At 38.2% G+C, this 72,089-nt stretch overlaps 1 protein-coding gene across 2 annotated transcripts; it reads right to left on the minus strand.

Moving 5' to 3' along the window:
- Positions 1-25,255: 25,255 nt before the first annotated feature.
- On the minus strand, positions 25,256-50,943 carry FAM199X (family with sequence similarity 199, X-linked). Of its 2 annotated transcripts, none has more exons than XM_044235169.1 (6): positions 50,489-50,943; positions 41,287-41,506; positions 31,100-31,249; positions 30,689-30,850; positions 27,672-27,809; positions 25,256-26,245 (listed from the first exon to the last, which is right to left on the minus strand). In XM_044235169.1, the coding sequence occupies exons 1-6, from the start codon at positions 50,683-50,685 to the stop codon at positions 26,075-26,077; spliced, it is 1,038 nt and encodes a 345-aa protein (XP_044091104.1). In that variant the 5' UTR covers positions 50,686-50,943; the 3' UTR covers positions 25,256-26,074. The 2 variants fall into 2 exon arrangements, with proteins under 2 accessions (XP_044091104.1, XP_044091103.1); XM_044235168.1 differs by having other exon boundaries at positions 27,543-27,809.
- Between the last annotated feature and the right edge of the window lie 21,146 nt (positions 50,944-72,089).

Below are 72,089 nucleotides of genomic sequence, written 5' to 3' on the forward strand. Positions count from 1 at the left end.
CTTGAAGAGATTACTGCACTCCTCTGAGCTTCAGTTCCTTCATCTATAAAATGAGGATGGTCCTAGTACTGAGATCATGAAGATGTAGTAAAGATTAAGTAAGCTGAGGCACCTGGGTGACTCAGTCATTAGGCATCTGTCTTTAGCTCAGGTCATGATCCTGGCATCCTGGGATCGAACACCACCTCCACAGGGAGCCTGCTTATCCCTCTCCAGTTCCCCCATGCTTGTGTTTCCTCTCTCGCTGTCTCTGTCATAAATAAATAAAATCTTTAAAAAAAAGATTAAGTAAGCTAACAAATGTAACCTGCCACTGCAGAGAAGAAAAGCACCAGCTTTAGAATAAGATAGATCTGGGTGCAAAGCTAGCTGTGTGACCTTGGGCAGGATAATTTACCTTTCTGAGTACTGGTTTCCATATGTGTAATGGGACTGGTAATATTTGCAACTCATTCTTCCAACAAATATGTATTTTTTTAAGATTTTTATTTATTTATTTCAGAGAAAGAAATCGAGCAAGCATATGAGCTTGGGAGGGTGCAGTGAGGAGCAGAGGGAGAGGGAGAGAGAAACTCGAGCTGACTCTGCACTAAGCACAGAGCCCCATGATCTCATGACTTATGGGCTTAACCTACTGTACTACAAAGGCTACCTTCAACAAATATGTATTAAATGCCCATGGTACTAGGTATTCCACTCAGTTTGGACATTAAAAAAATGAATAATCTTTGCCCTGAAGGGGTTTACAACTTTGTAATAGGAGATAACAAACACATAAGACTAATATATTATTACAAGTATTACATTATAGTAAGTACCCAAAGAAAGGAGTCTATAATTCTGTGTAGAAGAGTTAGGAAAGGCTTAAAAGAGGAGATGAGCAAGTTGTGAGAGCTGAACAGGATATGTTCTAGAGCGTCAAAATGAACAATGAGTGAAAGGTTAGAAATTGAAAATGTTGTATAGAGATTTAACTTTTTATTATAAAGTATAACACATACAGCAAGGTGCACAGGAAGTAAATGTACAGCTCAACATATTTTCACAGTCACTATAAATGTATAAATACTACACAGGTCAAGAAATAGCACCTCATCAGCAGCCAGATGCTGCTCCATGCCCTCTCCCTATTACACTACTCCCTCTTTCTCCAAAGACTACAATCACCTTCAGTTTTTTAAAGAAGATTTTTATTTATTTGACAGAGAGAGAGTGCACACAAGCAAGGGGAGCTGCAGGCAGAGGGAGAAGCAGGCTCCCCACTGAGCAGAGAGCCCACAGGGGCTGGATCCTCACCTTGGGAGCCTGACCTGAGCTGAAGGCAGACGCTTAACTGACTGAAACACCCAGGAGGCCCCCATCACCTTCACTTTTAACTGCAGATTACTTTGCTAGTTTCTGAATTTCATGTAAACAGAACCATACAATAGGTGCTCTTTTTGTATCTAATTATTTTGTTCTACATTGTAAATGTGAGATTGATCCATGTAGTTATATGCACACAACATGGTATAGTATACTATTATCCAAAGATATCACATTTGTAATTTTTCCCTCCTCATAAGGAATAACACGGAAGACATTGGGAGAAGGAGAGGAGAAGTGAGTTGGGGGAAATTGGAGGGGGAGATGAACCATGAGAGACTGTGGACTCTGAGAAACAAACTGAGGGTTTTGGAGGGGAAGGGGGTGGGAGGTTGGGTGAGCCTGGTGGTGGGTATTAAGGAGGGCATGTATTGCATGGAGCACTGGGTGTGATACATAAACAATGAATCTTAGAACACTGAAAAAATAAAATAAAGCTTAAAAAAAAGAAATTAAAAGAATCTAAAATAAATAAGTAAATGAATAAAAAAGAAAATCAATAAACTAAAAAAAAAAATTTTTTTTCCCTGCTCAGTGGGGGAGTCTGCTTCTCTCTCTGCCCCTCCCCCTGCTTATGCTCTCTCTCTCTCTCTCTCTCTCTTTCTTTCTATGTGTCAAATAAATATTTTTTTAAAAACTAAAAAATAAAAATAAAATGGTTGCATGAAAATACCCTTTCACAAGCAGTGCATGGGAGTTCCTATTTTTCCACATCCTTCACTAACACTTGGTTTTGTCAGTTATTTAATTTTACCTATTTGGAAGAGTACATAGTAGTCTCATCATTTTAATTTACATTTTCCTAATTACAGATGAGGTAGAGTACCTTTTCATATGCTCATTGGCCATGTGAAGATTTTGTGAAGTACCTGTTCAAGTCTCTTGCTCGATTTCTAGTCTTTTTCCTAAATTCTGAATTTTGTCACTTATCTCCTGTAACATTAAGGATAGTTATTGTTTTTAAAGATTTTACTTTTAAGTAATCTCTACACCCCGAGTGGGGTTTGAACTTACAACCCTGAGATCAAGAGCCACATACTTCATCAACTGAGCCAGCCAGGTGCCCCAAGGATAGTTATTTTAAAGTCTGTGCCTGGTAATTCCATTATATGAAGTGTCTATGAGCCTGTTTCTATTGTCTGTTGCTTTTCTTGGTATTTGTTCACAGTATTTTGTTTTCTCTTATACAAGGTTACTTTTGAATGAATGGTAAACATCATATGAACAATTACAAAAGATAATTTGAAACCTAGAATGAAGTTGCCCTGCAAGAAGAGAGCCTTCTTGGAAGTGGCTAGTCTCTAGCCATCTAGTATTATCCTAATTCAGTTTCAGGGACTGAGATTATTGGAAGCTAGGCTTCAAATCTTGCAAAGGTTGGTCTGTATCTAGTTTTCTGTTATTCCTAGGATGTAGCCTTTTGAAGTGCCAACTAAGAGCTTTGGGTGGAGTTGCCAGGCCCTCCTCTCCTGGTGAGCCCTGGAATGCAGCTTTTGTACCCCCTTGTCCCTTGAAAGTGTTAAAGCACTGCCTGGCTTCTCAGTCATTCAGCAGTATTTTCTGGAATGAACAGAAGCCTTATAGGAAAAATTGCCTCCAAATGCCAGACTTACCTCTCTGACTTATTGCATTTTCTGGGACCTTTAGATCTTGATTTCTGAAACTCTTCATTGCTCTTAAATATTTTACACACACACACACACACACACACACACACACTTTGCATGATTTTCCTCAACAGGAGGATTGTTTTAGTTCATCATTGCCAGAATGGAAATCCTGCTTAAAAGTTTAAAAACAAAATATTACCTCATATAGTCCCCACAATAATCCAGATGATTTTCTCAGGATCACATAGCTAAAAGTAGGAGGGACAACAACAGTAACCCAGTCTCTCTGATTCCAGGGTATAAATAACAAAACAAAGGGCAATGTAGCAGCCTGCATGGTGCATGATTAGAACTTACTAGTTTTATTAGTTTCATTCCATCTCTAAACATTTAGTGCTAATTCAAGTATCATAGGAAAAGACAAAAATCTAAGTGACTTATATATTTGAGAAAGAAATGCATCAAGATAAGTATGGCTAATATATATAAATCTTTGAAGAAATAAGTCAAGATAAAAATTCTACACAATAGAGACTTTTCCTTTCTCATTACCATTACCCATTTCTCACACCCCTTTCCTTTCTCATTACCATTACCTTAGTTGAGACTGTAAATGTTGCCTATCTGGATCTCTCCTTGTGAGGTCTACTCTGCAGCAGAAGATAAGGATGATTAGTCTTCCTAAACCACAAAGGGGTCACCACCCTGCTTAAAAACCTTCAAGCAGGCCCTAGTATTTCCTTGGACCCCCACATCTCCTCCAACTAACTCCCATTTCTCCACTCCCTTTTACAGTAAAGGAACAAAACAGTTGTTTACATTGGCTATCTTTATTTCCTTACTTCCTATTCTCTCTTATACCCATTTAGTTCTAGCTTCAGCTCCTGAGCACTACGCCTGGGTGGCTCAGTTGGTTGGACGACTGCCTCCGGCTCAGGGCGTGATCCTGGAGTCCCGGGATCGAGTCCCACATCGGGCTCCCAGCTCCATGGGGAGTCTGCTTCGCTCTCTGACCTTCTCCTCGCTCATTCTCTCTCTCACTGTCTCTCTCTCCAAATAAATAAATAAAATCTTAAAAAAAAAATCCTACCTACTTTTTAGGTCACCAGTGATCTCTATGTTTCCAAAGTCCATTGTCCATTTTCCTACCTCATCTTGGTCTCAGCAGCATTCCACATGGTCATCCACTGCCTGTTTGTAGAAACACTATACTAGACTACTCTTCCTGACTTATCGTCCTCTCTCCAACATCTAAATGTTGGTGTCTCAAGCTTGGTTGTAAGAAACAGCTCTCTACATATACCCTCTCCCTATATGATTCTATCCAGTCCTAGCTTGGAATATTACCTAAATACCATTTCCCAAATTCTCATCATCAACCAGACCATCTCTGAACTTTAGCTTCATTTATCCAACATTTTATTTGATATTTCCATTTAGATACCTCAAATTCAACATGTCAGAAGTAAAACTCTTTTTTAAAAAAAATAGACACGATCATTTTTTAAATGTTTTATTTATTTGACACAGAGAGAGAGGACAAGCAGGGGGAACAGCAGAGGGAGAAAGAGAAACAGGCTCCCTGTTGAGCAGGGAGACTCGGGGTTCTATCCCAGGACCCTGGGATCATGACTAAAGCCAAAGGCAGACCCTTAACCAACTGAGCCACACACGTGCCCCAAAAGCAAAACTTTTGATTGTAAACACTACTCGATCCCTCCCCAGTTTTCATCTCAGGAAATGTCATCCTTCTCTTTCTACCACTATCATCCTAGCCCAAACTACCATAATTTCTTGCCTAGACTACAACAGTTGCTTCCTGGCAGGTATCCCTGCTTTTATCTTTATGTTTCAATTATACAGTCTGCAGGGGTGCCTGGGTGGCTCAGTGAATTAAAGCCTCTGCCTTCAGCTCAGATCATGATCTCAGGGTCCTGGGATCGAGTCCCACATCTGGCTCTCTGCTCAGCGGGCTCAGCGGGGAGCCTGCTTCCTTCTCTCTCTCTCTGCCTGCCTCTCTGCCTATATGTGATCTCTCTCTGTCAAATAAATTTAAAAAAAAATACAGTCTGCATAGAGCAGCCAGAATAAACATTTAAAAGCTTAAATAACAACACAGAACTTTCCTTCTTAAATCCCTCCTTATTCTACACACTCAGAGTTTACATGTAGTATGAAGAACAGAAATTGTAAGACATCCCTAGCAAAAGTATTTGTGCATATGTCTTACTCTTCCTGAAAGATGGCCAACTTATAAAATTTCGAAGACTCCATTGTGCCTTGCATATTGCTAAATATATACCAAGTTAGGGGTCTGCAAATACTTTCTGTAAAGGGCAATTTGTTAGGATTTATAGGCAATATAGTCTTTTTTTTTCCAATTTATTTATTTTCAGAAAAACAGTATTCATTATTTTTAGGCAATATAGTCTTATCACAATTACTCATCTCTGCCATTGTAGTGTAAAAGCAGCCATGAACAAGAAATAAATGTGTGTGGTTAAGTTCTAATAAAACTTTATTTACAAAAGCAGGTGGCAGACTCAATTTGGCCTATAGGTCCTGGTTTGCTGAGCCCTGTACTGCGTCCTAAGTCTCATCCTGATACCATCTAAGAGAAATAGTACTGTGATAGACATGAAAGCACACTACTCAGTTCTCCCTTTCAGAGAGAATCTGTCCCAAGGAGTGTCATTATCTGAAAGGTCCCATTTACAGGCTCCTGTAGAGCCTGCTGTTTTTGAATTGAGGCCATGTGCTTCCCAGGCAGGTTTCAGCCTATGACGGAGCATGATATGACCAAAACAAGATAATCTTTGCAGAACTCCATATTCAGCTGGCCGAGATTATTTCAAAGCTGCACTGCAATCTGAGACCCTTCTTCCCCAATCCTCCTTCCTTCCTTCTTTGCTTTCACAGGTATCAGATCTGCCTCCTAGTTTAGACAAGTGATGTGACAGCAGCATGGACCTCAATAGTAGCAATGGTGGTGGTGAGACGTGGTCAGATTTGTCTGGACAAATTTTGCAGGTAGAGGCAACAAGGTTCACAGATAGATTGAGTTTAAGTTGCGAGTTAAATAAAGGTTTCAGGGATGATGTCAGATGATTCTGTCTAGTATAGCTTTGCTTTCTAGTTCATCCATTTCTACTATTTTTATTATTCTTTGCAGTCTGTGGTCTTTTGTTTTATTCTGTTGTTGTGGCTCTGAATTATTTTTTTTGTCTTTTTCTCTTTTTTATTGAAGTAAAATAAATGTACATTAGTTTCAGGTATACAATATAATGATTCAACAATTCTATACATTACTCAGTGTTCATAAAGATTAAGTGTACTCTTGAACCCCTTTATCTATTTCGCCCATCCATCCCCTGCCCACCTCCCCAAAATCTTTTGCACATTGAAGGAAACCATCAACAAAACAAAAAGGCAACTACTGAATGGCAGAAGATATTTGCAAATGATATCTCCAATAAGGGGTTAGTACCCAAAATATATAAAGAATTTATACAATTTAACACCAAAAATTAATCTAATTAGAAATGGGCAGAAAACCTGAATAGATGTTTCTCGAAAGAAGACATAACAGATGGCCTAAAGACACATGAAAGATGCTCAACATCAGTAACCATCAAGGAAATGCAAATCAAAACCACAATGAAGTAATCACCTTAACACCTGTAAAAATGGCTAAAATCAAAAACAAGAAATAATAGGTGCTGGCAAGGGTGTTGAGAAAAAGGAACTCTTTTTTAAATATTTTATTTATTTATTTAACAGAGATCACAAGTAGGTAGAGAGGCAGGCAGAGAGTGAGAGGGAAGTAGGCTCCCTGCCGAGCAGAGAGCCTGATGCGGAACTCGATCCCAGGACCCTGAGATCACGACCCCAGCTGAAGGCAGCAGCTTAACACACTGAGCCACCCAGGCGCCGGAGAAAAAGGAACTCTTATACACTGTTGGTAGGAATGCAAATGGTGTAGCCACTGTGGAAAATAGTATGGCAGTTCCTCAAAAAATTAAAAATAGAATTACCATATGACCCAGTAATTCTGCTACTGGGTATTTACCCAAAGAAAACAAATGCACTAATTTCAAAAGATATATGCAGCCCTATGTTTATTGTAGCATTATGTTTATTAACCAAGATATTGAAGTGACCCAAGCATCCACTGATAGATGAATGGATAAAGAAGAATTGGCATATATTTTATATATATATATATATATATATACACACACACACACACACATATATGCACATACACACATACATATATATATATATATATATATATACCTATGTATACACACACAAACATACAGTGGAATGGAATATTATTCCATCATAAAAAAGAATGAGATCTTGCCATTTGCAACAACGTGGATGGACCTAGAGAGTATAATACTTAAGTCAGAGAAAGATAAATACCATATGATTTCACTCATATGTAGAATTTAAAAAACAAAGCAAACAATGAAAAAAGAGACAAAAAGATTCTGTCTCTGAATTCCTATTTTTAAAGATTTTATTTATCTATTTGACTGAGAGAGAGAGAGAAAGCACAAGCAGGGGAAGCTGAGAAGGAGAGGGAGAAGCAGGTTCCCTGCTGAGCAGATAGCCCAATGCCATCCCCCAGAATTTGAAATTTTTAACTGAAGAACATATTTCTTCCAAAAATTTGGGAAAAGTTAGGTGTCAAACTCCTTTGCTACAAACAATGATGTTTTAAATTTTATAATAATGTATTTACTCAATTTGAATTATTTTGATAGGTTTTTAACTGATCATACTCCCTGTGGAGATAAATCTTTCTAATAACAGTCTTACTTAGATATACTCATATTGCACTGATGATAAGGCAATATTCTGAATGTACATGAGATAAATGGAGTTAATACCACTAAGTAAACATGACATTTTTCTTGTACTATGATCATAGATGAGTCATCAAGTAAAATGATTAATGACAAATCAATGTTACTAGGTTCTCTGAGTGACTATTTTGCTTTTGCAAGGCAGTTAGAAGCTCTAAATTTATAAGTTAATGATTTTATTCTGGCTATAAGCAGACACAAGCATCTGAGTATTCAGAAAGTTGTGTGAAATCATCTAAAGCAGTGACTACCTTATATTTTGTTTTTTTGTTTTTTTGTTTTACCACTCAGGGTATTGTACAAGTATATAAAATGAAATAAACTACAGATAGATTTTGGTTAATATAATACCAAGAGAACTAGTCATGAATTATCTTCATTTCATCAGCCTGTAAATGGCCTTGCTTTATTTTACAATGACTAGAAGTTGTAACTTTAATAAGTAGCACTATCACAATCTAAATCATTTTGAAAGGAACAGGAATTTACAAAGAAACAAACAGTATTTGATTTTTCAATAAATACTATTTTAAAACAAGAGAAAATAAAGAATAATGGGGCTTATTAGATTTTTAAAATAACTCAGTTTGAATGAAATCTCCATTAATCTCAGATTAACACAGCTATTACTAATACTAAATTAACAAAGTTCTTCGTACATGTGCAAAAAACCATGGCGTTGTAAAATGAAAATGAGAACCAGTGGGGAAAACAAATAAACCTCCCTAGTTGTAAGGCAGAATAGCATACAAGCAAAATAAAGGTACAATAAGCATTTTAGTAGTGCTTAGAAAGAGTAATACAACCTATTTGAGAGGAATTCGGGTTGACGTAAAATGCACTAGAACTTGGACTTCAGAAATGCCTGAACGTGACCTATACTAGTTTATAATGAAGTTTTAATTGGTCTATAGCAAAATGACAAAAATGACAATGTAGAAACGGTTCTTTAGATTATTTCGTTCCTATATTCTTGGCATTAAAAATAGCTTTCCTGGGGTGCCTGGGTGGCTCAGTGGGTTGGGGCCTCTGCCTTTGGCTCAGGTCGTGGTCCCAGGGTCCTGGGATCGAGTCCCACATCGGGCTCTCTGCTCAGTGGGGAGCCTGCTTCCTCCTCTCTCTCTGCCTGCCTCTCTGCCTACTTGTGATCTGTCTGTCAAATAAATAAATAAAAATCTTTAAAAAAAAAAAGAAAGAAAGAAAAGAAAATGGCTTTTCTTTAGGGTACCTGGGTGACTTAGTCAGTTAGGTGGCTGGCTCTTGATCTCAGCTCACATCTTTTTTTTTAATTTATTTTTTATTTTTAGCATAACAGTATTTATTATTTTTGCACCATACCCAGTGCTCCATGCAATCTGTGCCCTCTATAATACCCACCACCTGGTACCCCTACCTCCCACCCTCCGCCCCTTCAAAACCCTCAGATTGTTTTTCAGAGTCCATAGTCTCTCATGGTTCACCTCCCCTTCCAATTTCCCCCAACTCCCTTCTCCTATCTCCCCATGTCCTCCATGCTATTTGTTATGCTCCACAAATAAGTGAAACCATATAATTGACTCTCTCTGCTTGACTTATTTCACTCAGCATAATCTCTTCCAGTCCCGTCCATGTTGCTACAAAAGTTGGGTATTCGTCCTTTCTGATGGAGGCATAATACTCCATAGTGTATATGGTCCACATCTTGATCTCAGGGTCATGGTCCAAACCCTGTGTTAAGCTCCTGGCTGGGCCTGGCGCCTACATTTTAAAAAAATAGCTTTCCTTTAATAAAATGCATCTTGGTCTCATAAAAAAGATTTTATGTATTTATTTGAGGCAGGGAAGAGAAAGAGAAAGCATGAGTTGCAGAGGGGCAGAGGGAGAAGAAGCAGCAGTATCTCTGTTGAGCAAGGAACTTACATGGGACTGGATCCCAGGACCCTGAGATCATGACCTGAGCCAAAGGCAGATGTTTTACTGACTGAGCCACCCAGGCATCCCTTGGTTTCCTCTTCTATGAGAATTTGAAAATCAATGCAGAAGAATGCACATGATGTAAGGTCAGAGACTGTGCCTACTTATTTATTAATTATCCCCTAGTGTTTAACACAGTATCTAGCATATAGTAGGCATCCAGCAAATATTTTTGAATAAATGAATGAGGAAGGAGCATCTGAGGCTGAAAAGGATGCAACAGGAAGTCATTTCACTGCACATTAATTAAGTAATGTATTAGTTATCTATTGCTGCTTAACAAATTACCCCAAAATTTATTAGCTAAAAACAGCACATTTATTATCCCCCAATTACTGTGGGCAGGAATCTGGACATGGCTTAGCAGGATGCTTGGGCTCAGCCTTGGATCTAGCCTAAGACTGCAGTCATCTCAAGGCTCTACTGGGAAGGAACCACTTCCCAGCTCATTTGCAATTGTTGGCAGAATTCAGTTCCTCGTGTACTGGTGTGGAGCCCGAGAATTTGCACCTCTTACAAGTTCTCAGGTGATGCGGATTTTGCTGGTGTGGGGTCCACACTTTATCCTATTGCTCTATACCAAAATCTCAAGGTGTTTTTCTTGAAACATTGTGAAAAGTAGGAGCTTTGATAAAGCAGTGTGATATAGTGGAAAAAGCACTAGTCTATACAGCTCAAGAGACTTGGATTCTAGTCCTTAATGTGTCATCATTCAGCTATAGGACCTGAATGAATCACTTCACTTCTCTTGGCCTCAAGCTTCTCACTTGCAAAATAAAGAGACTGGTTTAATGACCACTATATCAAAAAGTCTATACCTCTTTCAAGTTTTAAGATTACCATCTAGTTCTGTTATCTCAGATTTAATGAACAAGTCTGTGAAATCTAACCTGATATTTCTAAAACATTAGTGGAAGATATTTCTCTAGAATTCAAGTTATGATTATGAGAAAATGACTACTTTAATCAATAAGCCAGAGCTAATACATCCAAATTAATACCACCACCATTCCATGTCATCAACATACACCTAATCCAATTATTGCCCAAAATATTTCTAGGACTCTTTAATATACATCAAAGCCCTAGTTTTTAAGCCACATGTGAAAAACCAGTCCTTACTTTTAAAGTCATACCTCATTGACCAAATGTAGCAATTTCCAGGTTTCTCACACACATAAACCTCCCAAATGACCCTTGGTCATTTCCAAAAACCAAAATTGCCTTAAAAGGACAGAATCTTAGTCATTAAGGGGGAAGAAAACTCATTTGAGAACTTGATAAAAGATATGGAGCCCTCCTCAAAAAATACATTGACATGTAAAAAAGAATTGCCAGCAATTTTAATCCTGACACCAACTGAGAAACTCTTCATATAGGGAGATAAAGATTTACCAGTATCAAGAGAACCCAAATGTTCAGAAAAGACTTGGAAGGAAGCATTTGGAAGCAACTACTATGAAGCAAACAAAGCACAATGGAAAAGCACTGGACTTTTCCAGTGTGAATAAGGCATCTCAAGATTTGGATTCTGATTTGGCTAGGTCATTAACCAGTTTTGGGCAAAGAAGTCACTTTCCATTTAGTGTAAATTTCCCCATTTGCAAAAATAGAGGCAAGAGGAAAAGGGATTGAACTACATCAATGCTTCTCCGTGTGTTCACTGTACCAGCAGCACCAGCAGCACCTAGGAACTCAATAAAAATGCAAATTCTCAGGCCCCACTTGAGACTTACTGAATCAGAAACTTTGGGAATGGGGCCTGGCAATCTGTGTTTTAACAAGCCCTCCAGGGAATTTGGATGCACACTCAAGTTTAAGAGCCACCAAGCTAAATGATCTCCAAAGTCACTTCAAGCTCTGAAATTCTACAACTTGTAAAGCCTAAATTTCAGTAAATTAAAATGGAAAACCAGAACCAATAGCCTGAATCATAGCTATTAAAAAGGATTTCCTGAAATTAATTTCTAAGGGGTAAAATAAGAATCTCTATTTTTCCTTATGCTCCCCAGAACATCATTGCAAAACTCTTTATAAATAAATAGTGTGTGTGGGGGGGGTAGATAGTGGAAGAGTAGGGGACTTAGTTTCATCTGGTCCTTTGAATTTAGCTAGGTATTTATCAAATCATTCTCAATAGCTGTGATTCCAACAGGAGATGTAAGAAAAGAATTACTAGAATTCTACAAATAGAAAAGTGGCCACTTTTTTTGCAAAGTAGGAGGTGTGGAGAAGTGAATCTAAGAGTATATACTGGAAGATAATGCAGGGGGGAGGGGGGAACCTGCCTAAATTGGCTAGCAGAAAGTGATATAGCCCCAGAGGGAAAAATTGGAACTTTTAGAAATATGGTCTAGTAAGAGACGTCCACGCCTGAAAGTGCTCAGATGGCAAAGCAGGCAGAATCTTGTAACAGTGTGGTCTCAGGATCCCCAGGGTCACGGAAAGAATGGGGGTGCCTGAGCTGGCAGATTTCCCAAGCATTGGAAAGGGGGAACCAATTAAAGTCAGCAAGCCAGGAGTGGGGTCTCAGCTCTGTTTGCCATAAACCATGAATCCTGGCACAATAGGTAACTGCTTTCTGTGTGGGGCCCTTCAAAGGGCAGAAAGACTGCAACCCTCCACCTTCCCCCAGGAGGGGCAGCGCAGGTGCACCCATGTTCAGGCAAGCCCACAACTGGGTGACCACTCTCCGTGTGGGGGGTCCTGCAAGCAGAAGACCCCTGACAACCTTCCTCCCTCCCCCAGGAGGGGTCTCTCAGGTGCACACCTCAGGAGTCTGCAGAGTTTGGCTCACACACAAGTGAAGACTGCTTTTCCCTGAGGGATTACTGAAGAGAGGGGGCCATGTTCTTTCAGCCCTGGGGCTGGAGATGGGGATGGCACCATTTTTATTTTCATCCTCTAATGTGGTGCAGAAAGTCTTCAGGGAATGAAAAATCAACAAAAATAGATCAACACCCCGATATATAATAGTGAAGCTTGCAAATTCTGAGATAAATAGAAAATCCTGAAAGCAGCTCAAGAAGTCCTTAACCTAAAAGGGTAGAAACATTAGACTGGCAGCAGACCTATCCACAGAATCCTGGCAGGCCAGAAAGGGCTGACACGATATATTCAGGGTGCTAACTGAGAAAAACGTGCAGCCAAGAATATTTTATCCAGCAAGGCTGTCTTTCAGAATGGAAGGAGAGATAAAGAGATTCAAGGACAAACAGAAACTTGAGCAATTCGTGATCACTAAACCAGTCCTGCAAAAAATATTAAAGGGGATCCTGTAAGCTAAGAGAGAGCCCAAAAGTAACATAGACCAGAAAGGAACAGAGACAATATACAGAAACAGGGACATTACAGGTAATACAATGGCACTAAATTCATATCTTTCAATAGTTACTCTGAATGTAAATGGGCTAAATGCTCCAATTAAAAGACACAGGATATCAGACTGGATAAAAAAGCAAGACCCATTCATATGCTTATACAAGAGACTCATTTTAGACCCAAAGACACCTCCAGCTTTAAAGTGAGGGGTGGAGAACCATGTATCATGCTAATGGACATCAAAAGAAAGCTGGGGTAGCAATCCTCATATCAGACAAATTAGATTTTAAACCAAGGACTCTAGTAAGAGATGAAGAGGAACATTATATCATACTTAAAGGGTTTATCCAACAAGAAGATATAACAATTGTAAATATTTATGCTCCTAACTTGGAAGCATAAATAACAATAACAAATTAACAAAATAACAAACTTAAAGAGACACATTGATAATAATACAATAATAGTAGGGGACTTTAATACCCCACTCACATCAATGGACAGATCGTCTAAGCAGAGGATCAACAAGGAAACAAGGGCTTTCAATGATGCACTGGACCAGACAGACTTCACAGATATATACAGAGTATGCCATCAAAAACAACAGACTAGGGGCGCCTGGGTGGCTCAGTGGATTAAGCCGCTGCCTTCGGCTCGGGTCATGATCTCAGGGTCCTGGGATCGAGTCCCGCATCAGGCTCTCTGCTCAGCAGGGAGCCTGCTTCCTCCTCTCTCTCTCTGCCTGCCTCTCTGCCTACTTGTAATCTCTCTCTGTCAAATAAATAAATAAAATCTTAAAAAAAAAACAACAGACTACACATACTTCTTGAGTGCACATGGAACATATTCAGAACAGATCACTTACTGGGTCACAAATCAGATCTCAACCAACACCAAAAGACTTTTCAGACCACAATGCTTTGCAACTGGAACTCAATCACAAGAGGAAATTTGAAAGGAATTCAAATACTTGGAGGCTAAAGAGCATCCTACTAAAGAATGAATGGGTCAACCATGAAATTAAAGAATAAAAAATAAATTAATGGAAACAAATGAAAATGAAAACACAACTGTTCAAAACACTTGGGATGCAGCAAAGGTGGTCCTAAAAGGGAAGAACATAGAAATACAAGCTTTTCTCAAGAAACTAGAAGTCTAAAATACACAAGCTAACCTTACACCTAAAGGAGCTGGAGAAAGCAGAGCAAATAGAGCCTAAACCAAAAAGATGAGAAATAATAAAGATTAGGACAGAAATCAATGAAATGGAAACCAAAAGAACAATAGAACAGATCAATGAAACTAGAAGTCGGTTCTTTGGAAGAATAAGATCGATAAATCCCTAGCCAGGCTTATCAAAAAGAGAAAGGACCCAAATTAATAAAATCACGAATGAAAGAGATTATGACTGACACCAAAGAAATACAATTTTATGAACATATTATGAGCAACTATATGTCAACAAATTAAGCAACCTGGAAGAAATGGATGCATTCCTAGAACCTACCAAAACTTAAATAGGGAGAAATAGAAAATCTGAACAGACCAATAACCAGCAAGGAAATTGAAGCAGCAGTGAAAAATCTATCTCGCAACAAAGGAGAGTCCAGGGCTGGATGGCTTCCCAGGAGCCTTCTACCAAACATTTAAAGAAGAGATAATACCTATTCTTCTGAAGCTGTTTCAAAAAATAGAAAGGGAAGGAAAACTTCCAAACTCGTTCTATGAGGCCACTATTACCTTGATCCCAAAACCAAAGACCCCACCAAAAAGGAGAACTATAGACCAATACTCCTGATGAACATGAATGCCAAAATTCTCACCAAGATACTAGCCAATATGACCCAACAGTACATTGAAAGGTTATTCACCACAACCAGGTGGGATTTATTCCTGGGCTGCATAGATGGTTCAACATCCACAAATCAATGTGATACATCACATTAACAAAAGAAAGAACAAGAACCATATGATCCTCTCAACTGAGGAAGAGAAAGCATTGACCAAGTACAGCATCCTTTCTTGATTTAAACTCTTTGCACTGTAGGGATAGAGGGAACATACCTCAATATCATAAAAGCCACATATGAAAAGCCCACAGCAAATATCATTCTCAATGGGGAAAAACTAAGAATTTTCCCCCTAAGGCCAGAAATACAACAGAATGTCCACTCTCACCACTGTTGTTCAACATAGTAATAGAAGGCCTAGCCTCAGCAATCAGACAACAAAAATAAATAAAAGGCATTCAAACTGGCAAAGAAGAAGTCAAACTCTCACTCTTCACAGATGACATGATACTCTATATGAAAAACCCAAAAGACTCCACCCTAAAATTGCTAGAACTCATATAAGAATTCAGCCACGTGAAAAAATAATGAATAATGTTTTTCTGAAAATAAATAAATTGGAAAAAAAAAAAGAATTCAGCCATGTGGCAGGTTATAAAATCAATGCACAGAAATCAGTTGCATTTCTGTACACTAACAATGAGAAAGAAGAAAGAGAAATTAAGGAATTGATCCCTTTTACAACTGCACACACAAAAAATAAACAAGAAGATACCTAGGAATAAACCTAAACAAAGAGGTAAAGGATCTGTACTCTAAAAACTACCAAACACTTACAAAAGAAATTGAGGAAGATACAAAGAAATGGAAAAACATTGCATGCTCATGGATTGGAAGAATAAATATTGTTAAAATGTCTATGCTACCCAGAGCAATCTACACAGTCAATGCAATTTCTATCAAAATACCATCGACATTTTTCACAGAGCTGGAACAAATAATCCTAAACTTTGTTATGGAACCAGAAAAGACCCCGAATAGCCAAAGGAATGTTGAAAAACAAAACCAAAGCTGGGACATCACAATTCCAGACTTCAAGCTGTATTACAAAGCTGTCACCATCAAGACAATATGGTACTGGCACAAAAACAGACACATAGACCAATGGGACAGAATAGAGAACCCAGATATGGATCCTCAACTCTATGGTCAACTGATATTCCACATAGCAGGAAAGAAGATCCAATGGAAAAAAGAGTCTCTTCAACAAATGGTGTTGGGAAAATTGGACAGCTACATATAGAAGAATGAAACTGGACCATTTGTTTACACCATACACAAAAATAAATTCAAAATACAGGAAATACCAAAATGTGAGATAGGAATCCATCAAAATCCTAAAGAACACAGGCAGCAACCTCTTTAACCTTGGCTGCAGCAACTTCTTGCTAAACATGTCTCTAAAGGCAAGGGAAACGAAAGCAAAAATGGACTACTGGGATTTCATCAAGATAAAAAGCTTCTGCAGAGCAAAGGGGAAATAGTCAACAAAACTAAAAGGCAACCTGTGGAATGTGAGAAGATATTTGCAAATGACATATCACATAAAGGGCTAGTACCCAAGATATATAAAGAACTTATCAAACTCAACACCCAAAAAACAAATAATCCAGTCAAGAAATGGGCAGGAGACATGAACAGACATTTCTCCAAAGAAGACATACAAATAGCCAACAGACCCATTAAAAATGCTTAATACCACTTTTCATCATGAAAATACAAATCAAAACCACAGTAAGATATCACATCATAGCAGTCAGAATGGCTAAAATTAACAAGTCGGGAAATAACAAATACTGGCAGGGATGTGGAAAAAAGGGAACCCTCTTATTACTATTGGTGGGAAGGCAAGCTAGTGCAGCTACTCTGGAAAACAGTATGGAGGATCCACAAGAAGTTTAAAATAGAGCTACCCTGCAACCCAGCAATTGCACTACTAGGTATTTACCCCAGATACAAATGTAGTGTGATACAAAGGAGCACAGGCACCCCAATGTTTGTAGCAAAAATGTCCACGATAGCCAAACTATCAAAGAGCCAAGATGTCTATCGACAGATGAATAGATAAAGTTGTGGTATGGGTGCTTGGGTGGCTCAGTTGGTTAAGTGTCTGCCTTCGGCTCAGGTCATGATCCTAGCAGAGAGTCTGCTTCTCCCTCTGACCTTCCCCCTTCTCGTGCCCTCTCTTTCCCTCTTCAATAAATAAAATTTTTAAAAAATAAAATTAAAATAATGTGGTGTGTGTGTGTGTATAATGGAATTATTACTCAGCCATCAGAAAGAATGAATACTTACCATTTACATAGACATGGATGTTACTGCAGGGTATTACACTGAGCAGATATAAGTCAATCAGAGAAAGGCAATTATATGCTTTAACTCATATGCAGAATACAGGGATGAGTGGAGAGGATCATGGTGGGGGGAAGGGAAGGAAAACCATTCAGGGAGAAATCAGACAGGGAGACAAACCATGACTCTTAACTATGGGAAAGAAACTGAGGGTTGCAGGAGGGGAGGTGGGTGAGGGGTATGGAGTAACAGGGTGATGTCATTAAGGAGCGCATGTGATGTGATGAGCACTGGGTGTTATATTGCAATTGATGAATTTCTGTTCTCTACATCTGAAACTAATAATGTACTATATGTTGGTTAACTGAATTTAAATAAAAATAAAATCTATTAAATTTAAAAAAATAAAAATTTTTAAATTAAATTATTAAAAAAATAAAAATTAAGAGTAGGTATTCAGGATAAGGAAGATGTGGTCCATATACACTATGGAGTATTGTGCCTCCATCTGAAAGGATGAATACCCAACTTTTGTTATCAACATGGATGGGATTAGAAGAGATTATGCTGAGTGAAATAAGTCAAGCAGAAAGAGTCAATTATTATATGGTTTCACTTATTTGTGGAGCATAACAAATAACACGGAGGACATGGGGAGATGGAGAGGAGAAGGGAGTTGGGGGAAATTGGAAGGGGAGGTGAACCATGAGAGACTCTGAAAAACAATCTGAGGGTTTTGAAGGGGGGGGGTTGGGAGGTTGGGGGAGCCAGGTGGTGGGTATTATGGAAGGCATGTGTTCCATGGAGCAGTGGGTGTGGTGCATAAACAATGAATTCTCTTACGCTGAAAATAAATTTAAAAAAAAAGAGTAGGTATTCAGATTCTTACCATGTATGCCAATTTTGGCTAACAAAGAGTATACTTTTTAAAAAGATTTTATTTATTTATTTGACAGGGATAGACACAGCAAGAGAGGGGACACAAGCAGGGCGAGTGGGAAAGGGAGAAGCAGGCCTCCCTTCGAGCAGGGAGCCCAATGTGGGGCTTGATCCCAGGACCCTGGGATCATGACCTGAGCAGAAGGCAGACGCTTAATGATTGAGCCACCCAGGTACCCCACAAAGAGCATTCTTGAACCCAAAGGTAGGTGAGACAAAATAATAGTTCAACTCATCTTTAACAGTTATTTCCCTCCCTTCCTGCTACCCAAATTATTTCATGGCCTAACAAAATAGTAAGGAAAACAGCTGGGTTTTGTTTTAATCTAAAAGCAATAGATATCTCACATTCAATAAAAATGTACTTAAGACATACTATTGGGACTTACCCAAGCAATAATAAAACTTCTTATACCTTAGTATAATGCAGAATGATTTTGAAATTAAAAAGACTAATGGTTATGGTTTTTATTTCAAGCAAGTAAACCCGATATTTGATATTAAGGAATTATTTTTATTTGTGACAGTATATGGTCATATTTACATATAAAATAGGAGTGTCCTTTTAAAAATCTGATACTGAAACATTTAAAACTGAAATATACCTGGGGTTAGCCTGAGTATCACTGGTAGTTCAGGTAAGGTGTCTGGGGGTGGAGGTTAAACGAAAGAAGTCTGGCCACAAGAGAAGAGTGGAAGTAGATATGGGTATGTGGGGATTCATTTTACTGTGTTACTTGACAATCTTTATAAGACAAATCTGAAAATATATAAATTCAGTTATCTGCTATTTTTAAAACAAAAAGCATATAATGAGATTCTGGCAACCAAATGAATAAACTGGAATGTTAAAAATATTATTTACCCTTCACAAAGGGAAATATTATTGTTCCTAAATCTAGTATCTATCAACCTATTACTAAGAAACAGAGATAATGTAATATAAATATATCACTTAACCATGAGATTCAAATTGATTGGGAGAAGGCAGGGGATTGTCAGTCCCAAGTAACAGTGACCCTATTAAGGCTGTCACATCACAAGAATAAAGAAACACTCTAAGTTCTGAAAAATGGAGTGTTTAAGAAACCTTATTCATAGTCAAGTGAAATAATCAGTATTTGAGAAATTTCTGCATTAAACCACCAAAGTCCCAACTTTGGTAGTGGCTTTAATTAAATTAAAAAATGAAACTCACCTTGCTTACCCCCTCACACCAATCACCTACAACAGTTAACTCTGGGCAGAAGTTTTGAATCACTGATTACTGTTCACCGGTAAGATGATGATGGTGGTCTCTACATAAACCATTACATCTCTGGATCATACTGTCCAGTAGAATTTCCAGTGATGGTGGAGGTTTTCTGTATCTTGAGGTTTCCAATATAGAAGCCTCTTGCCATATGTGGCTACTGGGCACTTGAAGTATTGTTAACAGGACCAAGGAACTAAATTTTAAATTTTATTCAATTCATTTAAATATCCACATGTGACTAGCGGCTACCACAGGGGACAGTACAGTTCTAAAGTACCAAAGAGTAGAAAAACACACACGTTTCACTTAATAGCTAACTCACATTTATTAAAAATTGAAGATTACAGAAAAGCATGAATAAGATTTGCTTTATTAAACAAGCTCAATTAACTTACCTTCCACTAATCAATGAAAGTATTTAATATCACAAAAGGAATTTTGAAAATGAGGTTCATTTCAACCTCTGAAATTAAAAACAAAAGCAGCAGACATTTTCAGAAGGAGAGCAACCACAGACCTCCCTCTAGTGGCAAGAGATAAAGTTGTTGAAAATTGAGTTGCTTCTGAAACTATAAAACTGCTCACATACATTTCTTTTATATAATTGTAACCTAAAAAGACTCTAGATTAATATATAAGGAAAATAGGTATGATTTTTTGTAAACAAAAGTTACACCTAATTTTCACTTGCTATGAATGCTAATCTCTCTAGAAATCTGATCTCTACAGAAAAAATGATTTGCCAATGACATTTGGGAAATGGTGGCTTTCAAAAAAACAAAAGTTTATGAAGCCTTTTCCAAACTGTGAGCAAAAGAGAGGATACCTAATTCTTCTCTGTTGATAAATGTTCTGGGATGGAACGTGTAAAGGAGTGAATTCTTAAGTATAAAGTAGTAAGCAGCAGTGTGGTTTGTAAAAACTCACCATACATCAAAAGAAACAATTAAAATATTACAAGAGATTTTAATACCCAAAACAACACTGTCCAGTCTGATATTCAGCTTCAAAAGACAGCTCTGCCACATTGCCAGTTTTAATTACAACCATACATACACATTTAGATTTAACTACAGAACTACTACTTTCAAGTACAAGAAGGAACTCAAAATAGAAATGACTTGTGTTACAGCTATTGTCTTTCCCTTACAGCTTTCAGGAAAAACAGCTTTTATATACACTATAGTAAGTACAGAATGTACAGAAGACAGTTATATATACAAAAGTGCATTAATATAGTAATACATTTAGCAGAAACACAGGAAAAAAATCCTGGTTAGCAATCTGATACATTACAGTATTTAAGACTACTTGAAGATTCTCCAAACCAGTCAACTTCCTACTTGCTTTGGTTATGATACTGATGCTACATAACTAACCTCTGAAACAAAAAGAAGTGAAATTTTTAACCAGCCATGAAATGAAATGTTTTACATCTACTTGTGTGTATCTTTAATAGCTTTTGACAGTATTCCTAGTCCTTTTAAACTCCCAACACAAAGATTTAGAATGGATAATAACTATACCTAAATTAGAGTACTCAAAGAGGAAATTAAATTGATCCACTACAGGAACAGACATAGTCTGACCCATTCCTAAAAGCCTCAGCTAGACAACCTAACTCCAAAGTCCAAACTTAAATCCAACTGGTCAGCTACTATTGAAGAGCAAGCAGCTCCAGAAAACAAGCTATTGGCATCAGGCCACTGTTCCTTAGAACAAGTCAGAGTAAGTGTTAACTTGTCATTTATACATATTAATTCTACAACTACCTTTATATAGTCAAAATGCATATGTATAATTAGAGCAACTCTCCTCTTTTCTACCCCTAGCCCTCACCACAAAAAAAGAACACAGATTTCCACAGGCTCCACTGACCACACAGATGTAACAAACTTGACAATAAAGAAAAAATACTATATACTGAAATCAGAAGACTAAACCAGTTTTTCCGAGTTCAGTACGACTGTCAAATTAAAAATTAACTTACCATCATGTGGTCTATGTTAAAACATTAGTAATTTCAATTTAAAATAAAATTGTGAGGGGGCTTAAAATAATTTTAGTATTAGAAAAAATATGAAAATAAGATTTTAGTGAGTCAACTCAGATCTGTAGCTATAGCATGCAACTTCTGCACTCTATTAATAGACAGTAAATTAGAGTAATTTTCAGAGTTCCTTCTAAGCCTTTGGAGTAAGTAAATTATTTTCCAAAGAAAAGAGAATTAAGCTAGAATTCTAAGGATCTATGTTCCAAGATACTATGCTGACAGCGATGCCTAGGTCTAAATGTCTCTCAGATGTTTCTTACCCACTTAGCATAATTTCATTGTAAAGATAGAATATATCTTACTTTGTCAGACTTAAAATGAATCCAAAGTTACCACAATACATGTGTATACAAATACTTATTTTCTAATAGTCCTTTTAAGGATTAGATTTACATTTAAGTTTAGACATGTTGAATGTCAGTGTGCTCAATATCAATACCATATTTGAATACAACTGGGAATTTTCCTATCAACTATATCAAACTATAAACTGACTTTAAATAATCCCCTCCCAAATCAAGGCAAACATTTCTTGAAGATAAAAGAGCTAAAAGGTAATTTGTTAAAGGGGAGGGGAGTGATCCAGCTATTACACAAAAGAATGCAAAGAATCCCTAAAGTTATAAGAAGAAAATCAAGCTGCTATATAATCTCTGTTCTTGAAGTACTTTTGTCTTGAAAATTATCTTTCCAGATACTAAGAATTACCTAGCTTTAAAAAAGTATTCTGGGTTATGACCATTTTCAGGGGGAAAAAATGAGAAAATACCTTAAGCTCTACTTTAGATAACTTTCAGTATTCTTCAATGACCTAGCTGGGCCAAAAATAAAGTTATGTAATGAAACTTAAGATCAGAAAGGTCATTGTTTTGTTAAACACTATTACTACTGATTGGTTCAATTTACTGTTTTTGCTTACTGATATCCAACAGCATGGGGATTTTATAAAACAAATTATAATATTAAGATCATTTTTGAGTTTGAAAAGCCTGATATTGAGAAAAAGTACAGAGTTCACCTTTAAGGCACAAGAGGCTATAAAGTAAGCCATGAACAAAAATCTCTGCTAGAGAATCTGGAACTAAGACTTCTATATTTGTCATGTACTAACATTTTTGGCTTAAAAATGAAGCTATCTGATAAATTTCACAATTTTTAAAGCTCATCAGAATCTGGATACCTTTATACAGTAGTGTCTAGGAATTTCTCCTTTAAGAGGGAATAGAACTTTTAAGAGCTAATTAAAAGGAGATGTCCATCCAATTCATAAAGTCATTAAATTACAAGTCAGTTTCTGGGATTAATTCAGCAATACTGATCTATAGTTAACCCAAAGGGCCAAGGAAATGGACAAAACTGCCCCAGCCTAAGAAAAAATGAAACAAGTCTCTCTCGTGAAAAAAAAAAAAAAGTGTTATTCTTTTCTACATTCTTGTTAGGGCAGAATGATTTAGCCCTTTATAGCCTACTAAATATTATACTACACTGCCTTACTTTAATTCAGTTGCAAAACTAGAAAAAGACATGTCATTTTGTTTAACTCAAAGTTCATACTTGTGATAGGCACTGACTTCTAAAAGAGCTCCTTTTTTCTTGTTTTACTGAGATATAATTAAATTTACATATAAGATCTCTAATAGGGACACCTGGGTGGCTCAGTAGTTAAGCGGCTGCCTTTGGCTCAGGTCATCATCCCAGGGTCCTGGGATTGAGCCTTGCATTAGGCTCCCTGCTTGGCAGGAAGCCTGCTTCTTCCTCTCCCACTCCCCCTGCTTGTGTTCCCTCTCTCCCTGTGTCTTTCTCTGTTAAGCAAATAAACAAAATCTTAAAAAAAAACTCTAATAAAGTGTTGTTTGGAAAATTTGAGGGAACTTTATCATGCCCTAAGTTAATAAAGGCTATGTTTAAAGGGGTGGAGAAATTTATTTGCTCCAGTGTCAATTCTCTACAGATGACAACTGACACTGGAGCAAATAAGGCTCACATTTTTATTAATTGATTAGTTTAGATTTATATTTTAAAAGAAAAAAATACTGAGTTGGATTGGTCTTAAACTCAGAGATATACCAGACTGAATAAATTACTACTTATTCCAAGAAAGAAAGAATTCCAACTTGAATTATCTACATGAAATATTAAAACAGAAAAAACACAGCAATAGCACATTAACAAAAACAAGAGAACTTTGTCTTTCACTGCTGTTTTTTTTAATGGGGAAAGAGATGGCAAAAGACTTTGTAATCTTCCTCTTCCACATCACAAGCAAACCCAAGTTGTTTTTATTTTTTTTTCTTTTAATCAGAGGAATTACTTTCAATCTCCTCTAAACCAACTTTATGGGCAATCTCTAATTTATAGTACTGTAAAGATAGTGTATCCAGATTTACATAAAATTTCATGGCATACTTTACTATAAACACTCAAATCTTTGTAAACTTTTAAAATTGGCTTTGTGGTGCTTTGGTAAACTTGTTTAATAGTGACAAGTTAAATCTAAGGTAATAAGACTCTGTGATTGCTGGGAGTGGAAAAATTGGTCTTATTATATCATGACCCTGTTAGGATTTTCTTTTACTGGTTACTGCCAATCGTTTCCACGTATTTAACAGATAAATGCTGCTCTATGGTCTTCAAAAGTGGCCTGTTTTCCTGGAAGAGTAGGTAAAGAGAACAGACAAGTCATTCTCTGGGATTTTGCTTTTGCTAAGAGCAGACAGAAAATTCAGCTGTATTTGCTCTTCTCTTTTACTCCTCCTATACTTGGAAGGGAAAAATACAAGGTTGACCCTTTTCCACCTTCCTTAAAGTATTTTGGGGTCTGACCTCAAGCTCCCTTTGGGCCCTCTAAGGCTGGTTAGGAGCATCAAAGAAGGGGTAAGTCGAAATTCAGAGGGAGTACTCCAACTGATAACCATATACACATAATTTCATTTTAGTAAAATTTTTAAGTATGAGTTTAGTACTCTTCAAAATCTACCATACCACAGACCTCAGCAAAGCTGCAATTCATCAGTTTTCATCCTCAGTTTCAATTCTTTAACCTTCAAGAACTAAAGTAAAATCAAGTTTTCAAAACACATGATTGTAAGCAAAGCTTAAGCCTTTATATCAACTGAGAATTAAGAATTTAAATCTACCTCTTTCTTAATGAGTCACTTGATGTGATAAAGTTAAAAAAGTAAAAATCCTATCAAGCTTTAACTCTAGAGTTTAAAAAAATATTGATTACAACTCCTGCTACAGACTCATGATTACCTCCCAAGTTATCCACAATAAAAAGAAAATCATGGACGTCAGAAAGGAGCTTGATTGTCAGTAGTATCAGTTTCCATCTTCTTTAACCCATGTGAATGTTTAAAGACACTTAACATGTGGCAGAAGAAAAGGAATCACACTACTTCTAATATTCATGATAACAAACTCTCCATGAAAACATTTAAAGAAACTCCATGATTTCACATCTAAAAGTAGACTTCTATTAATAACCAACAAGCTACAGTTTCTTTTCTATATCTCACTGCTCTGTGTATTTCTAAATGATTTATAGAGAAGTTCAGGAGAACTGTAAGGGTTTTCTTTAGTTAACTTTGAACATTAACCTGTTCACATGCCAGAAGCTGTTATACCAAATATTTAAAAATTAGAGCTGTGCTGGGAAAAAATGACCTACAAAAAGAAAAGACATAGCTTCCGCCTTTGAGACAGCTTCACAGCCTAAAATTTCAAAAAGCAGCAGAAAAGCAGAATAGGTTTTGTTTATTTGCTTTCTCCATTTGAATATTAATATAGCATCAAGTCTAAAGTTCAACTACTAGTAACATTATTTCCTCAGTAGTCATCACTTAAAATAGGATTCTAAATTTACATAAAGTGAAAAACAAACAAACCTAACAGAAAAGACATTAGGGCCTGTTATTAAACCTTTAAGTTAATAACAAATGAAAACACAACTAAACCTAATGAAGGCACTATTGTAAACAGCAATCCACACCCGATCCCCACAACCTTAAAAAAAGATTTTCACTAGGAATTGAGAATTATACTATGGCCCTTTAGAAAAAGCAAACAAAGGAACTGTAACATTAAAAAGGAAACTGAATTATGAACACTAGGTATGTACCTATACTGACATAATAAACTACTTGCCAGCAGTACCTTGAAATTTCCTAAACTGTAAAAGTACTAGTTCTTGAAAAAGCCCACTTAAACCACCCTAAAGTCTAAATAGTCAAGACATTTACTAAATTAGTGGTTCTTTAAATGAGAGCTGGGTGCAGCAGAATAACCTGGTACTTGTTAAAACACAATGCTGGGCGCCCCTTCCCCATTGTTTCTGATTCACTGCATCTGAAATGGGGCCTGGTAGTATGCATTTCTAACAACTTCTCAGGTGATGCTGAACCTGCTGGTCCGGGGACCACCTGCTGAGAACCACTGGCCTAAATTATTAATAATACATCAGCACAGCCCTAACCAAAAGTTTGGTCAAGATGCATGTAAACAAATAAAAGGATAGAATACTTAAATACTTAGAAATACCGTTGATAAATTCACCCTTATTACATCAAAACATCTACATCTGCTTCGTGGTCTTCCTCAGTCACTTTCAAGGACAGCACTTCTTCATTAAGGAAGAGCCCACTGAGCCTCTCCTTCCGAGCCTGCCTCTGCTCTTTCAGCTGCCTCTTGCGTAAAGCCTTCTGCTGTAACTTCCGCTGCTTGGATCGCTTCTGTCAAAATAAAAATTTCTAAATCAGTAAGTTTCAGTTCTGGCATATCCACCCCAGAATATTTTATGGATCAAATTCTGTATTTTCAGAATCTCTGGAGCTGTCCAAATTCCTCTGCAGGATGATCCTGGTTCCAGTAAGTGAGCCATTGGCTTAGACTGGAAAATGATTCTTCAAGATTCTATTTTTACACTATTTGACCCGTGAATCTTAGGGAGAACTGAAACCTGATCATTTTGCTTAGTTATGGATAGTCAGTCATTTCAAAGCTTTTTTTTTTCAAAATTAAGGTACATTGGTGTAACTGCAGAGTGAACACATAATAAACAATACTGAATACCAATGTAGAGAACATTGCCAATATCTCTAATGCTTACACTTTTAAGGTGTTTTTCATCCAAAAGCACTAGCAATTTTACAGTGGCTGGGAAAGAATCATGTCTTTTCCACATTAGGCAAATACCATCTTAAAAGCCCATTAGAAACCCAGTGGGTACTCCATTCCTTGTCAGTGGTAAACTGATGGAAAAAAGGAATGACCACATATCCAGAGGAATCCCCTGGCAACCAACAAAGCTGGCTATGTTTCTGCTACTTTGGTAAGAGCCAGGGGAGGAAGGAATGTGTATCTCCTAGTCACCCACTGGGTTCCGTTAAGAGTTACAGAGATACCTTTTTTATCCTTAAGTTGGCTCCAAACTGTCACCACTGCAAGGAACCGAACTTAACCTAAGCATCACAAAACCATTCTAAAAACACTTATTAAACCTATTTTTTTATGTGCCCAAAAGCATTACAAAGAATTCTTCAACTGTAAATAGACAGAAATTAGAGGTGTTATTATATTTTTAAAAGATCTAAGAACAAACATTCGAGATTAAAACACTAAAAAAACATTTAATACACACACACACACAAGCGCGCGCGACATGCAGAACATCCTTAGGAGCTAATAGACAGCAACATCAGCAACATAGTGAGATCCGCTCGGTAGTGAGTTGCAGCCAATACTGCAATCTTGAGACTCACTCACTACTTCCATCAATTTATCTTACTTAAAACAGACACAAAAATCAGGTAAAATTGCATGTGATACAGCTGTGGGTCAAAACAGTATTTCAAAGCACTCAGCCGGAAGGGCCTTACCCAGTAGCAGACTATCCTGCTTGTTCAATTAAAGCCAAAACCCACAGGCATTCAGAGAGCAAGATAATTTTAACTCTTCAAGAAATTTATACGAAGGAGTACTAATGTTAATATTTTAAAGGTAAAGTTTTGTATTGATTAGACATTTTACTTTTGAATCCCGAATCCGCTCTGCTGCACTTGCAGACAAGTTGCTGTCACTGTGTGCTCGACTCATGTTGGCACTGGAGTTTGAAGCAGAGTTTCCAACACTGGACCCACTGCTGCTTGCAGAACTGACCATGCTGGCACTGCTGCTGCTGGCACTGGCACTGGCCCCGCTCACTCCACTGGTGCTTGCACAACTAAAGTTGCTTCTCTTCCAGGCCTCTCTTGCAGGCCGTTGGCGAGGGCTATGCTCCTTGATATAGTTTCTGACCTTGGAACACACAAAAACTGGTCAGTGTCATTCCTCAACATTCTCCCTCAAAATACTGGCAAAAAGAATATTGTCCATAATGTAAGACATCAGAAGTGCTACAGATGTACTCATCAGGGAAATGCAAATCAAAACTACATTGAACAGTGTCTGGGTGGCTCAGTCAGTTAATGGTGTGCCTTCGGCTCAGGTCATAATCCTGGAGTCTTGGGATCAAGCACCAATCTGGGCTCCCTGCTCAGTGGGGAGTCTACTTCTCCCTCTGCTCCTCCCCCTTGCTGTGTTTTCTCTCTCTCTCTCCTTTGCTCACTCTCTCACTCAAATAAATAAAAAAACTCTTACAAAAAAACCTACAAAGAGGTAGCACCTCACACCTGTTAGAATGGCTAAAATCAACAACACAAGAAACATCCAGTGTTGGTGAGGATGTGGAGAAAGGGGAACCCTCCTGCACTGTTGGTGGGAATGCAGACTGATGCAGCCATTCTGGAAAACAGTATGGAGGTGCCACCAAAAGCTAAAAATAGGGCTACCCCACGATCTAGCAATTGAGCTGCCAGGTATTTACCCAAAGAATACAAAAATACTAATTTGAAGGGATACATGCTCCCTCACCATGTTTAAACCAGCATTATCGACGGCAGCCAAATTATGGGAAGAGCCTAAATGTCCATCAACCGATGAATGGATAAAGAAGATGGAGTATGTATATATATATAATAGAGTATTGCTCAGCCATCAAAAAGAATGAAATCTTGCCATCTGCAATGACATGGAATGGAACTAGAGAGTATTATGCTAAGTGAAATAAGTCAGAGGAAGACAAATACCATATGATTTCACTCATACATGGAATTTAAGAAACAAGATAAGTGAGCATAGGGAATAAGAGAGAGGAAAACCAAGAAATAGATTCTTAACTATAGAGAATACACTGATGGTTACCAGAGGGAGGAAGGGTGAGGGGATGAGTTAAATAGGTGATGGGAATTAAGGAGGGCACTTACGAGGAGCACAGGGTATTGTATGTACATGTTCAATCACTCAACTATACACCTGAAACTAATATTACACTGTATGTTAACTAACTGGGATTTAAATAAAAACTGTAAAAAAATGTTGGATTGGATCCTGGGATAAAACAAGACATTAGCTTAGGGGCACCTGGGTGGCTCAGTGGGTTAAAGCTTCTGCCTCCAGTTCCGGTCATGATCCCAGGGTCCTGGGATTGAGCCCCGCATCGGGCTCTCTGCTCAGCGGGAGCCTGCTTTCCTTCCTCTCTCTTTGCCTGCCTCTCTGCCTGCTTGTAAGCTGTCTGTCAAATAAAATCTTAAAAAAAAAGACATTAGCTGAAAAACCGGTGTAACCTAAATACAGTCTGTAGATTATTTAATAGTACTGTATCTATGTTAATTTCTTGCTTTTGATGAATGTACTAAAAAAAGAACTTGGATTGTAATAGATGCTTAAATAATAGTGACAATAAAAGACTAATTATAAAGAAATAAAAATAACATTTATTGAATACAGACTTGTGAACCTGGACTATAAACTAGGTTGATCTGTTTGGCTTTTTCTTGAGTTGTAGGCTCTGTGAAGACAAGGATCATTTTTAAACTGTTTTGTATCCTAATATTTAATAGATACTTAATATTGTTAAATAAATAAATCAAATAAAAAAGTGCTAGAGAGATACATAAGTAGACTATAAAGGATGAGAGAAATCTCGAAATGTAGAAACAAGTACCAGAAAAATTGACAGTGTTCAGAATTCTAGAATATATATTATGGAGCTTTATTTTAAAACATAAAATATAATCAGCAAATGGAAGGCTGTAGGCCTCCAGAATTTAGGATTATAAGAAAGTAACACTCGGGGGTGCCTGGGTGGCAGTCGGTTAAGTGTCCAACTCTTGGTTTTAGCTCAGGTCGTGATCTCAGGGTCATGATATCAAGTCTTGAGTTCGGCTCTGAACTGAGCATGCCCTCTGCTGGTTTCTTTCTCCTCCCACTGCCCCACCGCTGCTTGCTCTCTCTCTCAAATGAATAAATAAATCTTAAAAAAAAAAAAAGAAAACACTCAGAGAAATTAACCTTAAAACAAATCAGATTCGGCATTTTTTTAAAGGTCTCAATATGATTTAAGTTGCTGATTATATCTAAGATTAGGGTGTTTCCTAAATCTTAGCTAGGGGCCCATGGTAACTTGTCTTCAAATGGAAGGTCCAATTTCAATACTATTGAAAAATGAGCTGGAATGTAGAAAATTATAGTATATCTGTTGAGAGAAATACTGAAATAAAATTTTTATAAATGATGATAAATGCAAAAAAACTTTTTAAAAATGAGAACATAAGTATTCATTCAACTATGTACCAAAAAAAAGAGCAGTACAGACTATTTAGAAGATACCAGAAATGTATATTTCAGCATAGCAAAAGGAAAACTACATTTTACCCTAGCCAGCCTCAATTACTCCGTAAGACAACTCAAATCCCCCAATTCAGATGTTCACTCAAGTATAGATAGCCCTCAATAATCAGTATTCTGATTCTGTCAATCACTCTTTTTTTAAGGTGAATTAGAATAAATAAATAGCATAACCACCCCTTAAGTGCTAAAATTAAGTTGCAAAGCCTACACAACTAAAAAGAAGGTTCTAGATCCACATGATCCCAGAAAGGCACTGCCAGGTGAGATGCACCTAAAACCTTACAACCATGTGCTCTCAATTACTGCCACCATTTTTTCCCATATTACATTTCATAGCAGTGATTTGGACCTTAATTATTTGTGTATTTTAAAATATTATTCAAGTCTACACACTATAAAATAATGATTTTCTTAACAGCTGTAAAATTTGTATTTTCTTTACATACCTGCTTAAGTTTTTCATCTGTGAGACAGTTAAGTTCAATAATAAACTCACTGTCTGTAGGGGAAATTTGAGCAGAAGGATCAATTATTTTTATAATATCAAGTTGCTCCCGAAGACCCATCTCTGTACTGACTTTACGACTCAGATACTCAATATATTCCACCTATGTGATGAAAAATTATAATAAACAAGATCAGTGCCAAAACCTCTAATATTTTAGTGCGTCATTTATAATATGTTTCAAATATCAAAAGCACTTAACGTGATATTTGTTCCCTACAAAACAGTTAAAGCCCCCACTCAGATTGTACAAAGCAATCCACATTTACCCAGTAGCTTTATATAGGCAATACATTGCGCTTTCCAGAGTCTCCACATATATGTTTTCAATTAAGAACATCAAGATCCCTACCTGCTCATCGTTTGTCATTGCACTCCAAGGAAGTTCATCTAAATTCCGGTGCTTATTTTTCTTTTTAGGAAGCAGGCAAGGTGAACTCGGAATACTGGGTATGACATCAGAAAGTACATCACTCCCACTGGCAATGTCACTGCCTGGTAACTTTATAAAAATAAGAAGGGGTAGGAAAAAAAATTTTTTCAAAAATACATTTTAAATCCCACAACATATTTCATATTGATTAAAATGACTTTTTAATGACAAATACAGAAAGAGAAGACATTAATTCTGATTCGCTCCTATTTTAGACAAAGCTGCAATATCAACATAGTCTTTGTATACAGTCATTTATTCAATGAGATATCTTCCAAAAGCTGAAAATCATAATCAAGACTTGTTAATAAAATGCTAACTTAAGAGTCAATCACTCTTAGGGCTTTTAATTCATGGTGTGAATGTAGGCTAGGGCTTACACAGCATGATGAATGAGGAACACTGGTCTCCATCTCAGGAGATGAAAGTGATCTGCCATGACCTGGCTCTTTGCCCACCACTATGCTGGAGACATTGTCAATATAAAGACAAATAAACCATGGCCCTTGTGCTTAACTCAGTATCAACAACAAGGCAATTAAAATAATTTAAAATATGCTGTTAATACAGAGCAAACCTCTTTAAAGATCAGAATTATTAGAAAAATTACAAAAACTTTTAAGAAAAATTAGAAAAATGCTGAGAAAACATGTAGACCAAGGAGAAAAGCAAGCAAGTCTGATACACAGAAAATCTATTTAAAGTGAGATGAACACCAAATAAATGTGCTAAAATTTTACACTGCCTAATAAAAACCAGTTAGAATGGGACGCCTGGGTTGCTCAGTGGTTTGAGGCCTCTGCCTTCGGTTCAGGTCATGGTCCCAGGGTCCTGGGGTCCTGGGATGGAGCCCTGCATCGGTCTCTACTCAGTGGGGAGCCTGCTTCTTCCTCTCTCTCTGCCTGCCTCTCTGCCTACTTGTGATCTCTGTTAAATTAAAAAAAAATTCCCTTAAAAAAAAGTTAGAATGGATTTCATTTTTTAACAGCCATCTTGAGTTGTGATACAAAGAAGAGTACATATCTAATATATATAATTTGAGAACTTTGGACATATGCATACAACCATAAAGCCATCACCACAATCAGGGTAAAAAAAGTATCTATCACCTCCAAAAGTCAGAATGGGTTTAATTTTAAATAAATGTGTTTAGGGACACCTGGCTGGCTCGGTTGGAGGAACATGCAACACTTGATCTCAGGGTGGTGAGTTTCAGCCCACACTGGGTGTAGAGAGATACTTAAATAAACTTTTAAAAATAAATAAGTTTAAGTCATTCATCAGAAACATAATTTCTTCTACAAGGAGTACATAATTTTCAAAGATAATTCTTTCATTTTTACAAGGTACAAAATACTACCTTTTTGTTGTTGTTGTCCTGTGCAATTGCATCTGAACTCCAGATGATTACTAGGCTTTTGAAGTTACCGAAAGAGAAAAGCTACTTTAGCCATGAAGATTATTGAAATCACACACACCTGGTCTCCTACTCTCCCTGGAGCACTCATTAATAGGTACAGGGGAGTCAAAGGATTTTAAGTCATGGACCTTATACAAAAACTTTATACTCCACGGGAAGATAATATTATAACACAAACATACAATTATACAAAATAGAAAACGACAGGGGGCGCCTGGGTGGCGCAGTGGGTTAAAGCATCTGCCTTCAGCTCAGGTCATGATCCCAGGGTCCTGGGATGGAGCCTCACGTCAGGCTCTCTGCTCAGCGGGGAGCCTGCTTCCTCCTCTCTCTGACTGCCTCTCTGCCTACTTGTGATCTCTGTCTGTCAAATAAATAAATAAAATCTTTGGAAAAAAAAAAGCAAACAACAAATGCCAGGTTTGAAATGACAGGTCATCAAGAGAAATATCTAGCTGTGAGTTAAAGCTGCAGGATTAAAGCTTAAAAGAGCTACAAGGGGACCAGGCAAAGGGGAGTCAATTATACATAAGGGACTAACAAACAAAGATACAAAAATGGGGCTGATCACCATGCAAGGTGACCATAATGCTTAGAATGAAACTGTCTAAGCTACTACTGTTAAAAACCACATTTTCATTTTAACAGTCACTGATGAGTCCAAGTATATAAATGACTACCAACAATTTGTATGACTTCCATTAAAAATCTCATTAACTAACACTGCTTTAATTGTTCATTCACTCTTAGCCTTGATGTAATCTATTATATATAGTCAGTGTCATGAAAGCATGATTGCTGAATGCATAGATGAAGGCTATCTTTCTGTCTTTAATGTCAAAAAAGAAAATATTTTGCTATTTTCCTTTGAAAGACTTCAAATCACAACACTACTACATTAAAGAGCTCCCTGGGGTTCCTAAAACAAAATGGAACAGTCCGTATCAGATGAAAGTCCTCCCCTACTTCAAGCTCCTTTGATATATTAGGTAATGGCACTATCAAAATATGTATACTCTCAAAATTTAAGAACAATTTCCACCTAAATCTTTAGTGAACATCTGCTAGTTAACAGAGTATATGTTAAGCACTTATATTTGTGCCTTTGGTTCTGTTTATGTGTATGTTGGGGGTGGGGGTGGGGTAAAGAGGGCAACTAGTGGTTCTTTGGCTATTTCTTTTTCAGGAAGAAGTGAAAAGATGCCAGAGTTCAAATCCCAGTTCTGGTTCTCACTAGCTATGTGATCCTGTGGAGGTTAGTTTGCTTCTTTGAGCCCCAGAGTTATGGCTAACGTCACCCATCTCAAAGGATTGCTGAGAAATTTAAATGAGGTGATAGGCCTGGCACAAGGCAACACTCAATAAACAGATGTCTTCCTTTTCCCATCTCTTTCCATTGTTTTGTACCCTGATAAAAGGTAGCATAAGCCATTAGAGAATGCCACATATTGCTAAAGTGGCTGAAATTTCACAAGGTACTTTCAGAATCACAGAATGTGCAAAAGGAGAAAGCATTCAAGTAAGGAGAATAACTTGGTAAAACCACAATTTTTTTTAAAAAGTAGGTTAAGGATAAGGAGACTAATATAATTAAAATGGAAAATCAGTGCTAGGGGACTGAAAGCTCAATGGATGAACAAGCTGTTACATGATATGCAGAAGTAGGCCAGTAACATTTTCTAAGTAGAAATAACTTGATGAAATTAGTCTTGAGGAAGAGGAGTTAAAAAGCAGTATAGGAACAAAATAGAATAAGGAAAGACTGGAAATCAGACAGGAAGTTCTTATTTGATCTCGACTTATACTAAAATAAACAAAAAATGTGAAGAAAAATGAGAATAAATAGGGAGAATTTCAAATGAAAAATTATTTACAAGGCTTTTTTATAAGATTTTATTTTAAGTTATCTCAACACACAACATGGTGCTCAAACTCACAACCTTGGGATCAAGAGTCACATGCTCTTCTGACTGAGACAGACAGATGCCCTGACAAGACTGTTTGATAACTGAATGGATGATAGTCAGATGACCATTTGTTGAAACCAGAAGAAAACTGGCCACATTTCAGTTATACAACTCATACAGGGTAATGCACTTAAAAGACTTCAATTTTTTATAGCAAAAGACCTGAGGCAATATCATAGATCTTCTAGTCCAACACCCTCATTCAACGAATAAGGAAAAATGATGTCTATGGAGGGTTATATGACTAGTGCCAGTATCCAAAGTGGAACACAAGCCTGGTGCTTTCAACTATGCTGGGATGTCTTGCCTTGCAGGTAGTTTGGAATGAACGAAGAACACAATTAAATATGGAAAGTTTGTAGTGATAATGAAAGAATCAAGTGCAAATGTCCTTCAAAATGACAACACTCATTTTTCACTACACTGTAAGACATGTCACAAAGCGGGGTCTATTTTTTTCCATGGAAACACTGTAACTGGAAGTTACATTACTGATCAAGGATTCAGCACCAGATAATAGGTACATTAAATAATAAGGTCATCCAAGTGAAAATGTCAAGTAGTCAACTAGAGATATGGATCAGAGCTGCAGATGTACACCAGAATTAACTGTATGAGCTCCTGTATATTTATTAGACAAGCAATTTTCCATTTTATATCTCAAGCTAAAAATGTTTAATAATTCTTATTCCATATTTTTCATGGACAATAATATTTAGTATATATTGTAAACAGTATTTGTAACAAGTAGGGAAAATTAAATCAAACCTGTGCCATATCTTCTGCAGTATGCAGCAAAATTTTATGAGTAAGCTAATTTCTATAACAACTGATGTGTAGTTTCAAATTGCACCTTTAGGTTTCAAGTGTGACAGCTGAATTACTCACTCTTTAAATTTTCTATGGTTCCCTGCTCAACAATAAAATAATTTCTCAAGCTCTAACACTAGTCAAATAGAGCTTTAATAATAAAAGGACCGCAAGCAAAGAAGACTATTAAAAAAGCTAAATGCTTTGATTCTACTTCACTGTAAGGTTAAAATCCTGCCTTATCAAGTAGTTAGTATTTCTCTTCCCAGAGAATCCATGAATCCTTTATATTTACTTTAGTAGTAACTGGAACATTTGTTTAAAAGATTTAAATGTAGTTTTTAATCACAACAGAGATACTGGGAATTTTTAAGTTATAGTTAACAATTTTAATCTATATTAATCCTAACACATAATTTGTAACTATCTTCTTGGATAATTTACTGCACATCATTACAAGGTCCCACAAAGACAAGAGATCATTTTAAACCTTTCAGAATATTTAAATAGCAAATATCCATGGTAACAGAGTACCCACACTCCACTTTCAGAAGTGGGGAAATACATTACTAAGGCAGGCCTCGTTTTTATTCCAATGTTCTAGTCAGTCAAGTGTATTAATAGTGAGTGGTTGGGGATAGTTTTCCACTCTAACTATTCATGAAAGGAGTAAAGAAATCAGCAATTAAAATTTTAAAAAATCTGTCACTTTGTAACATTATAGATAACTCTAAATCAAAGAAAATAATCAGAAAAAATAATTCTCAAAGTTATCAGAACCCCATCCAATTATCTTTATTAAGAATCTTTGTGAATAAATGAAACAAGATGGGATTGGGAGGGAGACAAACCATAAGTGACTTTTTTTTTTTACTATTTTATTTTATTTTTAATTTAAAAAAATTTTTTTTCAGCATAACAGTATTCATTGTTTTTGCACCACACCCAGTGCTCCATGCAATCCGTGCCCTCTCTAATACCCACCACCTGGTACCCCGACCTCCCACCCCCCCCCCCCGCCCCTTCAAAACCCTCAGATTGTTTTTCAGAGTCCATAGTCTCTCATGGTTCATCTCCCCTTCCAATTTCCCCCAAATCCCTTAAGTGACTCTTAATCTCACAAAACAAACTGAGGGTTGCTGGGGGGAGGGAGGGAAGGAGAGGGAGGTGGGTTTATGGACATTGGGGAGGGTATGTGCTATGGTGAGTGTTGTGAAGTGTGTAAACCTGGCGATTCACAGACCTGTACCCCTGGGGATAAAAATACATTATATGTTTATTAAAAAAATTGCAACCATCAGGGTCAATTATCTGATTCCTAATTATAACTTCCAAGTGTGGATAATCTTGGACTAAAAAAAATCTTTGTAGTAGTCTGATTTTATTTATTTTTAATTTTTATTTATTTTTAAAATTTCTTTTCAGTGTTCCAGAATTCATTGTTTATGCACCACACCCAGTGCTCCATGCAATATGCGCCCTCCATAATACCCACCGCCAGGCTCACCCAACCTCCTACTCCCCGCCCCTCCAAAACCCTCAGATTGTTTTTCAGAGTTCACAGTCTCTCATGGTTCGTCTCCCCCTCCAATTTCCCCCAACTCCCTTCTCCTCTCCATCTCCCAATGTCCTCCATGTTATTCCTTATGCTTCACAAATAAGTGAAACCATATGATAATTGACTCTCTCTGCTTGACTTATTTCACTCAGCACAATCTGATTTTAAATACAAAGTGTGCACTTTAAAAAATGAGGCACAGAATAAAAAGATAACCACACAAAGATGTTTATTGCTGTGTTACCAATAGTAGAAAAAATTTTGAAACAGATGTAAAAGGGGAATGGTCTCACAATTTCTGGCACCAGGAACAGTATAGTGCCAGGAATAGTACCAAGAATATTATACAGTCACTAAAAGAGTTATTATGAAGGTCATGAAAAAGTTTATATGTTAAATGAGAAAACTGTATCACAGTACGTTATCCAGAAGAGAAAGGAATACTTCCTAACCCATTCTATGAGGCCAAAGCAATTCAAAGACATCATAAGAAAGCTACAGACCAATATCCCTTATGAATGCAGATGCAAAAATTCTCAACAAAATACTAACAAATGAAATGCAGCAGCATATTAAAAAGAACATAGAACATGACCAATTCAGATTTGTTCCAGGAATATAGGGTGGGTCAACATACAAAAGTCAATGTAGTACATCATGATCATCTCAATAAATGCAGAAAAAGCACTGTGACAAAATCTAAATAGTTCTTTCAGATAAAAATAATGAACAAACTAGGAGTAGAAGGGAAATTCCTTAATATGATGAAAGGTATTTATGAAAAACCTACAGCTACCATTGTGCTCAATGGTGAAAAACTAAATGCTTCTCTCTTAAGATCAGAAAAGACAAGGATGCCCATTTCTGCAACTTCTATTCAACACTGCACTGGCCATCTAGCCAGGGGAACTAAGCAAGGAAAAAAAGAGCTACCCAGACTAGAAAGGAAGAAGAAAGCCTATCTCTATTCACAGATGGCAAGATTTAAAACACAGAAACTCTAAAGAATCCACACAGAGAAAAATAATCACTTAAGCTAACAAATGAGTTCAGCAAAGTGGTAGGATAAAAAAAAATCAATATACAAAAATCAGTTTTATTTCTACACACTAGCAATGAACAATGCAAAAATAAAATTAAGAAAACAATTCTGTTTTCTACAGCATCAAAGGAATAAAATATGCAGGAATAAATTGAACCAAGGAAGTACAAGGCTTGGACACTAAAAATAACAGATTTGACGCAATCCCTACCAAAATTCTAACGGCCCTTTTTGCAGAAATGGACAGCCTGATTCTAATACTCATGTGGAATTGCAGAAGGGATCCCCAATAGCCAAAACAATCTTAATAAAGAAGAACAAAGAACCTCATGCTTCCTGATTTCAAACTTTACTACAAAGCTTGAGCAATTAAAACAGTATGGTACTGGCATAAGGAGAGACATACATATTAATGGGACAGAATCGACACTCCAGAAATAAACCTAGTCATCTATGACCAATTCATTTCCACAAGGGTACCAAGACCATTCAATAAGCAATGAATATAGTCTTTTCAACAAATCATGTTGGGACAACTGAATATCTACATGCAAAAGAATGAATTTGTACCCCCATCTTCTCCCATATACAAAAAATAACTCAAAATGGTTCAAAGACTAGGTGTAAAAACTAAAACTATAAAACTGTAAGAAGGAAACAGGTGAAAATCTGTATGACCTTGGATTAAGCAATGGTTTTTTAAAATATGACATCATAAGCACAGAACTGAAAGAAAAAACAAACTGAACATTACTTAAATTAAAACCTTTTGTGTGTCAGAGGACAGTATCAAGTAAAAAGACAACCCACAGGAAAGGAAAGATCTTTTGTGAATCATGTATAAGGGTCTAGTAGCCATAACATATAAAGAACTCTTTCAAATCAACAATAAAAGACAGCACAAATTAAAAATGGGCTAAGGATTTGAATAGACATCTTTCCAAAAAAGAACACCAATCACCAGCAAGCATATGAAAAATAAGTACATGAAAAGATGCTCAACATCATTACTCATTAGGGAAATGCAAATTAAAACCAAAATGAAATACCCCTTTATATACAGTAGCATGGTTGTCATCAAAAAGACACGATACTAAGTTTTGGCAAGGACATGGAGAAATTAGAAGTTTCATACATTGCTGGTAGAAATGTAAAATGGTACAGCCACTTTGAAAGACACTTTGGAAGTTCCTCAAAAAGTTAAACATAAAGTTATCACATGACTCAGCAATTCCACTCCTAAGTGTATGTACAAGAGAATTACAAATATACATCCACAGTATGTCAACTATACTTCAATAATAAAAAAGATACATCCATATAAAAACTTATATCTGAATGTTCACAGCAGTATATTCATAATAGCTGCGAACTGGAAACCAACCATCAGCAGATGAATGGATAAACAAAATGTGATGTGTCCGTATCTATTAAGCAATGAAAAGGAATTAGTGTGGACTGAATGTGTGCACCCTCCCTACACCACCACTACCAAATCCCTATCTTGAAGCCCTAATCCTCAGTTTGGAGGATCTGGGGGTAGGGCTTTGGGTGATAATTACATTTACACGAGGGTAGACCCCCCATGATGGGATTGGTGACCATAATTATAAGGGGATGAAGAGAGCACAGCTTGCTCTCTCTCCCCTCTCCATGTGAATATAAAACAAAAAGCAGCCATATGCAAACCAGGAAAAGGATCCTCACCAGAATCTGACCATTATGGTATTCTGACCTTGGACTTTTAGCCTCTAGAGCTGTGAGAAGTAAATGTTTGTTGTTTAAGCCACCCAGTCTACAGTATTTGCTATAGAGGTTAAGCTAAGACAGAAATGAAGTACTGTGACACACTACAACATGGATGAACCTTGAAAACATGCCAAGTGAAAGAAGCCAGACACATATTATATGTGCACATTTATATGATATGTAAAAATGCACACCCATAGAGAAAGCAGATTAGTAGATGCCAGGTGATGGAAGTGATGAAGGCAGGGGGGAATTAGTAGTATCTGCTAACAGGTATGGATTTCTTTTTAGAGTGATGGAAAGGTACCTGAATTAGATAGTTGTGATGGCTGTACAACACTGTGAATATATTAAAAATCACTGAATTATACACCTTAAAATTATCAAAATGGCAAATTTTATCTCAATTTTTTAAAAGCTAAAAATATTTTAATTTTTTATGCAAATCATATTTACAACTGTACATAAAATAGAAACATCTTAAGTAGTATAAAATATAAAAAGAGGTGTTTTAGATTTGTTTTCCTCTTTAAAAACTCTTAATTTTCAGTGTTGCATTTTTATAACAAGAAAAAACAAACCATTCTAAATATTCATTATTAGAGAATAGATTAAATAAATTGTGATATAGCTATCGAAAAGAATGAGATGTTAGTTGCAAAAAAGCAAAAGGCCAAACTGGCTGAAATATGATTCCATTTGTGTGTTTTTAACACTGTGCAAACATACTTGTATCTGCACAAGCTCTTAACAGTGGTAACCAGTGCAGAGTGGGACTTGGAGAACTGTTTTTAACTTCATGCCAATCTGTCTTCCTATTTTAATAAGAAAATGTTTGAAATAAAATAATATTTGGTTCCTTCTTTGGAATTTAACTTCCAAGATTTGGATGGCTTTCAAACATAGGAGGCATTCAAGTATCTGTTGAATATTAACATTAGCTATACGCAAGGAAAGCTTCCTCAAATGTTACTGTCTTTTACAATCAGAAATGGATGTTGCAATAACATGATTTCCATTTTCTGATAGACTGCACTCATTATAAGGCAGAATTTCCAAACAATTTGCCACAAAGCCATTTTACATGGCATATATAATACACACACAAAACATTGTAGGGCAAAAAACAGCTCTACTATGAAGAGATTACAAAATGAGAAATTATATTTCTGACAACAGAACCAAAGCTTATGCTTTTATGATAACAGTGGTTTGTGATCTTAGATATATAGAACATAACCCTAATGCAAGGATATTCTGTCCATAAGGACACAAAGGTTATTTACTATAAATGCAGGAAGAACACAGTTGCTTGGATGCATGTGTAGAAAAGTACTGATGATATAAACTAATGGGAACATTATACAAGTATTAAATCACATGAAAATCCACAAAAGGGTATCTGTAGCATCAGAAGCCTAAATTGTATATTAGCAAAAAAAAGGATACATATTACATCTAATTCTTAATGTTGCCAGGATGAAAATATCAAAATACAAATTCATTATTCTATTTATGGAGTAATAATGGTAATACAAGGGGGGAAAAAAACAAACCTACCTGCCATTCAAACTCACTATCTGACCAATCCCAGTATGTGCTAATAGAAGAAGAGACATCACTGCAGACACTCCCCTCAGGGAATAAATCAAAAGAAGTGAAGTCTTGATCATCTAACAGAGAATAGCAATCATCTTGATCTCCAACAGAAACTGATGAAAATAGCTCCTCACTGCATTCTGAGCTGGCAACACTTGTTCCACAAGAAGTTAAATTCCACCTTAAAAACACAACACAAAAGAAATCACAACAGGAACTCCAGAATCCACACAATTTTAAGATATTAATAGGAGATACATTCAAGACATTTATGAAGAATGTAAATATATTTTTTAGGTATGACAATGATATTGTGATTATTTTCAAAGGAGCCCTTATTTTTTAAAGATGTATACTAAAACATTTATGAATGAAATATATTTGGGATTTTTCACAAAATAATAAGGGGAGTAAGGAATGAAGAGTGCTATAAAACATATTGCCATATGTGAATAACTGTTAAGCTGGGTGATGGATATATGAGGTTCATTACACTATTCCCTTTACTCTTGTATTTGTCTAAAAATTTGTGTAATAAAATATTTTAAAAGAAAATTGTATCTAGGGCTGCCTGGGTGGCTCAGTTGGTGCATTGTGCCTTCAGCTCAGGTCATGATCCCAGGGTCCTAGGATGGAGTCCCGCATCAGCCTTCTGGCTCAATGGGGAGTCTGCTTCTCCCTCTGCCTGCCTCTCCCCCTGCTTGTGCACTCTCCCTCTCTGTCTCTCTGACAAATACATAAAATCTTTTAAAAAAGAAAACTGTGTCTAAATTAAGAATAAAGTAAAACATCTTCATCTATAAACAACACATATAGCATGGTGATTATAAATACACTCTGAAGTCAGACTGACTTCAAATTTTTGCTGTCGTTTGACTGCTGCTTGATCTTAAGCAAAACATAGTGTCTTCAAGCCTGAGTTCTCATCTTCAAGACTTATGAAGATTACACAGGAATGCATACAGAAGTTTTAGAATAAAAAGTGCTCAATACACCTTAGTTGTTGTTGTTGTTGTTGTTATATTATTATTATTACTAAAGGAAGAAGGTAGCCACAGCAGGGCAAAAGAAAAGCAAAAAGTATACAGAAGTTCAAAGCATGTTTAAATAACTTTTATGTATCAATGCTATACAAGATCATTGCAAAGACATTAGAATAAGAAAGGAGTGATAAACCAGCAATTCCATTACCCAACAATAACTAATCCATAGTATTTTGGTACATGCATATATATCTTTTATAGAATCAGCATTCTGCACACATGCATGCACAAACACACACACATATACACATATTTCAGTATCCTGCTTTCTTCACTTAATATTATATATTAAACATTTCTCTATGACTATTAACTTGAAAACATTTTGATGCCTATATAACATTACACTAATTAAAAAGTCTCATGATTTACTTAATCTTATTCCTTCAGTAATATTTAAGCTGTTTCCATTTTTTTTGGTATTACATATAATACCAAGATGAACTTTTTTGTTTCTAATTATTTATCAAAATACATATAATCTTTCAGGATAGATTACTTTAAAGTACTGAGTCAAAGGAGATGACCACTTCTAAAGGTCTTCTCATACTTCGTTAAATGCCCTTCTGAAACACTGCACCAACTACACTCCCTGAAGCAGTATACAAAACATGCTCATTTCACCACAACCTTAACAGCAGTAGAATTTTAATTTTTAAAGTTTGACCTATCTGACAGGGGGAGAAAACATTTTTTTAAAAAGATCCTATTAATTTATTTGTTAGAGAGAGAGTGAGAAGCAGGCTTCCTACTGAGCAAGGAGCCCAACGCAGAACTCAATCCCAGGACCCTGGATCATGACCTGAGCGGAAGGCAGTCGCCTGACTGAGCCACCCAGGTGTCCTGGAAAAAAAAAATTTTTTAATATCAACTTTTATTTCTTCAATTACTGGCAAGATCAAATTTTAAAATGTTTATCAGCTATTTTGTCCTAGTGTTTTTCTATGTGTTAATGTTTTCTTTACTGATTTTATGAGTTCTTAATGCATTAAGAATATTAACACTTTGCTTGTGGTATTTGTTGCAGGCTTACTTTTGTCTTGAAATCTACAAATCTGTTTTCTTTTGTGAATTTCCACTAGCTTCATACTATTAACAAGATAATCTTCATTGCTTCATTGCTTCATTGCTTAGGCAATTAATTAGGGAATTAATCCTTAAGATAATTATTTAGTATATCTGATACTGATAAGATACTGAAATAATGACTTCCTGAAGAAAATCCTGTTACTTACCTATTACTAGGTTGTTTCTCATCCTCATTAAATCCATTTTTTGAACCATGTTTTTCATTTTTTAACTCCCCCCCCTTAATCGTAACTTCAAAGTTCTTGATTTATAAAATTTAGGCAATTTGACATTTTTATGGCACTTTTTCCTTTGAGCTAAATGTAGAATATTTTAAAGGATCAAAACACACACAGACACACACTCTCTAAACTATTATGGTTCAGTAACTATCAGTACAGATGTCAATACGCTTTGTTAAATAGGCAAAATCTAAAATTCATCTAACATCTTAGAATACCTTTAATATTACCTAGTTTCATCACATGCTTCCTAGGCAGGCAGTATCCTCATATTTTTAAAAAAATCAACAAACCTAGTGGAATTAACCAAATTTTTCAGGATGTACAATAAGAGAATATAAAAGCTAAAAATTGATAATCACTCTTCTAGACCTAGTAAACCATCATCTATGTTGTATTCCGTGCAAATTTTTTTCTTTTGTCTTCAAATTGCATGTGAGCTTTTTCAATCTTTATTCATCCACCCACACAACAAACATTTAGTGTCTCATGGACCAAGTACTGTGTTACGTGGTAGGAAAAGCTGTTAGGTAATTTTTTTTATGAAATTTTTTTTCTGAGCTTGCAAAAATTCAGTAGAAATGTGCTTCCCTCCATGGCTAATAATGACTTTCCTTTTCAAAAGACTAGATCACTGACAAGACAGGAATTTGCTTGGTTTTGTGCTCTTAATATAGAGGAAAATCAGTATGTTTCTCAGTTTTCTAGGTCCATGACTTTATAACGATTTAACAGGATTCTGGATATTCTTAGACTTTTGATTCTTTTTCTTTTTCCTTTTTTTAAATTAACAGTGGTAAGAACACTGGGTTCATACTATCATTCAAACCAATCATTTACAAAATAGAAAAATAATATTTTTGCTACTAGAGATTTTTAAAAATTCTATTATAAATTCCAAATATTGTTATTATGAATTTAAGGCAATGTGAACAAAAACAAAGCAGGTAGTACTTTTATCCACTGCCGGTGAGATTATTTGTGTGTGTGTGTGTGTGTGTGTATCAAGAACTTCAAAAAAAGATATCCTTCGGACTCAGTAATTGCCATTTCAGGAATCTATCACTTCCCCAGATAGAAATTGGGGAAAAAAATGTATGCCCAAACATATCTAAACAATATCATTTATAGCAGCCAACAAAGGAAAAGAAATGCCCCCCCCAAAATATGGGGAAATTAAATAACATATCTAAATAATGGTGTTTCTTAATCATTAAAAATTATATTTTCAGGGGGCACCTGGGTGGCTCAGTCAATTGGGTGCTCGACTCTTGATTTTGGCTCAGGCTATGATCTCAGGGTTCTGAGATGGACGATTCCCGCCCCCCCCCCCCCGTGGGGTTCTGTGCGCTCACTCACTGCGGAGATTGCTTGAGATTCTCTCTCTCCCTCTGCCTCTCCCCCCATTCACACGTTCTCTTGCACTCTCCAGAATAAATAAAATCTTTTTTTAAAATTTGTATTTTCAGGGGCACCTGGGTGGCTCCGTCAGTTAAGCATCTGCCTTTGGCTCTGGTCAGAATCCCAGGGTCCTGGGATTGAGCCCTCGTGCCCCCAACTCATGTTCTCTTGCTCAAAATAAAAAAAAAATTAAGGATTTTATTTATTTATTTGACAGAGGGAAAAGGCCAGAGAGGGAACACAAGCAGGGGGAGTGGGAGAGGAAGAAGCAGGCTTCCCACCGAGCAGGAAGCCTGATACGGGTCTTGATGCCAGGACCCTGGGATCATGACCTGAGCCAAAGGCAGATGCTTAAACAACTGAGCCACCCAGGCACCCCAAAATCCTTAAAATTTTTTTAAAAAAATTTAAATTAAAATTTTTATTTTCAGACTATTTTTTGAAAAGAAAAACACTCAAAATATAAATGTAAAAACCTGGTCACAAATGATATATAAACTGATCCTGATTTTTAAAAATTATATATAAACATAAAAAGAACATTAAAAGTAACATCAAAATGTTGGTAGTTGCTATCTTTACTGAAAGGGGTCATGAGTCATCTTTGCAGTTTTGTATATGCCAATTTTCTTTTTTTTTCAAGATCTTATTTATTTATTTGACAGGGAGAGAGAGATAGTGAGAAAAGGAATATATGCAGGGGTAGTGGAAGAGGGAGAAGATGACTCCCTGCTGAGCAGGGAGCCCCATGTGGGGCTTGATCTCAGGACTTGGGATCATGACCTGAGCTAAAGGCAGACACTTAATGACTGAGCCACCCACATGCCCTTGCATACGCCAATTTTCTAAAGTGAGCTTTTGTAATAAAAATTTAAGAGTGATTCTTTTAGACTGTTTTGTTGGTTTCAAATATGTCATAAATGACCACTGTGGGCATGTGCTCAGCACTGAACTATTCAAATCTGTAAAGCCCTTCTATCTTTTTCCAGTAGGAGAAAGCTACCTGATGCTAAGATCCTAGCTATAACCATAAAATTATTCACAAAGGAGACTTTCTACTTTAAAAAAGAAAAACGTTGAAAAGAATCCTATTGAAATGGAGTTTAATTCAATAACTAGGCTTGCTGCCCAAATTTTAGTTTAAAAGTAAAGCTGAGAACATTTATCTGCAAATTTTATCTGCCAAAATACCCATATAGCACCCCTAACCTCTGCTACAACTTTGGAGCACAATAGGCCATCAAGGCCCCAAGTCAGAGCAGATGACACAATCCCTTCACTATACTCAAATTCTCACCTCTCGTCCTAGTGATCTCAATTGTCTTGGTATTATTATTCATCCCTCTTACCCTCTCTATAGTCTTGGAAGTAAAAAACATTCCATGTAATTTCTAAGAATAAATATTCCATTCATGTTGAGTTCATCCCAGCCATCTCCTGTCATCTCACACTCTCTCATATTTTCAATTTCTCCCTTTCCTGTGCACTGCTTCTAAGGAGCTAAAAATCTCTATTCTTGAAAAAAATAAAACTAAACAAGGCAAACAACAACAACGAAACCTATCTTGCCAATAGGGTGTACAAAAGTGAGACACTAGATGCCTGGGTGGCTCAATCGGTTAAGTGACTGCCTTCGGCTCAGGTCATGATCCTGGAGTCCCAGGACTGAGTCCCCACATCAGACTCTCTGCTTGGCAGGGAGTCTGCTTCTCCCTCTGACCCTGCCCCTTCTCATGCTCTCTCTCTCTCTTTCTTGCTCTCTCAAATAAATAAATAAAATCTTTAATAAAATAAGAAAAAGTGAGACACTGTCCTTTCACTTTTCACAATTATTCAATGTGAAAGTACTGATGTATTACTAAAAGATGAAGAGAACAACACATCTGGTAGTTCATATTAACCTCCTTCATCTCACAATTTAATTATAGCACTTACCAAGATCAGAATTTTTTCAATTTAGTAAATGACTTCCTTTTTTGATAATGGTGGAGGTTTCCATCGACAAATGCTAAAAGAAAACCCTAATTACATCAGAAACACCCTGTTCCAAAACCAAACAAAAATGTCTTACACACCACATATATTCCATATTAACATTTAAATTAAAAAATAATTGGGGCGTCTGGGTGGCTCAGTTGGCTAGGTGTTGAACTCTTGGTTTTGGCTCAGGTCATGATCTCAGGTTAAGATCAAGTCCTGCATCGGGTTCAGCACAGAGGCTGCTTGAGCTTCTCTCTTCTCTCCTTCTGCTCCTTCCCCCCTCTGGCATGTGTACACTCTTTCTCAAAATAAATACATCTTTAAAAAATAAGTTTCTTGGTTTATCAAAATTTATGTTGTTCTACCAAACTTCCAGACAAACCCAACTGGGTCATAAAATCCTAAAAGATACTCCTAGGAATGTGTGAATTCTTAGGAAGGTGGCTGTGTTCATGTAATTTTCCACAGAACCTAGAGTAATGATATGTCATCCTAAGTCACAGGTGACTCTGATATGAACATTATAAACATTCAAACTTAGGGCTCATAAATTAGGAGTGCCCTGAATTCCTTGGTTAACAAAGACTTAAAATATAGCCCAGAGTCCAGTAAACGAGCAGGCACAAAACTGCCATCATCATAAGGCTCTTATCAATGGCATTAAATAAGCTCCACAGTTTTCTTATCAGGTAACAAGGAAGAAGCAAGATAAAGGTAAACCAAGTATCTACCAACTCATAAGGTTTTTATTTCCAAAAAATGTGTTTTATAATGACGAAACCCTAAGCAGAACATCAATACTTAACTATAGAGATCTGGTTTTTAAATCGCTGCTTGAACTGGTGATGTGAAGAAAAGATATGACACATGCAAATCCAAAATAAAAGAATTCTGTAAACTAAACTTTGCGTACATACATGACTTAGCTGTTTGCTTCTTCCTTTAAAGAACTGACTGATAGTATACTGTCCTCTCAAATGCCATCTTGAGGAGGGACAGGAAAGAAGATTCCAGAATGAGAAAAGATTTAAAAAGCAAGGTAACCTAGGGCAAAAACATCATCTGATGTAAATATGGCTACTTCTGCTTCCCCTAATCTCTGCTGAAAAGGGTACAAAGTAAAATACATTAAACCTTCTAGTGCCATTCCAAGCCTTCAGAAAATTAGGGTAGGAGATGGAGGTTTTTAAAAAGCAGACAAAATGTTTGACTTGGGAAAACTTGAGTTGAACAGGAACCTCCTCCATCTTAACTGCCCCATTCTGGAAAACAACCTTGGCCTTACCTTGGTCTTAGAAAAGGAATAGAAAAACACAAGAGAAAAAAATGGGAAGGAGAAAAAGGAACAGAACAAGCTGTAAGAAATATATTCTTCTCGGGGCGCCCGGGTGGCTCAGTGGGTTGAGCTGCTGCCTTCGGCTCAGGTCATGATCTCAGGGTCCTGGGATCAAGGCCCGCATCGGGCTCTCTGCTCAGCAGGGAGCCTGCTTCTCTCTCTCTCTCTGCCTGCCTCTCCATCTACTTGTGATCTCTCTGTCACATAAATAAATAAAATCTTTAAAAAAAAGAAATATATTCTTCTCCTTGCTTCACTCTTCATCACCCCCCCCAATTTTGGCAGTGCTTACCCTTAGCCTCTTTCCCCACTCCCTTGCCCTCATCATAGGAGCAGGCTAATTCTGGAATCATTTCACTTCCCTGTGTATAGGACTTGCTCCAATGCTGCAAAACTTAAGTAACAGTTGCAAAAGTATTATTTTATACTGTTTTCCAATGCAAACAATCCTAAGCACACTTGATTTCATAAATACATTACACTCATTACACATCGTGGGTTAAGTAAGCTTCTGTGAGTCAGTCGAAGAAACTATAACAACCATTTATAACATCTGAGCCATTCGTTCTGTTCCAAGTTTCATCACTGGCTCCAAAGAAGTAATCTTGGCTGTGCCTAACTCAATTTTATGACCTTGAACTTAGTCTTTCCTCTCTGGGCCTCAGTTTCCTCATTTTTGCAATGAAGATTTGGAAGAGTGGTAACAAATTTACTACCACCTCCTTTTCAAATGTGTTATACTGCTGTTCTGTCTATCTAACTATAACACCTGGTTTACAGACTCTTAGGTAAGAATCATGTCTTACACACTGCCTGTACCTGGTAGAAGCTCAGTAAATCTGTAGGCTGATTTAAGAGGTGGGGGAGGGCATGCAAAAGACATTAAAATGTGGAAGGATTTGTTCATGCTCATATTGTGGATCAGAAATCAGAACCAGACTCCTTAATTCAATGCCATTATTTTCCATAGCTGAACCCATCTCTTCCCTTGTTCTCCACACACCCTCCCAGGCCTTGGTATATATCTCTCCAATATCCACCTATATTCTAGGTTGGGGCTATGTGTACAACATCTTCACATCCCCCACAGTTGGTGTAACACTCAAATGCTTACATGAGAGAATTCTCCAGAACACTCTAGTTTCCAATAAAATCAGTTAGGAGATGCACCCTCTGAGTAAATTTGTATAAGCAAGCCCATCCTAAGCTTAGCTCCATCCCTCCACTGGGGGAGCAAACCAAGGGATAAGCTACATGAAGGAACCTTCCAGATCTAAGCTTACAGATTTTGGCATGGCCTAAAGCGATAAAGCAAAGAGTTCATAAGGAGGAGGGAAAAAAAAGGACTGTCTGGTTTCCTGGAGCTTCACAAAAAAAAAAAAAAAAATGGGGTTGGAATGGAAATTGGGCTGTGAGGAAGATTTAAAATCAGGAGACTGGGGGCGCCTGGGTGGCTCAGTGGGTTAAAGCCTCTGCCTTCGGCTCAGGTCATGATCCCAGGGTCCTGGGATCGAGTCCCACTTCGGGCTCTCTGCTGGGCAGGGAGCCTGCTTCCTCCTCTCTCTCTTCCTGTCTCTCTGCCTACTTGTGATCTCTGTCTGTCAAATAAATAAATAAAATCTTTTTTTAAAAAATCAGGAAACTGAAAATTCTAGCTTTCAAAGTGCCATCTTTCAAAAGAACCATAGATGGTCATCCGAAATCTCTAGAGCATATGGACAATGGAAGGGGTTAAACTTTCTAGGGTGGATGGAAACACGGATGCATCTTAAAACTGACGGTGCGGATTTGGGATTCTCCCAGCACAGATGAGGCAGGAGGGGAAAGGGAGGCGTCGCTATGGTCAAAAGATGAATGGGGAAAAGGGAGCAAGTAAAATTCTGGCCAAAAGGAAAATCGGAGGGCAGGAGTGAAAATAGGGAGGGGAACAGGGAAGGAGCCAGGGAAGGAGCGCTGGTCGGAGGAAGGTGGGGGAGGGGACGAATGGAAGCGCAGACCCGAGGCGGAGCGCCAGGTTTGGGAGGGACCCAGCGTTCTCCCTTTTGAGGCAGGGGTGTGGGCACTTCGCCCCTGCCCTCAGCGACGGTTCATACCTGTTGGTGTGGAAGCGGTGGAGTGGATCCGTGCGATGACAAGAGGAAAGCTGGCAGCCGAAGTCGCTGATGTCCAGGCAGCCTGGCTCCTCGCTCGGGCAGGTGCCCATGCCGCGAGGGGGTCCCAGAAGCGGGAAGGGCTCCTCGGGGGTTAGAAACTTCTCGTATGAAGTGGTGGTCGACGTCTCGTCGGACATGGCTGGAGACGGCCTGGCTTTGGGCTCCCTCTGTGGCCCAGGGCTGCTCCCGCGCCTGCCCCTTCCCCCACTCTAACCTGTCCGCCGCCAAGCCGGGGTGTGCCCACAGTAGCTCGCTAACAGGCTGAGCGCCGCGGCCAGATGCCGCCCAGGGAATGCTGGCCGCGCTAAGAGGCTGCTAGAGGGCACAGCAACGGACTGGCCACCCCGTCGGCGGCTCAGTGGCCTCGGAAACCCTCTCCGTCGCGGCCGCTGCCCGGCCCAGCCCAGTCAGCGCAGCGCCGCGCCGCGCCGCCGCCGCCGCCCGGCCCGCCCCGCCCACCGCGCTCGCCGCTCGCAACTGCTGCAATCCGCCGGCGCCTGCTTGGAGAAGAAAGACGGTGGGAAGCCGCTCCCTGTGCCCCCTGCTGGAGCGGAGGAGGAATTGAACCGCCGCCCGCCTGCCCTCCAAGGGTGGAATCTGGGGTTCCACGCGCTGGAAAGGCCCTGCGCTTTAGGCCAACCACCTCTGTTTTTTTTACCCACGACTGATTAATAAGCAGCAAGCGGCAGCCCTAAGAAAAGGGACTTGGCCAAGGTCACACTGCGAGTGCGTGAGAAAGAATCCAGATGCCCAGGTTCCCAGCGTACTCGACCACCCTGTCCCAATTCAGTGAGTATTTATATTGAGCCCCTGCAGTGTGTGCCCAGCACTGTGCAATGAGCTATAGGGGAAATCGGCCAAGTAAGAAAAAAGATAGTCCCTGCTTCACCCTTGATCTTCTAACCCTGAGAATTCTACATAACAGCCACCAAGCTATTCAGAGCTGCTGGACACGTAGTGCTCTTTTGTGCTCTGTGCTCTAGCTCCCATTATGCATTCTGCTTGGAATGCCCTGCCGGTTCTCCCCTGCTAATCCTTAAAGCCCCAGCTCTAATGTTACCTCCTCTGTGAAGCCTTCCCTGACTCCCAAATGAGTCTTACATATTCCTGCCATTGCTTCAGCAGAAAGAATATTATGGCGCTTAGCTTGTTAAATTTAAGTCAGCTTACTAGGTGTCACATACCATTCTATCCTCCTGTCTCTTTTCTCTGCTTTCCAGACAAGTGGTTGCAGATCTTGGAATTGTAAAATTTTTTTTAATATTTGGAGGAAAATACAAGATTCCCAATTTCTTATTTTGCCAAATGAAGATCATTTTTTTAAACCGCTACTACTTTATAAAAGGAAGCACATTTTCATATAAAATAAGGGCATAGTCTCTTAATAAAAACACTAAATATATTTAGCTTTATGGAAAAAGTCATTACATTGAACTTTGAGGGAAACCTAAAACTAAACTAGGTGCAAAAAAGAAGAAAGGTGAAAAAACTCAGGAGGAGGGAAGGAGAAAGGAGGCTGGAGAAATGGGGAGGCGTCACACACAAGCCCCAAACAGTCTTAATCTCTGTGCCATGTTCTACAATTTAACGTATAATTAAAACAACTCAACCACTTCTTTAAAATGTATATATGGTCTTGCTTCAGTTATTAGGTTACCTGACTGTTGAGTGTGCCTGTCTTCTTTCATTTAATTTAAAAATCATCGACGTGAGGGTGTAGATGGTTTGACTTTTGGTCCCCAATGCACCATTCCCAGGGAGCCTGAATGGGCAGTGGCTTAGTCCCCTTTAACAACACTCAAGTGCTGCATAATAATGTAGGTACTCGGAGTCTGTGAGTTTTTTACAAATATGTTTTACTTTTACACTTAATTTTAAGCATATCCTGGAGTATCTGGTTGACAATGGTAACTAACAGCTGCCACATAGTTAGGACATGTTTTTGACAAGCTGGCAACAATACTACTTTATCATGAGCTAGTAAGGAAATAAATTAGGTGTACCTCCCTACTTCATGGCTTACTATACAGATGAAGATTGGTAATTTGGAAAAAGGTAATTGATGGGGTAGCAGGGTCCTCAAAAGACTCACATACAGGCATGTGGAAAGCCAAGAACACATGCTGGCCAGTCAGTAGTTTGTTTAGGTTTCTAAGAGCAGTTTTCTCTCAGCAAACATCATGTACCACATTAAATTAACATTTTAAATTTGTGCACAATTTCTAAATTTACTTTGATGTTAAATTTGTATAAGAGCTTTATGAACAGCAGAGTTTCTATTTAGTTTTATGTTTGTTTACATTTAAGAAATATTATGAAAAGAATTTCCACAAATGCTTGAGTCTAAGAGAATGTTTTTTCCTTGAAGAGGTCCGTCCAGTATATTTCTCAATTGAGAAACACTAATTAGATACTGAAAGCAATGAACAGGGTATGTGCACTGTGTGTATAACGTTTACTTAAATATAAGGTAATAATGTACTAATACATCTTACCAAGCTTTTAGTCACTAGGAATTGATGACTGTTGTGCATCCTTCCTCCTTGCCCCACTTTAATTTGTTTGGTTTGTCCCTTGGGTGTACCTAGTTTGAATGCATTTACCCAACTCATCCCTCCCTTTCATTCTCCACCAAGATCTTTCCTAATTTTTATTTCTCTGAAAACATGGATATAGTAGTTCCCTACCTTCTCTGAGGGTCTGGGGCTGGAAAGAAACCTGGGGTGACCTGCCTTCTTCAGAAGCATAATTTACCTCCCAGAGAGCTGATGGGCTGTGGAAGGGTTTTGGAGACTGAACAAGATTGAGAACTCTAACACCCCTGTAAATTGTGTCATGTGATTGATGGGTATGTATGTATATGTGTGTATATGTATCCATATCTGTACCTATCTATATCTACATCTAGATATATGAAATTTTATATATAAAATGTATAAATATATATAAAATTAGCTCTCCAAAGATCACCAACACAACCGATAAAACAAAGCTTAAGTGTATTACTTACCACACTTTGTGATTCACTTCTCAGCCAGGAGCCAAGTGCCCATATTAAACCAAGGGAATAGATCTCAGTCCCAATCCAAAGAGTCTGTCAAGCCAGGTATGAGATTGTTCTCCCAATTACCCAGTCTCTGATTTATAAGGACATTTGTCTTTGGACTTAGGGCCCACCCAGATAATCCAGGATAAGGCCCTTCTCTAAAAATCCTTAATTTATTCACATTTTTGTTTCCCATAGTAACATTCACTCTTTTGCTGTATTAAGTAATAGTCACGTGTTTCAGGGATGAGGAAGTGGAAATATCATTAGGGACTACCATTCAGCCATTGCAGTGGTATTGTCTAAAATGCTTGCTATGCTCTGAACCACAGCATGTAGGACTTGCTCCACTTTCTGGACCTCTTATAAAACATGAAATCAAGAGGGCTGAGGAGAAGAAAAAAGAAATCCAGAATTCCTCTAAAGTAGTTAGGGTTTCAGTTCTCAAATCAGAGACCCCTAACTTCTTTTTCTTTCTTGAATTAAATTATCTGCTGATCTTTTTTCCTACAGGACAAACCAATGGGCCCAAATATATGATCAGAGACAATCCCAATAGTAAAGCCAATTCCCGAAATATCTATAAGGATAATTACTGAACCTATTTTCTTTCCTTTTTTTTTTTTACTGAGCCTATTTTCAATAAAGATGGTGAATATTACCTCTTTACAAAAAATTAATGAAAATAACTTTAATAAAGGAAAAAACTTGAGGCTTTTGGGTGGCACAGTTGGTTAAGCATCTGATTCTTGGTTTCAGCTCAGGTTGTAATCTCAGGGTTGTGGGACTGAGCCCCTGAACTGGGGTCCACATGCAGCATGGAGTCTGCTTCAGATTCTCTCTCCCTCTCCCTCTGTCTCTCCTGGTCATGCTCTCTCTCATTAAAATAAATAAATTATTTTAAAAAGAAAAAAACTTAAGATATAGCATATAATAATACAGAGATATAATGTACATTCTATACTATGAATATACCAAACATACAGGAGAATACATATTGATGGAATATGAACAATATCAAATAAAGAGATTTAGTAAGTCTGGAACAGGTACAAAAATCCATATTTTAATGGAACTCCATTAAGTCTGATGTGCATCCTCAATTAGAACCACTGGTCTTGAGGGGTGCCTAGGTGGCTCCGCTGGTGAAGCATCTGGCTTCGACTCAGATCATGATCCCAGGGTCCTGGAATCAAGCCCCACATCAGGCTCTCTGCTCGGCAGGGAGCCTGCTTCCCTTCCTCTCTCTCTGCCTGCCTCTCTGCCTACTTGGATCTCTGTCTGTCAAATAAATAAATAAATAAATAATCTTTAAAAAAATAGGATAGTTGGTGCTAAGTAACAATATTTGGCTATTCATATGAAGGGAACAATAAGACATTTAAAGATAAATGGAAGGTATCGTGACTGTCAAGAATCTTAGCCCTTAAATAAGGAACATTTGTTTTCTTAAATAATTGAGGGCATAATAAAGTCTACATAAAGCACACAAAAATTATTCTGGTAAAACATGGACTTTTCTCTATCCAGGCAGATTACACAGAATAAACCTTCATATTGTAGTGAAGGAAATAAACAGTAAACCACTGAGTGTCTTGTACTGTGCTAGGCTCTAGAAATACAAAATGAATGTGACATACTCTAAACCTTCCAAGATTTTACAATCTAGGTAAAGATACAGATAAGGAAAAAAAAAGTGGGAAAAAGTGCCAGAGATTGCAAGTTGTCTATCACACAACCTATCTCCTCATTCTAAGTGACAAAACCTGGTTTTGTTGGGGGTAGCTATGTATTCAAATGGGGAAAAATGTAATTTCTCAGCCTCCCTTTCAGACAGGGGTGCCCATGTGACTATACATAGGCAGATGGTATGGAGGTTGAAGATGCTGGTTGGGGCTTTCTGGAAAGATTCATAATTTTGTCCTTGGGTGTGTGTGTGTGTGTGTGTATGTGTGTGCAGTGGGGTGAAGGAGATAGAAAGATGGTGCTTATGAGACTGCTAAGGCCTCATAAGAGGCCATTTTGTATTACTTTCTTATTCATCCTTCCCTAGGACACGGATGTGATGCCTGAAACTACATCAACCATTTTGTTACACTGAGGAAACCTCAAGCTATGAAGGGAAAGCTTGAGCTTGGAAAATAGAGCAGAAAGATGAAAGCAACCACCATAACAATAATGAACTGCCTACCTCTGGATTTCTTTTATGAAATAGAAAAATCACGGGTTTCTTAATGACAGCCGAACATAATTCCTAACTGATGCAATGTATAATACCTTGGGATACAAGGTCTGTATCTATAAAGACCTATGAGTGCACATTTAAGGAAAGAATGAATTCTGTCTGGGAGAAAGGAAATTGGGAAGGGCTTTCCAGAGGGAATAACTTTTGGCCTGGGCTTTTAGAATATGAGTAGCTATCTGTTAAGCTATGAAAGATGTGCATAAAAAAGATTTAATTTGTTTATTTATTCATTCAGAGGGAGAGAGTCTTCAAGCAGGGGGAGGGGTAGAGGGAGAGGGAGAGAGAGAGAATCTCAGGTAGAATCTGTGCTGAGCACAGAGCCCGACATAGGGCTTGATCCCAAGAACCTGAGATCACGACCTTAGCTGAAATCAATAGTTGGACACTTAACCGACTAAGCCACCCAGGCATCCCAAGGTGGACATTTTAGATAAAACAGTGTGACAATGAAATTCAGTATCATTTCTGTGGTGAAACTGCTTGATTTTGAAAGACAGATCATAGATTTTGAGATTAAGCCCCAGATCAGGCTCTGTGCTCAGTGAGGAGTCTGCTTGAGATTCTCTCCTTCTTCCCACCCCCCAAGCACTTGCTCTCACTCAAATAAATTAATAAATCTTTTTAAAAAAGAAATGGATGATGTAATATTAATCATATAAAATCATGGAAACCCCTAAGGGCCGATGGTCAGAAATATTTTGAGAAATACCAACAAAGGGAACTATTATAATAAATTTACATAGTTGCCCTCATATAATTATCTTCTTACTTTTGAAAAGGAAATAAGATATAATCTTCTCCTGTATAATTCTTTCCATCTTAATGTTCAAGTACTTTAAAAGTTTAATGAGTGGATAATTCTCCATTCTTCAATGGCTCTTACCAAACCTTCACTTAACCACTGTTACAGATAAGTTAGGAAAGTCATATCTCCTCTTCAGTACATGTCTGTTTTAAGCAAGTAAGAATAGCACTCTTTCCTATGCTATATTGCAAATCTTGCACACAACTAAAATATTATATAAGATCTATAAATATTGAGATTTATTTGACCAATGCAGAAAATGCTTTTCAGAAAAAAACAAACATAGACCAGCAGAAATTTTAAATTAATGATATTTTCTTCTTATGAAATAGAGAATGTTTATTTCAGTTAGCAAATCAAAAGAAACCATTTAAAAGACCTCCATAATTTAAAATTTTTGAGGGAAGAGATGATCAATGTATTTTGTTAAATTACAAATGAAAAAGAATTAAAATAATTATATATAGATATACAAATAAATAAAAATAAATAAAAAGGGAACAATTATGAGGAGTCACACCAAAAGGAATGTATTCAAATGTACACAGAAATAGGTTTTCAGTTACATTTGAGTCCTAATTTAGGTGGAAGTTGATTAAGAAGATAATACCAGTGAAAATTATTGTCTTGAGACTTTTGTTGTAAGCCAGTAGAGTGGATTTAGTCAACTGAGATTGGTATTGGTGGCTATACAAGGGATGTATAATAGGATACACACATATATATGTATATGTATATACATATATATGGAAAAAACTGAACGAGATGCTACATGTTATAGAATTTGCATTTCTGCATATGTAAATTTTAAAAATATGGTCATTTTCAATCTGAACATTACTCTTAACTAATAACTTTACACTTTTTCGATTTTGAGGTTTATAATGATAACCCTGATATGTCTTCTGAATCATAGCAGAATTATTAAAACACATTTTTATTATTTGAAAATTGGTAATCTGGTCTGTTTTCTAACACTTCCAGATTAATCAGCACTTCTTGATCAGGTATCCAAACCTGGGCTCATTCTTTGGCCATCTTCAATAACAGTTTATAGTTAACAGAAATAAAACAGTCAACAGCTGATAAATAAATTTAAGATTCATGCTATTACAGCAAGAATACCTATCACAAGAGAATTAAAATCTAACCAAATCTTTAAGAAATGCTACATAGCTCTAATAATAATAAGAATCTTTCATATTCTGTAGTGAGAAAGAATTACAATGAAGCATGAATGAATGTATCTTTATTTCTGATTTAATAGAATGTAGTCTGTTCACCTCAGCAAGACAAAAGATATTAGGGGGGTGCCTGGGTGACTCAGTTGGTTAAGCATACAACTCTTGATTTCAGCTCAGGTCATGATCTCCTGGTCCTTGGATCCAGCCCTATGTGGTGCTCCCTGCTCAGCGGGGAGTCTGCTTATACCTCTCCCTCTGCCCCTCCCCACTCTCATTCTCTCTCTCAAATAAATAAAATATTTAAAAAATATATATTGGAAATAGGCTGGGCCTCATTTTCATCTGAAGTAGGTCAGGGGTCCAAGTTTGATTTGAGGGGCCCTGCGTCTTAACTCATCACTGGCTTCCCCAGAGATGGATGCCAACAATAGGGGAAGGAAGGGAGGACTACAGAGGGCCTTCTTTACTTAGTCCTCTGATAAACCTAAAATAAGAAGGACTCTTAGGTAGCGTTGTTTGAAGCACAGCCTGAGAGGAGGTGGTTCTTATGCAAGTGCATTTATGGAGGAAGCGCTCTCAGGTAAAGGGAAATGAAGGAAGCAGGACAGGGCAAGGGGAAACAACTAAGCTAAATGGAGACTAGCTTTAGCCTGATCCGATAAGGAACACTGGAGTAGGATTTACCCCAAAGAATAGGTTTACTTTGAGGCAAAGTGGCTGGCATTATGCACCCTCATCATCATTTAGTCATTGACTGCAGGTTGCAGGTGTGCATACGGAGAGGAGGTGTTGCAGAGTACTGAAGCTCTTATTTTGCAGAGTGCAATTCTCTAGAGAAGGAAGCAGCTGGAGTCAGCAGCTAAAAGCCAGAGCTGCAGGGGATGGGTCCATCTGCCCTATAAAGGTGGCCTGAACTAGTCACCAGCAGTGTACAAAGACTACAGTACAGAAACACTGTCATTTGCGTGTTATGACCCCAGATCAGCCCTTAAGAAACATGTACCTGAAACATACTACAGAAAGCATTGCTGAAATTGCACACTTAAACTATGTACGATGGTGTTATGAGAAATGTTATGAGAACAACTAGGGATGCTGGGAACACATCTCCCTTTCTAGCACTGGGTTTAAGAATATCTTCCCCTCCTCACCTACTCTCTTTGCTAAGCAGTCACAGCTGGTGGTGGCTTCAGTGATCAGAGCAAGATGCCCAGCAGTGAAAGCACCGGGTTAGTTAGGATTTAACGCATCTGAAGTTTCTGGGATGGTGATATGGAATTTAAGGTAAAAGGAAATATAAAGGCAGGATCTCTTGTCTGTGTCTGAGATATGCACCCCAACATCCCCCCTTCCTTTATTTCTACCGGCCCTAGACACACCCTTGTCTGTCTTCTGTCAAAATTTGGGCAAGATTTCTATCTTTCCTAGCCTCTGGAACTGAACTTCTTGCAGTTTTACCCCTATGCTGACATTTTCTAGTAGTTTGATAGCTAGAAATAATGAATAAGATTAAGTAAAATGCCTTCCCCTGCTATCTCTCTTCTTTTTCTTTTAAAATTTAGCCTCTTTAATTGGAAGACCAAGCCTGGTCAGGTATGCTATTATGGGCATCATGGGTGGAAAAGACAAGAAGTTGATTCTTCTAAAATTCAAGCCCAGAGGTTTCCTGGGTGTCCAGAATAATGGGTTCTGAAGTGCCAAGAGGGAGTGAAGAAGGTCAGGGATCCACAGAAGTGGTAGAGGGTGGGGACGAGGCAGTACTTGGTTTACCTTCAACGAAATCTGGCATTTACCATCTCCTTCCCCAGTCTCTTCAGTTCTGCTGGAAAAACCATTATAAACTGCCTGAGAATAAGTTGGGAAGCAGTAGTAGGTGGATGTGAGGCAAGAATGACAAGACCCTGGGTAATATAGGCTCTGAAAGAAAGGAGGGAATTCCTTTTTTGTTTTAATCTGGGGGTGGAGGAAGGAGATCTCCCTGTGCTCTTGAGCTGAGGTAGAAATACCTGATTCTATGAACTGCAAATGTGGAAATCACTTGGGCTGGAGTCAGAATAGTATATTAGAGTCTCTTGGTGCTGTCCTAAAACAAGCATAATCTTTGAAAACATCCAAGCTTTACAGGATGGACAGGTGAAGTGGGGATCCTGCATCTTTATCTCTGGTGGTCTTAAGCAGTAATGTGGTCTGTGTAGCACAGTGGGATACAATAAGTGAGCTGGTTATGAATATTGCTGTTTTGCACATCTCCTTTGCTGCCAGCCTTCAAGAGAGAGACCCTTGCTTTATTGCCTGCTGCCCTTCTACTCTGAAGAGAACCTAAACTTCCTCACCTGCACAGATATTGAGGCAATTCTTAGGGGAAAAAAGAGCACTCAAAAATAATTCATTGCCATTTTCTCAATGATATTTGAGTGGGACCAAGATATATTTGAGTTTATCTGAGTTTAAGTCTTGGCTTTGTTTGTTACTGACTCTACGACCACGGGAAAGTTAGAGTTACCCGCTGTCTTACTGATCGGAATTTTTCTTAGCTGCTTTAGAAAAACAAAGAGAAGGAAAGGGAAGGATAATATTTGTAACTACCACCAATAATTGGGAGGATTAAACAAACAAACAAAACCAACAAAATGGGTTTAAAGCAATTAATAGAGTACTTAGTCCATAGGTGTCCACATGTTAACCATTATTATCATTCAGTATTTAATTAGCTAGAAGGCCTTAGCTGAGAAGACCTCACCTTCCAAGTCCATAATTAACATTTCTATTTCAATATACTGCTTAACTCTGTGCCTGGCAATATTCGAGGTGCTGCTCACATGTGAACTTATAAAATTCTCACTACATCTCTAGAGGTAGGTATTACTGTTATATCAGTTCTACAGATGCAGAAGCCAAAGAATGCGTGCTTAAATCACTTGCCCAAGATTCCGCGATTATATAGTGGTAGAATGCGGAGATTCAAACCCAGAAAGCCAGGTTTACAAAGTGCCTGCTCTTAATCATTGAGGTAAGCAGTTCAAGAGTCAAACCAAAAGGAGATGGGGAACATAGGATAGAAAGGGCAATCAAGGTGAAAAATCATAAACTGCAATGTTAGAGTTTGGGTTGGTCCGGAAGCTTACAGGCAGTATTATGAACTATTCAGGTTGTGAACAAGTAAATTAAGCTCGTATTTAAAAATGATTGGCGCCTGGGTAGCTCAGTGAGTTAAGCCTCTGCCTTTGGCTCAGGTCATGATCTCAGGGTCCTGGAACCAAGACCCCCCACCCCCGCATCGAGTTTCTGCTCAGCAGGGAGCCTGCTTCCTCCTCTCTCACTCTCTCTGTCTCCCTCTCTGCCTACTTGTGATCTCTCTTTCTGTGTGTGTGTGTGTGTGTGTCAAGTGGATAAATAAAATCTTTAAAAATTGGCAAATTTACAGGTCAACTTACAAGAAAATTGCGAAAACGTTCAACAGATGACTATGACTGAAAGGGCAGGCCTGGTCTTCTATTTCTTTTACCAGAGAAGTTGCCTGTCTCTCCCAACAAAGCAATCCGCGCACAAGAAGGCATCGATGGGACAATGAGCTCAGACACGAAAGGGTTAATGCCCCCCCCCGCCATTTTTGCGCGCCCGGGGGCGGGGGCGGTATGGATGGGGAAAACGAAGGCGAAGAGGATTGTGGGAACCCGTATTACGTCGCCCTGTGGGCGCCTGGGAAATATTCTGTGTACTTTTCTATTATGTCCGACTCTCAGTGAAGGCTGCGGCAAGCTGGGGTCTAGTCAATGCCGCCGCAGTTGCTCTCCGGAGCAAGGCAGGGCCCTTCGGCCGCTGCCTGGAGAGCGGATGAGGCGGAGGTTTGTGAGCACTTCTTTTGGGCTGAAGTCGTAGGCACATCCTGCCTCCAGCCGCGCAGGGAGAGGGGAACGGAAGTGAGAAGTAATGGAGAATAGGGGAACTGACAGACTGACGGACCAGCGGCGAGATTTGATTGCGTCCTTGTTGGATAGGGGAGTGTAATGTGTTGTGTGTATGCTGTTGTTGGGACAGGTGAATATTCTGGTTACTTGGAGATGGGGGAGGCGGCGAATAAATGAATGGAGGTAAAAGCTGGGCACCGGCATCTATGAGTTGTACCTATACGGGATGATTTTATGGAATGATATTAATGGACCCCTGGCTTCAGATTTTACTTTTGATGGGTTGATTTCCTTAACAAATTACCAAGTACCTAGACTGTACTAAAGGCTGTGGATGAGGAAAGGAGTTAGCCATTATTTTCGACATTTAAAGCCTCCTCGTTACGATATACATTTGGAGATAGTCAATTACAATATAAGAAGACAGATATATACATCAAGTGTTTTTGAAAACTTGGGGCCACCAAACTCACATGAGGGTGCATTCTGGGACAATCTTTGATGTGATTTGACATATACTTTGAAGATACTATAAGTAGGGCCAAGCTATAAAATTTTCAAGGCCTGTTTAATTCAGGAGCAGCAGCTACGTGGAGAACTGAGGAGCACGTAAGGCCCAAACTGGTTCATTTTTGGTGAGAGCAGTTGTCCTTCACAATGGCACTTCCAGGGCCCCTGTTGGAGAGTCAGTCTTACTTCAGAACAAGGTCTCCCTTTGCACATGTAGCCTTCAAGTTCTGGGTAGAACTACAGTGCAGGACACAAGGCCTGTCTCTGCCCTAAGCATTTGGAACATTTCTGTGCCAGTTCTTTATTTTTCCAGCAAATTCAGTTCACAGAATTATGCATCCATCTGGAATCCTAAGCTATGTTTTAAGACTTTCAAATCATTAAACCTGCTGCTTTGTTTACCAGAGAAACAAAAGTGTAGCAGACAGTCGAAGTCAGTGGTTCTCAAACTTTCTTGGGCATCCGTATCAGCTGGAGGGCTTGTTAAAACAAAGATTGCTGGGTCCTACCCACAGAGTTGCTGATTCAGTGGGTCTTGGGTTGGGCCTTCCAGTTTACATTTCTAACAAATTCCAGGAGATGCTGATGCTACTGGTTCTGAGACCACACTTGGAGAACTACTGGTCTAAACAGAACTGACATTAAACTGTGAAGGACATCTCTAGGGAAAACCAGACACACAACCAAAGGTTGGACATGTCTGAGTTAATTCTCAGTAGATACGAAATGGATTTATTTTTGTTGTTCATTTGTATGCTTTGAATGGAGGAACAAAGATGAATCTTCCAGAACTAAACAAAGCAAGGTTTATACCAGTTCTTTTCTTCCCAAATAAGTATCAGATTTCCTTGTATCATAAATTGTTTAAAAAACAAAGTAGCTATTTTCATTTCAGATGCCTTGCTCAGTTATATCCGGGTAACTAGGTATTTATAATGGAACTCACACCCCATCTTGTGTCATCACCAAAAAACCCTGAGGTTTTCTCAATTTCTTGTAGTAAATTATGTTTGAGTTTAAAAGTTAAAAAAAATTGTGACAATCTAATCAACAGAGATTAGTATAAGGAGCTAGAATTGAAGTGTGATGAATAGTTTTTTTTCCCTAGTGAAACCTCACCGTTCTCAGAAGAAACAATCAGTTTATTCACTGTAGAGCACAGATGGAACAAGAAATCTTAGTGTGCTAAGTGTGCTTAATTTGAAACCTTTATTTAGGGAATGGCTTAGACAATCTCATGGAGAGAAACAGTCCACATTTCTATCTAATCTCCAAACCCCTCCCATAAGTCTAAAAAAAGGCCAAGACACATTTTTAGGAATGACAGTAATCATTCTAAACCCCTATCAATTTTGGATTCCAAATCTCTCTCCAAGCCAGTTATGAAACAAAACTGCAAAATCAAAGATGCACACATAAAACATTAAAAAAAAAAGTCCAAACACACTGGCCTGAGTCTATTATGAGTCTTTGTAGGGACCAGCAAGATTCTAGGATGATCAGTACTCTGATTGTTTCAGAAATATAAGGATCTGTCATATCCACATCCCAAGGGAGTCAGCAGGACACTGTATGGGAGGAAAAAGTTTTTCTCAACCCTCTTAGGGTTCCTGATTGAGTGTTAAAAACCAACAGGAAGGAAGTATACAAAAGCATTAAGTTTTACATGATACAGGAGCCTTTGTAAGGAAATGAAGATCCTAAGAAACAGACCTAAGTATTTTATGCTAGGGTTGAGGAAGAGTGGACAGTCATGGAGGAATATAATGCGTATGAAGCAGGTGTAGTAAACTGGGGGAAACTTAGCAAAGTCCTGTTTGTTAGGATTTCTCTCAACATCTTTTTGTCTTTGAAGATAAAGATAACTCTTTCATTCATGCTATAGGGAGGCCACCTCTCCTTCCTAACAGCCCCTGAGACACCCTGCAAGTTCCCAACGATGGGCAGGTTGGGAAACAACATTAAAACAGGTTTTAATGACCTGTTTCACAGGACAGGAGGTTAAAATGAGCTTTCTGCTTCTACTATTTTTTTTTCCAAATCCTTTAACTTAAAGTGTTCAATATGCCAAGGTGCCATATTTTGGAATAGCATGTCCTGAGCCCCCTCAACACTCAGACACATGACTCTTGAATACTAATCAAATTTTGCAGATGGTCAATGAGACTCTCACTCAATATATTTGTGTACTGCTTTCTCCTCTCCACACCAGTTCTCCTCTCTACCTAATCACCTAATCTTACAGAGAGTATAATTTTCTATGAAAGGAAGGGGCACCTGGGTGGCTCAGTCAGTTAAACATCCAATTCTTGATTTTGGCTCAGGTCATGATCTCAGCTTTGGGCATGGAGCCTCTTAAGATTCTCTCTCTCTCTCTCCCTCTACCTCTCGCCCCTCACTCACACGTGTGCTCCTCTCAAAAAAGAAAGGAAGGAAGGAAGGAAATGAAAGAAAGAAAAGGAAGGAACGAAACCTATGTTAGTTTGAACTATGCATCACTGTGTCCTAAGTGATTCCTAGGTAGAGATGATTTAATTTTGTTGCTTGAGCACTCAATATCTTACAAACTCTGAGGGTGGACAGATGGAAGGGAATTTTGGGTCATGTAATAAACAAATGATTACTCTGCAATTCAAATTCAGACAGCACTGCCTCCAACTAAAATTTACTGGTTGCTGCTGCTGATTCTCTAAACAACTTTAAATCAGTAAGTGTCTGTAACCTGAGTTAGAGTGGGGTTTCAGGTCAGGCACTTAACCACAAGGCTATGGAGGTCGTTTGGAATTGCCTTTCTAAGGATAAGTCCCTACATAAAGTGAGTGAGAACTGTAAAATAAATTAAGGAAAAATGAATAACTCACTAGGAGGAGAAGCAGGCAGAAATATATTCTAGAATCTGTATCTGAAACTGAAAAGCCAGTTAGCAGGTGCATACCTGCTTAGCTTTGCCCATAGCAGAAGCTGAGGCTTAAGCACCTGTGTGCCTGCAGCCAGGTTGTCCTTAGGTCCTGTGACCATCATGGGGACAGAGCAGCTTCGCCTCCTTTTCTGCACTTGATAAGGTTATGAGGAAACCTGGAGGACTTAATCTCATATAATTTTTAACTATGGAGTCATTTTAATAGCCTTTGGAGGTCTGAAGGATGCATATCAATGTTTTCCAAAACTGCATTGTAAAACAGCCAAATCCAAAGTCTGACTGAAAGCTAGAGTTCAGCAGATCAGAAGTGACCTCGCCATAAATATGTTCTCTATTTTCAAGCTCTTCAGAAGAGTTGTCAGTGTCCTCTAGCTAAAGACCACCAAGAACATACCTGTGCTTGAACAAGTCAGATTGATTACTCGCTGCATCAAGGGAGAGTGCCCATCGTTGGGAACTTGCAGGGTGTCTCAGGGGCTGTTAGGAAGGATTTATTATTATAGGTTTTGGACTTGTGTTAGGTAATTTTTGGGGAGGCTTTAAAGGAGTGAGGCTTTGCTCTGGATTGGATTCTGTTAGGAAGTTGCAGAATATAGGGGTAACACTATAATTGGGCATCTTTTAATCTTACCTCGAGAGAGGATAGACTAGAAGGAGGCTAATTGGTAGTAGTGGTGGCCATTAGCCAGGATAGAAGGATGTTTGGTCATTTTGTGGTTTGGTCAAAGTTCATGTTCTGCCTCTTTTCAGACCTGATTATGCAGTGTCTTGCTTTTGTCTTGGTCACAGTGATGACATAGTAGCCTTCTCTGCTATTGATGACCCATGAAATTGTCTGGCACCAAGAACATCAAGGCCTGGCTGTAAGGGCTAGGTCAGCAGCTGTATGTCAATGGCTGCTTTTCTCCTCAGAGTGAGCGGTGCTTGGTCCAGCAGCCTGTAGGGAACCAAATTCCCTTTCTACCAGGAGCAATATATAGCAGACAAATGGTTAGATGTGCTGAAGAGGAGAGATTAGGTAGTGGATGTAGGTGTGAATGAAAGGATCTGGTTACCCTCTAGTAGAATTTAAAGCCACAGTGATAGTAGTCTCCTGCGGTTGTTTTTCCTTAAACAAAGAAAACAAGAGAAATAGATGGGAGAATGTAGAATTTTTCAAAGATGACAACAGTATTTCCCATCTCACATTCTTCTACAATGTGTTATTGTCACCCTCCCATTGAGAATTATGGTTGATGTACCCTCTCCTTTGAATCTGACAGACTTGATCATACTGACCAATAGAATAGGGAGAAATGAGACCTATGACTTCTGAGGCGAGGCTGTAAGAGGCAGTGCAGCTTCTGCCTTATTTGAAAGGACAATGACCTGTAGAGTCCTGAGCTGCATTGTAAGAAGTCTGACTACCCTGAGGTTGCCATACTTTGAGAAAGTCCAGGTCCATGTTGCAGCTACCTATAGGTCCTCGAGTGAGCAGTCCCAGCTGAGGTTCCACCTAATAGCCAACATTCACCAGGAGACCTGTGAATAAAGATACCCCTAGATGATTAAAGCTCCCAGCCATTGAGTCTCCCTCTGAGGCCCTGAACATCATGGAACAGAATCAAGCTATCCCTGCCATACTCCGAGTTCCTGAACCACAGAATCAGAGAGCAGAATAAAATGATTGTTTTAATGCCACTGTTTTGGATTGGTTGATCACAAAGCAATAGTAATCCAATCAGAGGTAGAAAATTTGGTTAAAACAAAAGGGATGGAGTAAAAGGAACAAAGAAGGTAGTTGGTAGAGGGAACAAAGGCTAGTGACAAAGCATTTAGCTTTGCTGCTACTGCTGGTCTCCTTGGTCCCAGAGACCCTGGAGTGGACAGAAGTGGACAGAAGGAAGCAGGGAATGAGAAGTTATCTAGTATGCTGAAAGAAACTTCTGCAGATAATTTGCATCTTCCTTTAAAATAAGATCTTTTTTTCAAAGTTTGTTTTATTTATTTATTTATTTATTTATTTGTCAGAGGGAGACAGACAGAGCACAAACAGTGGGAGGGGCAGCCAGAGGGAGAAGCAGGCTCCCCACTGAGCAGGGAGCCCAATGTGGGACTTGATCCCAGAACCCTGGGATGATGACCTGAGTGGAAGGCAGACGCTTAACCAACTGAGCCACCTAGGCGTCCCTTTAAATAAGATATTGAACTACTCGTACTACTGGGTATTTACCCAGAGATACAAATGTAGTGATCTGAAGGGGCACGTGCACCCGAATGGTTATAGCAGCAATGTCCACAAGAGCCAAACTATGGAAAGAACCTAGATGTCCATCAACAGATGAATGGATAAAGAGGATGTGGTAATTATATACAATGGAATACTATGCAGCCTTCAAAAGGAATGAAATCTACCATTTGCTATGATGTGACCGGAACTAGAGGGTATTACGTTTAGCAAAATAAGTCAACCAGAGAAAGACAACTATCATATGATCTCCCTGATATGAGGAAGTGGAGATGTAACATGGGGGGTTTGGGGGGGTAAGAAAAGAATAAACGAAACAAGATGGGCTTGGGAGGGAGACAAACTATAAGAGACTCTTAATCTCACAAAACAAACAGGTTGCCCAGGGGGAGGGGTGTAGGGAAAGGGTGGTGGGGTTATGGACATTGGGGTGGGTATGTGCTATGGTGAGTGCTGTGAAGTGTGTAAACCTGGCGATCCACAGACCTGTACCCCTGGGGCTAATAGTACATTATATGTTAATTAAAAAATAAATTAAAAAAATTTTAGGGGCGCCTGGGTGGCTCAGTGGGTTAAGCCGCTGCCTTTGGCTCAGGTCATGATCTCAGGGTCCTGGGATCGAGTCCCGCATCGGGCTCTCTGCTCAGCAGGGAGCCTGCTTCCTCCTCTCTCTCTCTGCCTGCCTCTCTGCCTACTTGTAATCTCTTTCTGTCAAATAAATAAATAAAATCTTAAAAAAATAAATAAAAAATAAAAAAAATTTAAAAAGGATATTGAACTACTTATTTAGCTGTAAATTTTGACTAAAATTAACAAAGTGTGTATGGGTTTTTCCCCTAAGGAAAAAAAGGAATAATATTAACACTAGCAAACTACTTGATGAATAACAAAATTTAATATTGTGGTTGCTTATGGTAACAATCCTTTGAGCAAATCCCACTAATCATTTTCAGTCAGTCATGTGTTATTTATAAAAATCATTTTGGGGGCTCAGTTGATTAAGCATCTGCCTTTGGCTCAGGTCATGATCCCAGAGTCCCGGGATTGAGCCCTGCATCAGGATCCCTGCTCAGCAAGGAATCTACCTCTCCCTCTCCCTCTGCCCCTCCCCCTGCTCATTCTATCTCTACACACTCTTTCAAATAAATACATAAAATACAATAATAATAATAATAATTTCAATTTTACTGTAGTTATATGAAGGTTTTCCTCAGTAGACTTTGAGGTATTTAGGTAAGACAATTTGATGGCATTGATGTTGAAACTGTCTGTGAAGACTGTTAACTCTTCAGTCTTCCTTGGTAACAGTACTTAGTAAGGGACACTTGCTCTTCTCTATCTCATTGTATGATGTCAGATGAAAACACAATATTGTTTCCAGTGACATGTATAGGAGTTTTATTCTTTTAATCTGGGATAACCTGATTCACTTTTAAAACCTCCATATGTCTCTATATGTCACACACACACACACACACACACACACACACACAAATAGCTCTTGCTGGGTAAGTCAGTCTACATGTAAGTTATAATAGAAGTCCTAGTACTATACTGGAATTATGTAATCAGTGAACACTCAAAGATACCAGTTATAAATGTTGAATGCTCTTGTCAACTGACCTCATGGTTATGGACCAAATACAAAATGTCACAGACTCTTGTTTCATTGTAAAGATGCATGTGATTTTGGTGTTTGCTACCGGATCTTCTTATGCCCTCTGTGCATTCTATCTTGAAAAGTACTTCTGTCCATTTACACATGCCTGAATCTTATCTAACACTCAAGACCCAAAGTCAGCAACACTTCTTTGGAAACCTAAATCTCCTGTTCTCCTCTTCATCCTCTTTCCCTGTTTTTCTTTTCTGTCACCTTCAATCTTCAGTTTTGCTTAATAGCTTTCTGGGTGAATGTCTGGCCTTTCTGCTAGTCTGTGAATTCCTGGAAAATAGAGTCTATATTTGATTTATTGATGGGCTCACCATAGCTCCATGATGGGTGTTTTCATCTTTACACTCTATAGAGAGGGCACCTAAGCCTGGGGATGCTAGTGAAGATAATGTATCTTCACATTAGTGGCAGAAAGAAAGGAGAAACTCATTCCCAGAAAACCCAAGCTTTCTTTGCACTTGAATTTTTTCACTGCTCTCTTGTACCCCCCTTGTCTCCCTGGATGACAATTGTGAGGACCGTGAGGCAGCTTCCACTGAACTCTTGCTTTCCGTATTGATATTTTGTTCTGATAACAAAAAATATTCTTTCTTTTGCTTATTGGGTTGGGATGAAGATATTTTTTCCTTAGCTCTAATCTTTCCGCTTTCTAACTCCCACTCCCAGGGCCAAAGTGATTTGAACAAATTTATATAGGAAAATTATCCCCTCTGTTGTCTGTGGTGCTTGAAGATACAGTTGCTAAGATTTAAAACCTGGGGCTGGGGTGCCCAGCTGGCTCGGGTGGTAGAGCATATGACTCTTGATCTCAGGGTCATGAATTTGAGCCCCATGTTGGGCAGAGAGATTACTTAAAAATAAAATAAAATATAATAGTGTTTTTCAAAATAAAACATATGGCAGAGGGAGTGGGAGTAAGAATCCCACTTTGGCTTCAGTCTAGTCCTAAGCCACATGGTTTATAATAATCACTCGATATGAGGAGTTAAGGGAGCTTGTCCAGATTAAGAGCACAGACTCTGGAGCAAGACTTCCTGTGTTGGAATATGAGCTCCATACTCTGTAGGCTTTGATGACCAAGGGCAAGTTGTTTAATCTATCTGTGCTGCAGTTTCCTCATCTCTAAAATGGACAAGAGTGTTGTTAGGAGGATTTGCAGAATTAATATAGGTAAAGCACTTAGGATGATGCCTGGTTAACAGTAAGTGCTGTTTAAATGTTAAGTATTATTATATCTGTCGTTATTATCATTAAAATTATTAAATCAGATCCCTGTGTATATGCACCATCAGAAGGCTGGAGGGGAGATGTGAGTGGTACCCCACATATTTAACAAATAGGTGTTAGAAAAGCAAAACATGAACAATTAAGGAATTATCTAAGAGTGTTTTCAGTAGTTTTATTTTGGTTGTTTTAATCCTTTACTAAAAACAAATCTCAGTTACATGCCGTTGCTTGTGCTTCTGGAGTCAGAGCTAAGACACCATCGCCTAATCTGGGATTACAAAGATTTACACCTGTGTTCTCTTCTAGTTTTATGTTACCTCTTGCATTTAGGTCTTGTTACATTTTGAGTTAACTTTTGCTTATGGTGTGAAGTAGGAGTCCAACTTCATTCTTTTGCACGTGGATATCTAGGTGTCCCAACATCATTTGTTGAAAAAACTATTTTTTTCCCTTTTGAATGGTCTTGGCACCCTTGTTGAAAACCAACGGCCACCCATAAAGGTCTGAGTTTGTTTCTGGATTCTCAGTTCTATTCCATTGATCAATATATTTATCCTATGCTAGTACCAATCTTTTTTTTTTAAGATTATTTATTTATTTATTTGACAGAGAGAGATCACAAGCAGGCAGAGAGGCAGGCAGAGAGACAGAGAGGGAAGCAGGCTCCCTGCTGAGCAGAGAGCCCGATGCGGGACTCGATCCCAGGACCCTGAGATCATGACCTGGGCCAAAGGCAGAGGCTTAACCCACTGAGCCACCCAGGCGCGCCCCTGCTAGTACCAATCTTAATTACCATAGCTTTGGAGTAATTCTGAAAATCATGAGCTGTGAGTCCTCCCACCTTATTATTTTTCAGGGTTGTTTAGACCATTCTGTCTTCTTTGCATTTATTTGTGAAGTGTAGGATCATCTCATCAAGTGCTGTAATAAAAGACTGCTGGGATTTTGATATGGACTGCATTGAATGTGCAGATACATTTATGGAATATTAACAATACTAAATCTTCTGACCATTGGGCATGGAATATCTGTATATTTATTTCAACTTTATTTTGTTCCAGTATACAAATTCTGCACTTCTTTGTTAAATTAATTCCTAAGTATTTCGTGCTATTGTAAATGGAATTGTTTTATTATAATTTCCTGCTTAGAGTGTTATTGCAGTTGATTTTTGTATGTTGAACTTGTATCCTGCAACCTTGCTGAATTTATTAGTTATAAGACTATTTTTATGGATTTCTTAAGATTTTCCATATACAAGATCAATCCACCTGTAAATAGAGGTAGTTTTACTTCTTCCTTTCTAATATGGATGCTTTTTATTTCTTTTTTCTCTCTTCATTACCCTGTTTTGCACAGAGTACTCACTAGAAGGCAGCCATATTTTTATCTCTGAGTCCAGCCACAAATACAGATACTGAAATGCACAAAGCTTGGAAACCACATAAGTGTGGTCAGAATCTAAACTGTTTCTGAATGCTCTCTAAAATTGCTATGCTTATTTCTGTTCTTTTTTTTTTGAGAGAGAGAGAGAAAGAGAGAGAACGAGAGAGTGAGAGCAAGAGAGGAAGTACAAATGAGAGTGTGAGCAGGAGCAGGGGCAGAGGGAGAGGGAGAGAGAATCACAGGCTCCATGCTAGCATGCATGAGATCTGAGATCATGCTCTGAGATCATGACCTGAGCTGAAATCAAGAGTTGGAAACTTAACTGAACTGAGCCATCCAGATTCCCTATTTCTGTTCTGTTTACCTTTAGAATTCGGTAGCATCTTTTGAAAATGCCAGCATGCTTTATTC

This window comes from Neovison vison, chromosome X, assembly GCF_020171115.1.
Source record: "Neovison vison isolate M4711 chromosome X, ASM_NN_V1, whole genome shotgun sequence".
Lineage (NCBI taxonomy): Eukaryota > Metazoa > Chordata > Mammalia > Carnivora > Mustelidae > Neogale > Neogale vison.

Coding starts and splice junctions, on each gene's coding strand:
- FAM199X (XM_044235168.1), bottom strand. CDS start 50,685: ATGTCCGACGAGACGTCGACCACCACTTCATACGAGAAGTTTCTAACC. Junction 31,250..41,286: donor ATAGTGAGTTTGAATGGCAG/GTAGGTTTGTTT, acceptor ATTTTTATAAAG/TTACCAGGCAGTGACATTGC. Junction 26,246..27,542: donor AGCGGATTCGGGATTCAAAA/GTAAAATGTCTA, acceptor TTATTTTGACAG/AAGCGATCCAAGCAGCGGAA.